Here is a 72,089-nt window from a genome sequence, read left to right on the forward strand (position 1 = left end):
GCTTTGACCGAAATTTAGGGCTAAAATGCAAGGGGAAAAGAAACAAAAAAATGAGTGGTGGTGGTGAAGCCACTTGTTGGCCACCTAAGGGCCATTGACCAAGATACTTATCTTACCTTCTTATCACTTGGAGCCATCTTTCTTCTTCATTTTTCCTGCTGCTTGGCCAAGAGAGAGAGGAAAAAAACACCAAGGGAAAATTGCTCCATTTCTTCTTGAATCTAGCCACCAAGTGAGAAAGAAAGAAAACTAAACCGATTAAAGCTATCCTTGAGTGTTTATTTAGTGAGGTGTTGGTGAAATTTTGAAGGGGAAGCTAGGGTTGCTCTTGGTAAGCACTTAAGCAAGGTAAGGATGATGATTTTCCTATTTCTTACTCTTGATCTTGTTTAAATTAGCTTAGCATCTCAAATTTGTGGTGAATGATGGTTGTTATCATGTTTTGGGTGTTTTTCCTTTTAGTTACATGAATTAGGGTTTGATGGATTGCTGTATATACTTGATGTATGGTTAATATATGTTGTATCCAAGATTATATAGGGGGTTTTGGTGTCAAGTGAAGCAAGAAATGAAGAAAGCTATCATTGAAACCAAAAATTCTAGATTTCTGGAAAAATTTCACCCTGTTCTGTCTGGTTCCAGTTCGTGTGGTTAGAGGCCAAATTAGGCTTAGCATAAAACATGAAAGTTGTAGAGAATGGTATTTTATAGTTGTCTAAAAAATTTTCAGCTCAATCGGAGCAATGTAACCTGTGAAAAGACTAAAATACCCTCACTACCCTAGGATATTTTCAGTGATCCGTTTTGGACAGTTCATCCAATTGATTGTGTTTATTCACTATGATCCATACAGATTTAGCCATTTTCCAAAACATGAAAGTTTTAGTACTATGTCTTAGCTTTTAAACGCCTCAAAGAACGCCTTAAACGGACTTTGGTAGCCTGAGATATGACCATTTAAATGTAGTACGGTTAATTAGCCAATTAGTTTGGAAACCTGGTGGTGAACTGGGAATTTGATTAGGTTACACTGAAATTTGACCAAGTGATCTTCATTGAAAGTTGTGGACTTCGTCTTAGCTTCAAATTGGTATAAGTTTCACACCAATCCGATAAGCGTAGCTTCAGATGTGTCTTTCCGCAAAACCCGTCAAATCTGTCTTTTGTAAACTTCATTTTCGCATTTGTTATTAGTTGATTTATGTCCTTGTATTGTCTTGAGCCTATGGAACGGCTATTGAAATGCATTTGTGTTGTGTATAAACTTGGGCTTGAATGAGAAAAATAATGAAGCCAAAATGGCTTGAAATTAGGTTAAACACAGGGCATGCTGCCCAAATTTACGCTCGAAGACTAGAGAAATATACTTGCGACTGAGTAAGGGTTAAGAGTGATTAACTACTTGAAAACCATTTAGGATTTATAATCTTTCTCTCTCCTACTTCATCCCAGTGAATAGGTGATCGACATCTTCGTCCATTAAAGTGCTTCATATGGGGCCATTTGAATAGAAGAGTGATAACTGTTATTATACGTGAACTCAACTAGTGTTAGATATTGGCTCCAACTTCCTCCAAAATCTACAATACAGGCTCTTAACATATCCTCAAGTATTTGAATGGTTCTTCTCTGACTGTCTATCAGTTTGAGAATGATAGGCCGTTGCTATAGTTCAACTTAGTTCTAGAGCCTCTTGCAACTTCTGCCAAAATCGAGCTACAAACCTAGGGTCTCTGTCTGATACTATGCTTACTGGTACCCCATGTAATCTCACAATTTCGATCCATTATAAAGTTTTGGCAAGTTTTTCCAAAGAATATTTCATATTAACTGGCAGGAAATGTGCAATCTTAGTCAATCGTCCACTATTACCTAAATTGCATAATGACCCCTTTGAGTTCGTGGTAAATCCAGATACAAAATCCATCGTTATGTGCTTCCATTTCCTTTCAGGTATCTCTAAAGGCTGTAACAGACCTGACGGTTTTTGATGCTCAGCTTTTACTTGTTGGCACGTAAGGCACTTTTAAACAAACTGGGCAATTTTCGCCTTCATATTGTCCCACCAATACAGACTTTTGAGATCCTGGTACATCTTACCACCATTTGGATGCACCGTATACCTAGACGGTGAGATTCTTCCAAAATATCCCTTTTCAGTTCCTCATTCTTTGGTACAACAACACGATTTCGGAACCTTAGAATCCCATCAGGACTTAGGTTAAAATCGGATAAATTCTCATTTCTTCACTCTTTCCACCCGGTTTTGTACTGTTGGCTCTTTCTTTTTACCCTCTTTAATTCGATCCAATTATTGTCGACTTCACCTCAATATTTTCAAAAATAACTTTCTACTTCTTCAAGATGAGGGTTCCATTCATAAACATTTTCTAATAGGTTCCACTCTCCCACCATTGAACCTTCTAGTTGAGCCTTCAACTTAAAGCATCTGCTACAACATTGGCCTTTCCTGGATGGTAATTAATGGTACAATCGTAATTTTCTAAGAACTTCAGCCACCGACGTTGTCTCAGATTTAGCTCCTTCTGGGAGAATAAATACTTAAGGCTCTTATGGTCTGTATATATCTCAAAATGTCACCCCAAACAAATAATGCCGCCATTTCTTCAAAGCAAACACAACAGCTGCTAATTCTAAGTCATGGGTTGGATAGTTCTGCTCATGAGATTTTAACTTCCAAGAAGCATAGGCAATACTTCCTATTTTGCATTAAAACACGCCCCAATCCTTCTCTCAAAGCATCGGTATATACCATATAACTATCCTTCCCATTTGGCAAAGCCAACACTGGAGCCATGGTCAATTGCTTCTTTAACTCCTGGAAACTCGTTTCACACTTAGCATCCCAAATATATTTCCCTTGTTTCTTTGTCAAATTCGTTAGGGGTCCCACAATTCTTGAGGAATTCTTTATAAACCGGCAGTAATACCCTACTAAACCCAAAAAGCTTCGAACATTAGTAGGATTCTCCGGCCGTTTCCATTTGGCAACCGCTTTAACTTTAGCTGGATCTACAGTAAGTCCATCTTTTGAGATTATATGGCTTAGAAACGTCACTTTCTCTAGCCAGAATTCGTACTTGCTAAACTTAGCAAACAACTGGTGCTCTCTTAGGGTTTGCAATACTATTCTCAAGTGTTGCTTATGTTCCTCCTTTGTCTTAGAATACACCAGAATATCATCAATAAAGACTACCACAAACCGATCCAAATAAGGTTTAAACACTCGATGCATTAAATCCATGAATGCCGATGGGGCATTGGTTAAGCCAAAAGGCATCACTGCAAACTCGTAATGCCCATATCGAGTGTTAAAGGCAATTTTTGGCACGTCCTACTTTCTAATTCTCAATTAGTAGTATCATTGTTGAAGATCTAACTTAGAAAACACCACAGCCCCTTGTAACTGGTCAAATAACTCGTCAATGTAGGCCAAAGGATATTTATTCTTAATGGTCACTGCATTCAATCCTCGATAATCAATGCACAACCTCAAACTTCCATCATTCTTCTTGACAAAAAGCACTGGAGCGCCCCAAGTTGACTCACTCTTATGTATAAATCCCCGTTCTAGCAAGTCTTGCAATTGAAACTTCAACTTCTTAAGTTCTACGGGCGCCATCCGACAAGGGGTTTTTGAGATGGGAGTAGTTCCAGGTATTAAATCAATCTTAAACTCAATTTCTCTCTCGAGTGGCAATGATACCAATTCGTCCGGGAATACTTTTGGATATTCATTTATTACTGGCATATCTTCTAGTTTAACCTTTTCTCCTGGGGTGTTAACCAGAAAGGCTAGATACCCCCGTGCCCCATTACTTAGCAATTTCCTAGCCCTAATTCCCGAAATAAGGGCAGATGTTGCTAAAATACCCCTCACATCTAGTTTTAGGGTTGCCTCATCGTGTCTACAAAACTCGACCATCTTTGTGCGACAATCTACCCGAACATGATAACGAGCTAGTCAGTCCATCTGTGACGACTTGAAAAATCCCTTACAGTAGTTTTACTACACATTCACTTTTCCAATAGCTACAAATAATCATAGAAATAAGGATTTCCTTTTTACATTCATCGTTACAATAAACTAGGATTTTTACATCTTTTCGCAGTGTGAGTAATCGGTACAGAGTGTGTACTAAATTTAGTGATTAAGAGTGAGTTTTAGATGATATTACATGTGTGATTAGTAGTAATAATAATAAGTTAGTGAATTATAAGTGAAAACCCTAGTACGTACAATTTAGGGAAAAATGGTGTGAACCGACATGTACCGTTGACTACTGATTGAACACACCATTGACCACCACTTTCTTACCATAAAATATCATTGATATTAGTGCAAAATATCAGCCCCTTAATCAGCTCTTGTTGGTCGAAAATATTGGCTAGAAAAACCAAGGAAAAGAAAAAAAATTTTGAAAGCTAATCTCATGGTGACAAGTGGCGGCCATCCCAAGGTTGTTGACCAACCAATTTCTTTCATATTTATCACAAAAAATTACTTCAATTGCTCCTTATTTCTGCCATTCCAGCCGTGACATTGAAGGAGAAAACAAGAGGAAGAAAACTCCATTTTCATCTTGAGTTTAGCTCATTTGAGTGAAGAATCAAGAAATCTAAACCGATTAACTTCTAAATTGGAAGCTTTGGAAGCTTGGGGTGCTAAAGTTGGGAAGGAAAGGTGAAGGATATCTCTTGCAAGCATCTTAGTGAGGTAATATGGCTGCTCATCCTATTTCTTTCCCTTAATCTTGCTTAAGTTGTGTAGCAACTTAGATTCTTGATTAATGATAGCTATTCTAGTAGTTTTGATAATTATGGTGGTGGATTTGTGAGTTAGGGTTTTGAATTGCTCAATTGTATATCTTATTGTTTAGATGGCATATGGTGTCTATAATCTTGTATAGGAGGTTGAAGTAGTAGTTCAAGCTAGAGATGTGAAGTTTACACTTTAAATTCGTTAAATTCCAGATTTGAGTTCTTACACTGCCCTGTTCTGACCAGTTTCATTTGGCCATGATAGAGGTTGAATTAGCCTTAGCTTAAAACATGAAAGTTGTAGAAAATGATATTTTATAGTTTCTTGTAAAATTTCAACTCAATCCGAGCATTTTAGTATGTGAAATAACAAAAATACCCTTGACTGCCATATGTAGAGTTTTGCGGACAGTTTTGACATTTCATCATTCTGGCTTCATTTTTCACCTTGATCCGTATTGAATCAGCCATTGGCCAAAACATGAAAGTTGTAGTATTATGTTTTAGCTTCCCAACGCATCTGAAAATGCCTCAATCAGACTTATGTAGCCTGAGTTATTGTCATTTGAACCCAGTGCTATTATCCAGCATGACAGTGAAATTCTGGTTCTGTAATCTGTAAATTCGACCTGGATAAACTGTGAACCGGGTTGAGTCGTCTTCATGAAAGTTATATCCCTTTGTCTTAGCATCGAAACGGTATAAATTGTACCCCAATTCTATAAGCGTAGTTTCGGTTGTAACCGATACGCTAAGAGACGTCAAACCTATTATTTTGTTCTTTACCTTAAACCTTATTTCCGGTCACTTTTCTAGTTTGGTTTTGTAATGGAATGACTTTTAGCCTATTGAACGGCTATTGTAATGAGTTTATTTGTGTGTGATTTTGGGGGCTAATTGAGGAAAATAATGAAGCGATAAATGGCTGGAAAATAGGTAAATACAAAGGGTGTGCTGCCTAAATTTGCACTCGAGGGCTAGGTAGATATACTCTTTTCACTTCCAAAACTATACTTATACTTTGTACTAGTAGTTATTCGAATTTTCTTTGGTTCACCTAAACTTTGGATGGTTTAACTGTAATATTTTCCCTTGATTATTATTAGGGTTCCTTGGTGATTGAGAGTTCCTTGGTTATTTCTCTTGGTTATTATTAGGGTTCTTTGTACGTTATGTTTCCAATGACTATGTGGATTGTTGTGACTATGTGACTATTTGTGAATGTTGGATTAAATGTTAAATATTTTCAATGATTTCTAAAAATAAATTTTGCTAGGCGAGTCTGTACTTTATCGTACTTGACCTAAATGAATGTGAAATTTATAATGATTAAATGATTAAATATTTAAATACTACTTGTACATGAATGTAAGTCTTTTGGCTGAATTGGGCCCTTGCCCTTCGTTGCCTATCGACTCGAGCCAGAAGCGAACTCAGTCGGGCGATTGGTGACCCTGGATTAATATTTGGTATACTCGAGTATGACCACGAAATCTGGTAGAGACTGGCCGGTGTCCAGTAGGGGAAAAATGAAATGAATGAATGAATGACAAGAACAATGGAGGGGTTTTCACTTACAAATGAAATTATTTCTAATGCTGGAGGAATAAAGAAATGGTTGGTGGAATGAATGAACGAAGGACTCCATGTAAGCATGTATCCTTTTAATGAATGTATTATCATAACTTTATATTGTAAATATTTTCTGGATTACTTGTTATTACATGATTAATGTCCTTGTTTAATTATTTGGCTTTGTGTATGGAATCTCACTGGTCTTTTAGCTCATTCCGTTAGCTTTATTTTTCTTACAGGGGATGCGAATGAGGGCGTGAGTCCGGTGCAGACTAGTTTGGTCTAATTTTTTGAAATTTTATTTTTCTTATTGTTCTCACGCTAGTGCTTGGATAAGGTTGGATGTAGTAAGAACTTAAAGCTTTTGTTCTAATTGGGATTGTATTTTGGTTTGAGATGGATATGAATGTAAGTATATGTTTCAAGTTTGGGAATTATTTTTCGCTTAGTCTAGAGGTTATATCTTATTTCACTTGATGAGAGCGATCGAGTCCTGGCGAGAGTTGGGCAGGCGGTCCGCCAAACCCTTTGGTTCGCCTTAGGGGAAGGTGGGGCTGTCACATAATCCGCCTCTCTTTTCCTCCTCATTGACAATGACATTGAAATCCCCTATTAGAAACCATAGAGGATCCACAGGACTAACGGAGACGACCAAAGCGACATTCTTTCCTGCTTAGTACACTTTGCATGCACGAATGAAAAGACCGTAGGGGCAGATAGTAGTTGTGACTGGATTTTAATTGACAAATGCTGACTAGATTCACTCATTTGGTCACAAACAAGTGAATTCTGATAAAACACCCATAGAGAACCCTCACTATTGACAACACATCTATCCATTCTCAACTGTAAACGTATCAAATGAATACCTATTGGAGACAACTTAGGTTCACAAATAGCAACTAATTGAATGGAAGACTCAACGATTAGACTTTTTAAACAATGAAAATTTGGGGCATGAGAGATACCCCTAATGTTCTAGAATAAGAAATTAATCATCAGACAAAGCTGCAAAAGAGTAATTGGAAAGTTTTGACTTAGAGCGTAAAGATTGATCACTAGAAAATTGGGCCCGAATACCTTTGCACTTAGGTTGCATGATCATTTTATAGCCCTTCTTCCCTTGAACCTTTTCCTAAACTTGTTGAATAATAGGATCTAAATTAAAAATATCCACAACCAAAGAATCAATGTCCCTCTATGCAACTCCCAACTCACCACGCAGAGACAAATTCCCAGCCCTTTATTTTGCACTAACAACCTCTTCCTCTTCCACTGCTACACCTAACTCTACCCGTGTAAGGTCCCTGCATAGATTACCACCCTCCCCACCAGCCACAGGAGCAATATCAGTTATGACAACCAGAGAAGAAGAGGGCAATTTGACTGGAGTTTCTGGCGAACTGTTATCAAGAAGTACCGATGCATCCAAGGTAATAGCGTCACTCCCTAGCTTTGATTTCTAGGTTTGCAAATCCCTAACTACCCCTACAAGAGAATTTGTTGTCTCATCAGAAACCGCACTCGACTGCCTGCTCATCATTGCCATTTGGAACTCCCGTACTCTCCTTCCCCACTGAGATAGGACCCAAATGTTGCTTCTCTGACATATGCTGCACCTCTGTATAAGCAGTAGCAACTTGGTACTGTCGCAACCTCAGCTATAGTTTTCTGAACCTGCAATTCACTAGGGACATAAGCCATCGTCTTGGGCTGAGAAACCACACGATTATTCTTCATCTCTTCCCTTTCTACCCAAAGTTCTGGATGGAGAAGATGACACATATTCTGATCATGCCCTTGCCGAAAGCAATGATAACAATATCATGGGATGTTTTCTGGAACTAGATTCTGCAAAAAACGCTCATGATCCCCATTGCCAATCCATATTCTACTAGGAAATGATTTAATCAAATCAATTTCAACACAAACTCTTGCCACACTTGGACAAGAGCCAGAGGCAGTAGCTGTAACCACGAATAGCACCTTGCCTACACAACTAACAATTTGAAAAAGACACTCCTTATTAAAGTAGTGTATCGGTAGTTTTGTCAATTGAAATCATACTGGAATTACTGAAGGCTCCCAATCGACATGAAATGCTGGAGACCACCTAAACACCCTCATTGACAACCCAAAAACTTACCAAATACCCCTTTACTTACCAAATACCCCTTGTCCAAATTCTGTGGAAATCCACCTCAGTACCCAGCCTAATAAGTACATGTCTAGAATCCAACAATCAACCGAGGCTGTCTCTTTTAAATCAAGCGAATGGAAGAAATTTCTCAAGTCCTCCATCTTTGGCCGTCCTTTAGAGAATTTCCCCACCAATGCGAACTTATACGGAATAGATAGCACATCCAGATCAGCCTGTGCAAACATAATAGTTGGTTCACCACGGTGAGAAGACATCTTGGCATTGACTTTGAGCGCAGGCTTAGATGACACCAGATTCACAAAGAGCTCTGAGAAGGACTTTTTATTAAAGGTAGGGGAAGCTAGAGCAAATTGCCCTCCGAACAACTGCCAGAGGGCAACCATGGCTGCCATGCTAAGCAACGAAAACCCTAGTAATTAGAAAACCCTAGAAAGATGGAAATGTTGTGATTTAATATCTCTAAAGTCCCATAATAGTAAGAAAGCATTGAAAAATTGGAATGTCCCAATAGTTTAGATGCATATAGATTTCTACATCTAGAAACAAAATATAGTAATCGAATCTTTAGATGCAATATTTCGTGAAAATAAGTTTCCATTTAAATTTAAAGATAGGGGGTCTAAAATTGAATAAATATAGTATTTCTAAAGAAAATGAAATATCCAAAGATGCTAATTCTTATAATACTAATACTAAAGTATTAACAAGAGAAAAAGAAGAATTGAGAACTAGTAAAAGGAAAAGAATACAAAAAGACTTTGGTCTTGATTTTCAACTTACAATATAGAGGGAAATCCTATAACTATTTCTGAAGTTTTATCATCTTTTTATTCTAATTTTTGAAGAGATACAATTAATGATAAAATGGAATCTTTAATGTCCAATAAAACATAGAATTAGTTGATTTACCTCCAAGTTATGAACAATATGCTATAAGTAGATATTAAGAAAAAAATTAAAACTGATGGTACAATAGATAAATATAAAGCTAGACTTGTTGCAAAAGGTTTTAAGCAAAAAGAAAAAATAGATTTCACAATAAGCTATAAGTGGATATTAAGGATAAAATCTAAGCCTGATGGTACAATAGATAAATATAAAGTTAGAGGCTTGTTGCAAAAGATTTTAAACGAAAATAATAAATAGATTTGTTCAACACTTATTCACTAGTTACAAGAGTAACTTCTATATGACTTTTGATAGCCGTAGCAACAATTCATGATTTAAAAATACGCCAAATGGATGTAAAATAAAACTTTTCTTAATAGTGATTTAGATGAAAAAATTTATATGGATCAATACGAAGGGTTTATTCAACCTGGTTTAGAAAATAAAGTTTGTAAATTAAATAAATCTTCATATGAACTAAAACAAGAACCTAAACAGTAGCATGAGAAATTTAATCAATAGGTATTGATTAATATCTTTAAGTCAAATGAAAGTGATAAGTATATTTATTATAAATCTTTTATCAACTCTCATGTGATTATATGCTTATATGTTAGTGATTTATTGATATTTAGTACTAATGTGCAAGCAATTGGGTTTACAAAAGTATTACTTAACAATAATTTTGAAATGAAAGATCTAGGAAAGCCAATATCATACGTTTGTATGAAAACTACTAAAAATACAGAAAGGAATTTTTATTGATCAATCCCACTATATTAAGAAAATATTTAAAAAATTTAGTTATTTTGATTGTAAATGGATATGTACACCATTTTATCCTCGTATGACTAAAAATGATTCTGATGTAATGAAACAAAAAAAGTATGCTAGTATAATTGGTAGTTTGAGGCATGCAACTGATTAAATTAGACCTGATATTGCATACGCAATTGGTGCACTTAGTAGGTTCACTATTAAACCCAATTTTACACATTGGAACGTGATACATAGAGTCATGAGATATCTTAAAAGATCTTTTGATCATGGTTTATTTTTTAAAAAAATATTCCATTGTACTAGAAGCTTTTAATCATGTAGATTGGAGTTCACAATCTAGTGATTCTTTCCAATACTAATTATGTATTTACATTCAATGATTGAGCCATATGTTGACAATCCAAAAAGCAACATATATTCACAAAGTCCACCATAAAGGTTGAGCTAATTGCTCTTGGTTCTACATGTGAAGAAGCTGGTTAGTTACTTGACTTACTGTCCGAAATTCCAATGTGGAATAAACCTATACCACTTATTTTAACACATTGTGATAGTACAACTGCTATTGGCAGACTTCATAATAAATATTATAATGGAAAATTAAGATCTATTAGGAGAAAACACAGTTCTGTGAGATCATATTTGAACAATGGTTCATTAACTATTGATTTTGTAAGATTAAGTGATAATCTTGCCTATCAGCTTACAAAAGCTCTAGCTAGAGAAAAAATTTGGAGAGCATAAAGAGAGATTGGACTAAAGTCCAAAAATGTAAAAGCTACCTATGAGCAAACAACCGCCTAGAGACTAGAGATCCCAAAAATGAGGTTGAAGGCAAGCGAATCATAAAGTCGCTTGTTGTGATACATGTACATTTTTATTTAGTCTAATCATATGATGCATATGCATGTAATTCCGTGACGAATGTGAGAGGTTGAGAACTAACATCTTAATGAGTTCTATAACCCTTACGGCTGGGATGTTTTAGTCACGGAAACATCCTTGATAGACTCGCATATATGAGTGTAGGGATTTGGCCACCGTTATAAGAATTTGGGCTAGTTCTTTAAAGCACTTATGAAAGTGGGGTAAAGCACATGGCCATAATGTGCTAGCTTGAAAACTTGTTTAAGAACATCTTGAATATCAAGTGTGTTATGAATTCTACGTATTCTCAAGTAGTCATAGTTCAATAGTTAATTCCATTATGACTCTAATATGGGGAAATTGAAACACTATATGAAAGTTTAAAAGCATTGCCATTTTCATGCGTCATGATGTTCTCACTAATGCCCGAGTTATTTTTATTAAAATAAGTGGGAGATTGTTAGATATTTTGACAAAAATATCACATATTTATTTTTGAATTCAATCACGTATTTATTTTGAATTCGAACACAATATGTTACAAATTCTTTAATGAATTTTCAGCTCTAAATTCAACCATTCAATAGTGTAACTTATGTCTTTGAAATGAGATTTATGTCTTGAATTGTGTAGCCAATGTAATCATTAGTTTTATGAATTCATTTAGTAAATTTTTACTGTTATACAATGAAGCTAGACAATTTCAATTTGTAGCTGAAAATATGATGTATTTATTCTATTTAATGTTGGCATTTTAATACTCCTAATTTTTCAACCTATAAATAGAGGTTTCTACCAACCAAGTCATATGCACTTTGCTATCTAAAAACTATCTTCTATTTCTCTTGCTCTCACTACTATATCGGGCATTAGTTAGGTGTTGAGAAAAGTTTTAACTTCTCTAAATTATATAAGTTTAATAGGAGCAACATTGAAGGCTGGGCTGTTGTATCACACAAGCACTCAAGACGGAGCGGTGCAAGATAGAAGAAGATGAAGTGCTATAGCATGGAGATATCTTGGATATTCTCTTGATCACTTGTATGATGTCCACAAGTCAATGAAGATAGCAACGGAGATTTGAGATGCACTTGAATATAAATATAATACTCAAAAATAAGGTGCAGATAAATTTCTTATAAAGAAATATTTCAATTTTTCTTGTAATGATTATTCTTCTCTTCTTGATCAAGTCCATGATCTAGTTTTGCTTTCAAAACTTGAAGATCTTGGTGTGAAGATTTCGGAGCCATTACAAGTGGGGGCAATTATAGCAAAATGGCCCCCTCGTTGGAATGACTATCAAAAGAAACTGCTTCACACCTCTCAAATATTCTCATAGGATCAAATTATGAAACATCTTCACATATAAGCGGTTGCTAGGATATATCAAAAGAAGGAACTTGTGCCTAATCTTAAGATAAACTATGTGGATGATAGGAATAACCAAGATAATAGCCAAGTTGGAGGGTTTAAGAAGAGGAAATCATCTAGCCAAAACAATGCAAGTTTGAGGGACAAGAAGAAGAATCAAACCTATTACAACTGACAAGTATATATATTAAGTGTTTTTAGTGTGTTTTATTAGTTAGTTTTGGTGTTTTTTAACAAATTTTATAACTAATTAAGTAGGGGTTTGGTAAAAATGTACATTTTGTGGTTCAAATGGCAAACATTGTATTTCTATGGATTTTAATGGTAAAAACTTCATATTTTGTAGGTTTAATGATTCAATCATCAAAGAGTGTGAATTGAGAAGATAATTGGATGATAATTGATTATTTGAAGTGGTTAAAAGAAAACATGAAGTGCAAAATATTCAAATGAAGAAATGCAAATGAAGATAGTTTTGACATGTCTTTGTATTTTGGCAATATCTTGAGCTACAATGATCGGATCGAGATGATCTTTATACCATTTTGAAGCTAAGAGATAGATCTACATTTGATATGGGATATAGAAGTCCAATTTAGTTTGTTTTCCTGGTCAAAAAGTCGAAACACAGAAGCTTATTTGTATGGTCGAGAGCTGAAATAGGGGATTAACTAGTAAATGGTATTTTGATCATATCTCAGTCCACAAAACTCCAAATTGGATGATTCTTGAAGCATTGGAAAGCTAACTCAAAGAGCTACAACTTTCATGTTTTTCTCAAGAGTTAGTTCAGCCTCCATCATAGAGAAAATAGCAGTTGAAACGAGGCCAAATTCACATAAGTGAATACGCAACTTGAGAAAATGTGGGTTGTAGTCGCGTATTCTCAAGTCGCGTATTGTAGCCTGATTTTAGCAACTTGCTCAGCCACTTGCCTTGTTTTCACACTACTTTCCAACTATAGTTAGAGAGACAATTTCAACTGCACATGCTTCTGATGCAAAAAGGAAGTGGAAAGGAACTTTATGTCTTGTCCAAAGCCCACCTTTTTGACTCTCTTAACAATTAGATGTTAGAATCATTAGAAGAAGAGAGTAGAACATATTAGAAGTAGCTCATATCGGATTTTAGCATGAGAACTTGAAAGGAAGTCTTGTCTTGTTCTCTCTAGCTAACATTTTTTGTGAGAACAATTGGAGACTTCATTGTATACCATTTTGTTGAAAAAATTGAAGATCATTGGGAGCTTCTTCATTATTTTGGCTAAGCTTTCCTTTTCTATCTTTAACTTGTGATTCATGATGTGTTCATGCAATGAAACTATGTGTTTTCTTGTTATATCTTACATGAGTAACTAATTTTCTAGATCTAGAGAATAGATGAAGCTTATGGCTATTTGATATGAAGTGAATATGATTTACACTTGTTACATCTTGTATTAACTTGTCTATTTGTGCATGCTTATCACTTGTTGTTGCTTGATCACTAATAACAAGTTCTTAGTTGTTATTATTCAATGAAAATTACTAATAATAATGGAACAACTTGAGTAGAGCTTGAGTAGCAGACTTATGAGTATAGAAGTACACTTAAGTGAATTAAACTTACATTTCATGAAGCAAACAAGAGTAGAACTAGTTATTCACCATGAGAATAGGAAAAACTGGACTATTCTAGGCCATCTTATCATGAGAATGAGGTTTGGTAATGTTGGAAATAAATCCCTAGTTAAACAAGGGTTGTAACAAGAGATAAATATATTCATTTGTGTTGCTTATGCCTAAGTGGAATCTACATCCCTAGATTCAAGTATTTAGTGAGTTTTTTCCATTTGTTATCTTGCAATTATCTAATTAAGGTTGTAGGTAGTAGTAATTATAGTTTCTCTTGCTTAAATTGATTGTTAGTCTAAATAATAGAGTAAGTTAGGACTTAGTACTTGAAAAATCACTCTCTGTGGGATCGACCTGATATATGTCCTAAACTACTAGTTCACCTATATACTTGCAGTCAAAACGGGTATAAATTGGATTTAAACTTGTACTTATATCAAAAACCCGTCAACAACTATAGCAAAAAGGGGCATTACATGGAGTGCAACCAAAATAAGAAAGAAAAGAAAAATAATGCCCAAACAAGATTTGTTGAAAATGATTATGTTGCAGAAATTAATACAATGGTGTTCGAGTAGAGGATATAAATGATTTTTGAATTGAATGTGGCTTCTTCTCCATTCAATTCTTGTGATTGGTGGTATGACTTTGGTGCAACTGTGCATGTGTGCAATGACAAAGCCATGTTCAAAATTTATGAAGATGTTGACATGTGGTATTTGTGAGGACCCGAAAATTTTCTTATTTTTATAGAATATTACTGGAATATTTAAATGATTATTCACTCATTTTCTTCGAATTATTTATTTCGACCATTTTAAATCCATTTATAAGGAATGACACCTCTTTATATTTTTAAAGTGTCTCGTTTCAAAAAATTTTTTATAAGCTTGTTTAGTGAAAAGGTGAAAACATGTAAACACTTAGCCAATTGGGAATACAATAAGCTCGAAAATTTAAGATACAATGGTCCTAAAATAGGTAAATTTAGGTTTAAGTACTCAAGTGATAGTTAGTGGTACGATCGTTATAAGAATTTCTCGAAGGTTTCATTTTATCGCGCCTAAATTGGAAATACGTGTTTTCACGTGCGCGCTTAATTGAGGGACTTTGGACCATTATTTTGGGACAATTGAGAATGAATAATTTTTATATGAATGTAAGTGCCTAAGAGGTTTAGTGCACTAGTGCAACAAACTTAAGAGAAATCGAGCACAAAAAGCGCGCGTATGCGCACCAATTGCGGTTGACTTTTGTGGCCTTAAAATATTAGACGGCAAGCTTCATTTGTACGCAAAGGAATCAGAACCACATTTCATTTCTCCTAGCTGCCATGGACGGCTAGCAGCTGCAGAGAAACAACCGAAAGCTTTTCACCATCTCCTACCAAAGCTCAATAAAATCACCATCAAACCTCCAAAAATTCAACCAAATTTCACCTACACTTAGCCCTTCACTTGGACAATCACTTGGACAAAGAAGGAGCTGCACACGGGATTTTAGGGGGCTTTTGGGACACCAAAATCTGACCTTTTAGCACACAAGTAAAGTAACCATGATCCACTCTTCAATTCTTGTTCAATGAAGGTCAACTCACACTTAAGAGCTTGATTATGCTTATGGGTAGCTTATTATTGTTGGAAATTGTTAAATGTGGGCTCTATGAACTCCCACCTTTGAGTTGATGGCTGTGATGATGTTTGATAATGGTTTTATTGTTGAATTAGTGTTTAAGGAAGTAGATTAAAGGTGCATTATTAGCCAGAAACTTCATTGAGCTCTTGAAGAAATTTCCGATTTTGCCCCTGCCTGTTCGGCCACCTTAATACAGAAATTTTAGGATTTAATGGCTTGAATTATGTTGTTTATATGTTGTATTAGTTGTGTAAAAATTTTCATTGGAAAATATTGAGTTTTGGTTGGTCAAATGAATTTATTTCCCAAAGCTAGTAATCTGGAAACTGTTTTCGTAATGACCAGACCAGTGTTCGTATTTCGGCCGTAACTTTGTTCTCCGATGTCGAAATCGAGTTCCGTTGGTGGCATTTGAAACTAGACATCCACACCTTTCCAACGGTGTAAAATTCACATTCTGGTTCCATGTGTGTGAGCCGCACCACTCTTCTGAATTCAGCTGTTCTGTTTCTCTGTTCTGTTGGAAACGATTTGATGATGCTGCAACTTTAGGCTTAATTTCGAGCCAGTTGCATGCTGAATCTTAAAATGATTTCTTCTGTGAAATTATAGCCCTATGAATGTAGTTTCTAACACTATCAACCATCTCAAATTTGAGTTAAATTGAGTGAGTTATGATCAAAATACGGTGACTGCCTTGTTCTTGAAAACCTTGGATTTAGACAGATTTGATGTGAGACTTGTTGTGGTCTTACTAAATGAATTTCTTGGTGCTAAACACCTACCAAATGTACCATGAATGTTTCTTAGACTTTTCTTGCACAAATGAACCATTTTTTGAGGTTTTCCTTAGCCGAATGTTTGGAAACGGAGAGAAAGGGAGCTAAAGGCAGTTTTGCCTTAGTATTTCAAAACTTTGGTTGATTGGTTAACCATCTTCCCGAAGGTATTTTTCCACAAAATTTGATAGAGAAATACCCTTCATATAGGATTACTATACTGCAAAGTTTGGTACCAATCCAAGTCCGTTTCGACACTTAACTAAAGGTCCAAAGTCGGAAACCCAAATCTGGAAATTGTTCAACAGTCTTGAATTTTTCCCAACTTTGAGCTACCATATCTTGGTGCTCGAAACTCCGATTCTCGATCCGCTTGTTCTGTCCAAAACCTTACTTGCATCTCTAATTGATCTATAAATTTCAAGGGCTGGTTTGTAACGAGTGAATTCTGCCGAATTTCCAAAGTTAGCGAAAAACCAACCCCGGCTCAATCCTGGGTGATCCGGAACAGCAACTTTAAGCTCCTTTTTGAATACCTTCCATTTAGATTCATGGAACGGTGTCTTCTAAGAACTTTTAGTGCTTTCAAAGACGATTCCAACGGTACCAAGTTTATCAATTTTGGACTAGTAGAAAAGAAGTTATGATTTTTCAAAGATTTTACCAAAAATCGAGAATTCTGGAATTTCAAAAGAAATCCGCGCGGGAAGCATTTTTCTAGCATCCGGCCTTGAATCCGGCCAGTTTCCGGCCGGATAGGCGGCCGGATTGTAGTTGGGATTTGAAAAAAAATGAGGATGGCTACTGCCTCCAATCCGGCCAAGAATCCGGCCGGATATCCGGCCAAATTCCGGCCGGATTGTGACGTGGCCAGTCCACTTTCAACTTCGGTCGTTCGTTTTGAGATTTATTCGCACGTACTCGTTTCCATCCAATGATTTCAAGAATAATAATCCAATATTACTCGAGTCTCGTACCTTTTTGCGAATCCAACTTCAAAGACAAACTCAAACGAAATTTCCAAAATATTTCCAGACCACATTTGTGTTCGATCCCCTCGTCTCTTAGGGACCTATAGTAATGGTCTTCTATTCGATGTTCAGGCACGCACGAGGACCTCCAAGAGGATCCCACCGTGGAAGTTTGAACTCTCAATCCAACCTACTTGCTTGCAGAACTTGGTGAGTGTCAAGTGTATGATTACTTGAACTCTAGGGACTTGATTCATGCTTGATTTACCTGATTACATGCTTAGCCTATTCGATTTTGACAAAAATGGAGTTGAGTGTGTACTTGATCGCACTTGTTCTCATTTGAAACGAATGACTCATGCTTAACATGATTTGCCTGGTTTACATGACTTGAAATACCTGCTTAAACCTGTCAAATGCTTGAATACATGACATGGTATGCTATGATTGCATATGTCGTTGGAGTGAATCTCCTCGACACTTACATGATACATGGGAGATGCCCAAACTCATAGACCGACCTTTGAACTCGAGCCGGCGTGGGCTTGGTCGGGAACCTCGGTGAGCCATGAGATTCACATGATAAGCTTGATCTATTGAGAGATCTCGCTTGGCATACTCGTGAAGTATCGCCCTATAAATGTCGTGCGGGCCCGAAGCGGTGTATGGTGGACGGATGAGAAGTAAGTGGTGAACTACGGATATGAAATATCAACCCGGTTGACGGAGAGTCAACGCGGGGAGATATACGAATGACATCGGCAAAATGTGGAACTTAGCTCCTGAGAGCTACCATATCCTTGAATTATTTTTGGTTACATTTTGTTGGCATTATTAATTACTTGCAATTTATTACTTGGGCTTGTTACCTGAGCTATGTGCCTGCATGTGTGTTCTTGACCTCACGAGCGTTTTGCTCACCCTGTAGATTTGTTTTCCTTAACAGGATTGAACTTGGCGAGGTATCGAAGAAACCTTCCTGATACACTTTCGTTTAGGGTTTCTATTACTTTTGGCTATGTCTTGGCTTTTGGGTTGTATTTTGGAATTCGAATGTAACTTTTGGGGCATGATGTATATTTGGGATTTATGATGGTTGTTGAACACCCGATGTACGGGTTGGATAACGGATGACTTTTATTAAACTTGAACGCTTCCGCATTTATTGTATCTAAGTTATTGACCGTATTGTGTGGTCCGGTAATAAGTTTGAATGGAATTGCTTGAGTCCTGGCGAGAGCTAGGCAGGCGTCCCGCGGATACCCTTTGGTTCGCTTAGGGAGAAGTGGGGGCGTCACAGTATTTATGGGCAATCAAGATACCACCAAAGTTCATGGAAAAGGGATAGAGAGTTGCTATTCACATGTGGTGAAAAGTTAGCGCTCACAAATGTATTACATATTTTGGGTATGAAGAAAAATCTTGTATCAACCAATAGGCTAAATAAGAATTGTCTTAGGGCTGTACTAGAATCTAATAAAATAATCTTGTCCAAGAATGGTGTATTTGTAGGACAAGACTATTCTTGTGATGGAATGTTTAAACTAAGTAACAATAAAGTTATTAATTCTCCTTAAAGACTAATTCTTCTTATCATTTGTGGCATGGTGGGCTAAGACATGCAAATATTAGGACTTTACATTTTATGTCTAAGCATCAATTGCTTATGACGATAAAGTAGACAGAGATGTGAAATTTGTATTCAAGCAAAAATGATTAGATTACCATTTTCTAAGGTTGAATGAAATACAACCTTGCTTGAACTTATATATTCTAATATATGTGAATTAAATGATTTATTAACAAGAGGTGGTAATGGGTACTTTATTACTTTTATTGATGATTATTCAAGATTTGTGCACGTTTATCTTATGAAAAATAAATATGAATGTTTTGCTATATTCAAATCTTACAAGTTGCTCATTGAAATCCAATTAGATAAAAAAAAAAATCAAACTATTGAGAAGTGATAGAGGAAGTCAATACTTTTCTAGTTAATTCTCAATATTTTGTGGACAAAATGGAATTATACACCAATCAAGTGCACCATATACTCCACAACAAAATGATTTGGTTGAAAGAAAAAAAAATGGAACTTTAGGAGATATGATTAATTCTATGTTGGTAAGTTTTGGTTTGCCAAAGAACTTGTGGGGTGAAGCATTGCCGGTTGCGTGGTATGTACATAATAGAAGTGCTTCATTAAAAATAAAAGTCTGTCTATATGAAGTATGGAAAGGGAGAAACCAAACCTAAGTTTTCTTAGAGTTTGGGGTTGCATTGCCTATTATAGACTCCTGGATAATAAGAAAATAAAGTTGGGGCCTTAGGCACTTAAAAGTTTGTTATAAGCTATGCAAAAATTTTCAAACTTATAGGTTGTTTGATCTTGATTAGAATGTTATTCTTGTGCCAAGAGATATGCAATTCTTTGAGAGTAAATTCTTAAAGATTCAGTGCCTATGAAAGATCCTACTAATGGTTTGGAACCTCTTCAAAGTGTTGATCCTTCTTCTAGTGATAAGAGGGGTGAAATTGACACTCCCATTGAATCTAGGAGAAGTCAAAGGCCTACAAAAGAAGAGCATCTATCATCTAATTTCATATCTTCACAAGTTGTTGTCCTCTTGGATGAAGGCAATAGGGAATCTCTACAAAATAAGATACCAATCTTATTGAATGTAGAAGGTGATCCTAAGACATTTATTGAAGCTATATCATCAAGGGAAACTGCATTTTGAAGAGAAGCGATAAATGATGAAATAGGCTCATTATTGTCTAACAATACATGGGTATTTAGAACAAGGTTCAAAACCAGTAGGTTGCAAAATGGGTATTTAGAAGGAAATATGCCATGGGTGGATCTTTGCTAACCTTTAAGGTAAGATTAGTAGCTAAGGGATTTAAACAAAAAGAAGGAATAGATTATTTTGGTACATATGCGCCAGTTGCTAGAATTACATTCATTAGAGTACTAATTTCTTTAGTTTAATTGTGCAATTTGTTTGTACATCAAATTGATGTTAAGACAGCCTTTTTAAATATTGACTTGGATGAAAATGTTTATCTGGAACAACTTCAAGAGTTTGTTTTGCCTAGAAATGAAAAGAAAGTTTGCAAACTAGTTAAGTCATTATATGGCATGAACAAGCACCTAAACAATGGTATGAAAAATTTGAATATCTATTACTCTCAAGTGGATTTAGATATAATCATGCTTATAAGTGTATTTATTCTAAATTTGCTCAACAGTATAGTGATAATTTGTCTCTATATAGATGACATGTTAATTGTTAGTAATACTATGAAAAATGTTGAAGACACTAAGAAATATCTTTCTTTAAGGTTTAAAATGAAAGATATTGGTGACTGGACACTATCTTAAGCATTAAAGTTAGGAAATATAGTGGGAGTTATGCTTTGTGTCAATCTCACTATATTGACAAGATACTGAATAAGCTTCAACATCTTAAGATTAAAGAAGGGAGTACTCCCTTTGATCCTAGCTTGAAGCTTCATAAAAGTTCTAGAAATCCAATTACTCAACTTGAGTACGCTAGGGCAATTAGAAATTTGATGTATGCGATGCATTGTATAAGACCAGATATTTCATGCACAGTTTGTAGACTTACAAGATACACTAAACATCCCAATGTAGACCATCGGAAGTCTATTGAGAGGGTTTTTGGTTATCTCAAAATAACGACAACTCTAGGACTCTTTTATAATAGATTTCTGGCAATACTTGAACATTACATAGATGATAGTTGGTTCATTAGTGTGACTGATAAGAATTCTATAACCGGATGGATATTCACTTTGTATGGTGGTGCAATCTCATGAGCTTCTAGAAGCAAACTATGATTGCTTATTGGAAGCTGAATTCATAACTTTGGCTGCTGCATATAAAGAGGCAGAATGGTTTAGAGACTTGTTACTTGATATCAAGTTGCAACCATAACCTATGCCTCCAATCTTTTTATATTGCGATAGTGAAACTTCTATGTCTAGAGTTTAAATAAGTTGTACAATGATAAATCTAGACATCAATTTAAAACATGAGTATCTTAGACAAATGTTACAACATGGCATCGTGACTGTTGTACATGTAAGAACAGGCAACAATTTAGCGGATTCATTGACTAAGCCCTTACCAAGGGACTTAGTGAATACGATGTCATTGGGTATGGGGTTGAAACCATTTATCTAAAATTACTAACAATGGGAATCTTGCCTTTATTCTAGCACTACCACTAGATGGAAAGATTTAAAGCGTAACAAGTTGTTAAGTGATTGTGAACACTAGTATTTTGTGTACAAATTTATCCCGCTAGTGCATAAATTGGGAGATTAAGTATATGATGAGTTATAATCTTAATGAAGTGTAATTACTCTCTATGTGTTTTTTTATATAAAGTTTGAGAGTGTCTTCACCTATATGATCATAGAAGTAATGCAAGTTCTAGCAAAAGTTTGAGATACTTTAGTAAATGATCAAGAAACTAGGATGGAGCACATGGCCAGTATTGGTGCTAAATTTCATTGTGAATAGGTCAATGAACTTGATATTATTTGTGTGGTATATCTTGGTTAATTTATAAATCATAGTTTAATGCTATAAGCAACCATGATTTGGCTAGTTCTAGTGAAATATTAATACTAAAACAAAAATTTAAATCAAACAATACTTTTCTTTATGCACTCTATTATATGTGTTAGATTATCATTTCATTTTATAAACTAAGTGGAGGATTGTTAGAGTAGTTTGTGAAATGAAACGGAAATGAGGCTTGCTAAAATATGGTGATTTCTCACTGTAACAATTCATCCACCGATTGTTGCGTACATGCCTAGGATTCAATTATTGGATTCTGTCCAGAAGCAACTTACCATTCTGTGCACAGGATCCGTGGACATATCCAACTGGATCCATCTGCGAATATGTTGGAACCCTGCGTAACAGGCAATTCTAGGCAGGATCCGTTGAAGGATCTGATAAATCCGTCCGCGGATCTATTATAATGATCAAATTTCTAAACTGTTTTGTGGCATCTTTTCGTGTCATGTGTCGCTTCATTGCAATTTTTTATGCCTAAAACGTGAAAGATTGCATCAGAACGTTATGTGATCTTGAGAAACTCTTTTGCTATAAATTAACTACTTTCAAAGGAATTAAAGTAACTTTTGTCCTTTGGTCTTTTCTTGTTAAAGGAAACTCGTCATTGCTAAAAAATTTCCTTTGCTCTTGTTGTCTCCTAGGGATAAATTGCCTCAACCCTTTAGTAAATACTAGGTGTACCGGGGCCTATTAAAACCTTAAGGATAGTGATTAAATCATGCCTCAAGAGTTATCAATTCTTCTAAATTTTTAGTGAAATCTTCCTCTAGTATTTTTCTGCACTTTTAGTGTGCATTTGTTCTTCATTTGTACTATATACTTCAACAATTAATGTGATTGATTTGGACTTCTAGCATCCCTATACCCGTTTCCTCTTGCACTGGTATTCCTCAGCACTGATATCACTGGTAGAAGCAAGATGAGTCAGGGTGCTTTCAACTTTCAAGAAAGTTTTAGAGAAACTTGCATTTGAAGGTTATAAATTTGCTGCTCCAATTGATCCCAGAGTCACTCAGCCAAGCACGATATACAAGCTTGTCACCACAAGGTAGACCAAAATAGGGGGTAGAATTGGTGGACTGCCATTGCATTTGGTCTATGGCCTTTACCGAGTTTCATTTGGTGCCCTGTATCCAATCAACTATGGTCATGGCCACATATGTCTTTAAAGTGCAGACATGATCCTCAAGAGTAGTTGTTTAATTCCTTCTCTGTAGGTTTGAAATACTAGAGTACAGGTACGTCAATGATTATTCCTTTAGTTAATTGGACCACTACTTAATTTTTTTGTAAGCATCGTCCTTGCTTTATTTCCCTAAAAGTTATTCATTATGCATCATTGATCATCCTTCCTCTATTTGCTCATCTGCATATGGAATTACAGTAGATTGATTAGATTAAATCCTAATTATCCACTTTTAATTACATGCTTTGATTAGATTAAATCCTAATTATCCGCTTTTACATGCCTATTGTTTTCTTTGAGCTGAATTTCAAGATTGCACTGTGGTTTGCCTCTTGTTCAAATTAAGCTTTTATATTAAAGTAATTTACTTTTCAAACTGTGCAAAGTGATTAAGTAGTTAATCTGGTTAACAATCATATTATTGACTACTTAGCGCAGCACATTATTAGCGTTATGCAAGACTTTTTAGGTGCTTGTGATTTTCTGTCCTTTCTGCAACTACTTGCACAGGCACCGACTCTTTTGGTCAAAACGTGATTCGGGTAGAGACGATGACGCAAGTTCCTCAGCTCTGTGAAGATGCCCACTTTTCGCTTTTTAAGTTCTTTCTAATCGTTATCATTATCATTACTATTATAAACGTAATATGAGTCTTGATACCTTTAAGTGTAAGTATTTTCGTAGTCTTAATTTTTGTTATCTCAATTATGCACTTATTAATTGATGATAAAAATTTCATATTATGCTTTTATAAATTTATGATGATTAAATTTACTATACCATATCACATCAATTTAGAAGAAAATAAGCGGTTAATTAGAAGAAAGAAGCTTAACTGATAATTAAGTTGACTATAGACGTAGGGATGAATTGGATGGTACGGAGAGGAGAGGGGGAAGGGTATGTAAGTGAAAAGTCCCAAGGTCGAATCCTCTCACTTACACTAAAAAAAAAAGAAAAAAGAAAAAAGAATGTTGACTATATTATCATATTGATTGAGGAGAAAACAAAAAAGAACTCCTCAAATTTAAGTAACCAGAATTTTGTCCTGCTGCTCATTATATCTAAATGATCCTTTTCTCGTATAATTATATTCATTGATTGTACTTGATTGTGGTATGACAATTACAAAAATGCCTTTGTAAAGTTCATAACATTTATATTATGGTGCCAATTAAACTAAAAAAATTCCTCAATCTAAAACTCGTCTACCATTCGGTTTAGTTTTCTGTTATGCCAAAAATACGCCTCTCCACTAAATGGATTTATTCATTCTAATAATGATCAATAAAAGGTGGCAGTTACAAATAGGAAAAAAACAGCAGAACGATAACATTCCTGAATTTTTATTATAGTAAAAGAGGCTTTCAGTTGAAAACATCAAGTAAAATGCCAAAAACAATTTTTGATCAACGTTCTTGAACTTTATCATAATAAATATAACCCCTAGAGCCCTCCAAGATGTATTGACTACTTATCAAGTTCTTTATGCTACAACCAGTGTTGTTAGACCCGGTACAAATCGGTCGATTTGATCGGTCCGATCGTGAATCGGCCTTCTTCCCAAACTGATTTGTAACACAAAACCATTTTGGTTAAAAATCAATCAAAATCATTAAAAATCGGCTAAACCAATGACTTGATTTGACTAGTTGACCTGATTTTCAAAATTTTCTTTCTTATTTTTTCCAAACATAATTTGAATCACTTAAATTGTAATACTTTCATTCATTAGTAGGAATAAGAAAATACCACCGATTTAGTACAAATACCAAAATCACTCGCTTTTCTGAATGATTTTTAAATCAAAATGTTTTCATCTCCATCATCTTATCAATCTAGTATTAGTTATTCCAACTTGCATTAATTTGTCTTAATTTAGTTATTCAAATAATTTTGGAAAATGGACATATTTTAGCCATGAATTTACATTTTTATATATAATTATTAGGTGTATATTTGATTGTTAGTCTAATATTTTTGAAACATTTTGTATAATTGACCGAATATAACCAAGAACTTAATTTCAATATTTTTGCAACTTACAAAAATATAAAATAATTATAACATCATACTAATGTCAACAAATTTGTTAGAACAGTTCGTCTGATCCGACCAGTTGATCCCCAATCCAGTACTTTAACTAAGTCGCTATCTGATCCGAGTTTAACAGCATTGGCTACAACTTATAAAGTTCAACAGAGATGAGCAAGCACTGTACTTTAGGATGAAAGCTAGCCGATGAAACAATTTTACAAGATTAAGGAATGTTTCGGCAATTATTGTAAAACTTCCAATTTCTGTGATTTACAGTTGTCAATCTAAAGCAAAATGCTGAATTTGTAGGGAAAAAAAAGGTAAAGTCTGTATAGACTTCCAACAATTCCGTCCACTCACAAGACACAGTTCACTATCCTCTGCAAAACTGAAGAAAATTCAAGAGAAGAAAGAGAACAAAAATGCGAATCCAGGAAGGACACCAAGGGAGAAAGAATGATGACCCCATGCCCTTTCAGAGAGACAAAAACATGTTGGAGGAATCAGCTACAATTCATCAACTGTCAATTTATGAAGATAAATAGTTTATCTCTCCCTTCTCTTTTTTGCCATTGTAGACCTTATAAAGGTAATGAATATGAAACAGACGGCAGGAGAGAAGGGAAAAATAGGTGACTTCAATCGGATTCATCTTGTTGAACTTCTAAAGGTCTTTGGGAAGTACTTGGTGGGGCACCGATATGCAGAAGTTTTTCAGTATTTGAATTCTGTCCTTTCTGCATTGTAACTTCAGAGCTCCTCGAAAGGTCAGGCAATTTAGATGACATTGAGGGAGATGTCTCAGTCGAGGGTACGGTGGGTGAATTCCACTGATATGGCAAGACAGATGTATTAAATACTAGGGAAGGGACACCGACATATCCTGCCAAAGGGTGATCATACTTGCAAGTAGGACCATATCTGCAGAGTCCATGCATAGCATAGTACGAACATACAGCTTGCCCCTACATTTGAAAGCATAGTCAAGTAAACCATACTAATTGCGGTTAAAAAAATTAATGCAGCCGAAAAAATTATATGAATACAACCTACTCTCTCCCCATTAATGTTGACAACTTTATCACTAGTCATTTTTCCAAAAGTCAATGTGCCTAGTTCTCTATTTGCAATTATTGCTACAGTAAAAAGGAGATGCTGCGTTTACTTGGTGTAGATTACCATTAGGTTAAGTGAACCAAATTCTGTCATCATAACTTCCTCTGAATTATATTTAACTATGAAAAGAAAATATATAAAATGAAATGGGTAGAACCTGCACTTGTAAGGTTAAAGCTAACAAAGCTGCTCAAAATGAGAATAAGCTAACTACCATACCATTAAGAGATTGTAAAGGCATAGAGACAATTAAATCTGCATTTCTGTCATGCTTAAGCTACATACACTCAAAAAGTTTTACATATACAGATGCTACTGCTCGGCATACAGATCGCGACTCAAATCATTATACATGAAGCAGCACACAAACCTACGGAACTTCCTTTGTATTTCAATTTAAGTGTTCACAAATTATCTTAGGAGTAGCAGCACTCATACAATTGCACATTAATCTTTTATTTGTACTATATATGACATTATTCCCCATTTTCATGCTGTTATGCTATAGCTCCTGGTAAAACTGTGCTGTTTCAAGGTAAAAAAAAAATGCTTGTGAACGCAACGATACTTACAGGTCGTAGAGGGAGACCAAGTGGCCCTAACAAATTTGATGTGGTTGGAGCAACCTTATTTCTTGGGTGATAGTACTTACAGTCTGCTCCATATTTGCAGCTCCCAGTATTGACAAAATCATGGCATTCAGGTTGATCAGGTCTGTCAGGTTGGTGAGATGATGAGGACAACAGAGGTATCTGACCACCAAAAGTTTGATCGGCAAGATCATCCAAAATAGAAGAGCCACCCATGGTTCCCTGATAGCCACACAAGAATATGGAATCAGCAGCATGAAATGGACAAGAGATCAGCTTAATAGAAAGTCTACAAGCACCATAAATTAGAAAATTCATGGCCTCTTCTCAGGAAACTTTTACTAACCATGTATGTACTCCAACACTGAAAAGGTGATAGATAAAGAGGCATATAAGATTGGGAACCTTGCACAGATGGATTGATTATAGAATTTGTCTTTGGTATTGATAAATCTGAAACTCCGCCTACATAGGGTATGCTAGATGAGGTCATAAATGCTAAGGTCGTAGATCCATAGGCAGTAGATCCTGTGACATGTAAGCCGTTAGCAGCAGATACAGGCTGCGGATGGTCAAACTTGCACATTACTCCAAATTTGCACGTACTAGTTCGCATATAATAAGGACACGGCTTTTCATCCTGAGAAATTGTATCAGCTATATGAAGAAGTATAAAAGCAACTAAGCTGCTTAAACACTATAACAAGTAAAGCGGAAGAACCAGAATGAGAAAAGTAAATAAGCACCTTACGCATAGGAAACCCCCAAATGTTCAACAAGAGTGGATCAGAATTATGTCTATCCTGCGGGTGATGATATCTACAAGCTGATCCAAATTTGCAGATACCTGTCCTTATATAGTGCTGCAGATAAATGCACATTGAAAATTAGGGCTAAGATCAAGCAATCTTCAGCTATTAACAAGCACTGATATTAGTTGGCAAATATTGTCAGTCTTAATGAATATAAAAAACACCCATTAGGATTCTCAAACAAAAATGAAGCACTTAAGTTTAAACTGGACAACTCCAGAGCTCTATCTGTTATGCTACAATTCATCAGAAAAATAGTTTGATAAAAGGAAAATATTAAATAGACAAATTTGTGTGTTAAATTCTATAAGCAAAAAATACGTAGATGGATTAATTATGAGAACTAGATAATCTGTGAAATGAAAATTTTCTTCAGGAGCATAACATAAAGAGGTCACCCAATAGATGTATATACAAGTCAAACAGATTATAGCAAAATAAGATCTAAAGACTGACAGAATCTGAAATTGTTTTAAGTTTGTTGAGTCAGTTGATTTATTCATCACAAAAAGTAGAATTTATGTTAATTCATGTTTTTGAGATGTCTCATGATCTTTTTTTGATGTTCTTTTCTGTCTAAACTAATAGATTTTAGGTCAATCCAAATCCCTAGTTGCTCTTCTACACACCACCTCAATTACGTCCCTCAAAACCTTACAGTTTCACAAAATCAAGGTTCCACCATGGTTTTAATCCAGGTACTCAGGCTGGAAAGAATGACGTCAACAGATGACGGATCAAAGGTGAACAACACTTACTTCTAAATAAGACATTACCTTCACTAAGCCAATAAAGATCAGCTTTGGTCTTCAATTAATTGTATCATACACCAGTAGTAACCACAAACATACCTTTGTACGGAGAAGATGATATCACATGCAGCGGGCACCCAACCAACTCTCATGCGGCTTCTTATAGTTGTTTCCTTTAGATTTGTTATATTCAGAGGCAACTAATAATTCAAATATAGCAATTGAGTGTCTTACAACAATGGTCACATTGCTTTAGCAGGAGGATTAAGCCATAGATGAGACAGCTAAATTGGGGGAACTATAGTTGGCTCAAATATGCATCCACCAGAAAGCACAGAGGAAGAAAAAATTGGATACAACTCTATACAAAGTGACTGAACTTTTAAACTTTAAGCACAAAAGAACATGCAGAACAGTTTCAGATTTCTTCAACTTAAGTTTGGGTAAGAATTGGTTTCAATTCAAGCTTTTAAGAAGCTAGTTTAAAAGTTGTACTTTGAGGTTGAGTATTCACCAGATTAATAATGCTTGATTTGCAGGTTAACCAAGATTTTCTTGGTCAATGGATCCACAGATTCATGGATACTTTGAATTAATCCAGGTACTGTGCTCAACACACATTTTGAACCTCATATACTCTTAAAGGGTTAACAACAGCAAAAATATAAGAACATGCACATCAATCAATTTCATCTACCAAGGATAATTAACCATCCCTGTCTTCACAGGGATTGATAAACCAATAACTCTTTTTCAAAATCAAACTTCTTCACAACATTTTATTGGGGATAATCCAACCTCGTGCTAACCTTAAAAATTTGACTAACAAGTTGATATTCTAACACCTATCATCCACTTTAAAACCCTCTTTTATATATCATTGAAAGTCTCATTTGTCGTGAACAGACTTCTTCAATCTCACCTGTATCGCAAATCTTCTTATCACTCCACCATATAATAAGAAAAGGTTCTCCCATCTGCTGCTTAGTATAGTTCTGTTTTTCATATAATTCAAAAAATCTTTTTATTCAAAATGTTGATTAGTGTTTAGCAAAATGATATCACCAATTGTAGACTATATTCTACAAAATGACAATAGCCAATTTGTATGATTGTGGCATTTATCCACAAATGTTCAGAAATTCCCTGTGCCATTTGATCCAGTCAACTCAGAAGAAAAGCAGAAGTTAGTTGTTCAAAGATTAAAAACTTAATTTGCACAATGTCAAAGATAAGCAACTGACAACACATTCATTACATCATAAACGGAAAAAATTCATACAAATTTTGAATATACATCAGCGCCATGAATAAGTGCAGTTCCAATTTATAAATCCTTGCCATCATAGACATGCACTGACTGAACCCAAAATGGTCATCCACAACACACTCCAAATAAAGTATTTGCTTTCCTTCTCAGTGCATATGGCTTAGTGACATGCCTTTGTCTAATCCAGAATAATTGCAGGAAATTCGATATCAAAAAGAACAATTGCAGGAAAATTATCAGAGTTATCCTGATGGGTCAAATTTGTATTGTAGATTATAATCTATAAATGGCCACCAGGACAGACTTCAAAATTTGCCAACTCCAAAGGATATTTGTGTTAAAAAGATATGTCAGAATCAACTATTGAAACTTTTTCCCTTTTTTTGTAGTAATGCAACAAAGACCAATGAATCAGAAACTAATCTCTGGTGCACAGTAAGGAGGGGAGAAATTAAAAGGAAAAAAAAAAAAACACTTACCCTGCATTCAGGTTTTCCCTCCCTTTCTGGAAGTACACCAGAATTCTGATGCCCCTGCTCAACCACACAACCACACAACCACAGTGATTATCAAAACACACTTATCTGGTTCATCAAAATTAACACAATAAAACTCTATGCCAAACCAGATACCTGGCTGGAATATGAAGGATGATTGAACCGACATCTACTTCCATAACCACATTTCCCAGTCCTCAAATAGTATATACAATCAGGCTCACCAGGACGATCAGGAAAACAAACCGCTCCATAGGCACCTCCAGTGTCATCACCATTGTCCTCAATTTTCAACACCCCCAAAGCTTCTGCAATATCCATCAGTAAAACAAATGCCTCAACGATTGTATGCAGTGCCTTTCTGGACTATATGCTAAGAGCAGAAAAGCTTAAAATCTATTTTGGAAAGTTAATAAAATATATAAACTTCCATTATCATCCTGAAGAAGCATTTGACAAGGAAAGGGAAGTACTCTAAATCAACAGCCCCAAAGAAAATTAGAAATTTCCAAATCAAACCTTGTACAGTATATAATCACCAGCACAATTGATCATCGGCAAACGCGATCATCATCCAAAGATCATTACTTCACATATAATAGAAAAAATAAACGATCATGAAATAACTAAAACTACCATATTCAGTATATTAGAGCAAGCTGTCATCGACCCTGTCATCAACCCATTGCACTAAATCAAAAACCCAAAAATAAAAAAAAAAATAAAAAAATACCCAGAAAGACAAACAGATTAATTTGACTGCCCACAAAATCAAATGTCAATTTCTTAATTTCTGCTTTCAAAAAATTTAAAAAGAAGAAGAAGAAGAACCCAGAAAAGCAATAATTTACCATCAACTCTTTCCTTCCCTGCAAATAAATTAGACGATTTGGAGACTCCTCCATTATGCTGAACTTCAATGTTCTTCATCATCTATCAAGAATTAGATTTACCAACGAAATTGAAACAACTTGATCAAAAATCTGCTGACAAAGAAACTGAAAATGGACAAGCCTCTGCTCAGTGCTTTGGTCTTTTTCAACTAAAAACAAATCAAGATAATTATTTTCTTATTTAACTCAACAATCCCTATGCAAAACTTGACTATTTTTTTGGTCTTTTTATTCTTCCCTTCCTTCCTCTCTGAGTCACTATCTCGATTGTTGAGTGAGATTTTTTAGAGAATCAAAACTCCAAAAGATTTTAAATTTAATTTTGAGATTCTGAGACTATCTAGTCCCCACTAGTGTACGAAGAATAATGATAAACTAAAAATGCTTTCGACGAAAAGACATAAAAGTACATGAGCAAATAATTATTCTGCCGTTCAAAACAAGAGTATTTGTGTCATTTCGTCCTTGTTTTGATTTAATTAAAATAGATTGAGAAAGAATCAGGCGCGAAAATCAGAAATTCTTTTTTTTTTTAATTTATTAGAAAATGTGACAAATTGTCGTAACTGGACCAGGTGGCTAATTTGATGTCGTGCAAGAAAAATGGATGCATCAGACCCGTTGATCTGAAGGTGATTTGTGGGGTCCAGTGAATTGGAGAACCACAACCGTTTGACGGTTTGAGGAACTAAAGAATGGTTTTAGGTGAGGACTGTGGGGCTCAAATTGTCCTTGGAATTTGGAGACACCGATGGCGATTTATTCGCCGGTTCGAAATAAGAATACTTTCCGACATTACCTTGTCCTCCGGTGACGGCGGAAAGGGGCCGAGCAAATGGGAAGTGATTACAAAGTTACAAGATAGCCCTCTGAGAAAAACAAAAAAATAAAAAAAAAGGATAGATCTGAAATGATAATTAAAGGAGAGATCGTGTTTAATCTATTCTGTATATACCATATATACTTAGAAAGACTTAGAAAGAAGGAGGGGTTAGTATAATTTTTTTTGCGTCAATTTTCGGTATTCGTAAACTACCCTTGATAATTATCTACTTAAAACTTTTAATATATTCTTCTTCTAACTAATATGTATTTCTTATTATTTATTTTTCATCCTATTTAGTAAACCTTAATTTTTATTAGTAGCTATCAATTATGGTTATGAATCACTACTAAAAAATTATTTTCTTATATATTTTATTTTAGTAAATTTTCTAAATATTTTCTATTACAACATAAAACTAATTCTCTTGAAAATGAATTCAAATATATACTATATATATATATATATATTATATACTAGCTATCGAGACACACTAAATGTGTTTGCTCCTCGTCAAAAAATATATTAGTTGCTCAAATCAAATAAATAGTACAGGTGAATAGAATTGTCGAGGCACGCTCCATGCCTGTGCTTCTTGGTTAAAACCTTGCGGGGAGATGAAGAAAAGCACAGCTGACCTGAATTAGGTGCTTTCCGTGTGCAAACTCTACAAAACACTGGACTAACACTGATCACCTCAAAAAGTTATTATCCGTGGCCCTTATTGCCTGATAGAAACAGTAGTATGAACTAATTGCAAGAGCTTATGAGAGAGAACCTGCATTTTTAAGTGAATAAGTACAGAAAAGAAGGTAAATATTGAACCATTATGTCATAGAGAAAAGGGAGCAAGAGAAAACATGACTATGCTCTCACAGGGGTGGTCCAGCGGTAAACAGGCTCTTAAGAACTCTTGGGGTCTTGGGTTCGAATCTTACCCTGGACTTAAACCCCTGTGACTCGTCCGAGGTTGCTGCGTGGGGCCGTGGCGCATTCCTCCGATTTGGTGTTGCCGGCTCGGATCCTAAGGATTTGAGTCGAAACATGCTCCGGGTTAAAAAAAAAAAAAGAAAACATAACTCCAAATTCTTCTTTAACGAATGGTTACAATAGTAAATTAATTGATGAATTCCAAGTGCATGAACCACTTGGAATGCCCATGCACCATGAAACTCCTTTCAATTGACAAATAAGATGAAAACAACTCAAATTGGGAGCAAATTGATTCTTGGCATAAACGTTGTTCAATTAGAATATAGTACTGATTGTATTTAGAGCAGATTTACTTAGAAAAGTGGGACTAGGGATGGCAACGGGGCGAGGTTGGGGGGTCCCGTTGCCTATTAATTTCCCCCGACCCCCGCCCCGTCCCCCGCCTCCCACTCCCCCCGCCCTGCCCCGCTTCGCCCCGCTTCCCCTGCGGGGTTAATAAAATTGTTCTCGCGGGGTTAATAAAATTTTATTATAGTTAAAATTTAATAAATTATCAAATACTAAAATATCAACACATCATTAAGTTATTATTCATTGTAATTTTACAATTGAACCTCATAAAAACAATCAAACAAAAGTTATTTGAATACAATCCAACATGATGAAATAAATACAACTAAAATAGTCAAGTTTTTACTTTTGGTACAAATACAATCACTAATTCATTATTGTGTTTGTACTTTTTTTTGAGAAAAAAGTGTTATTCCATTAAGTGTAATTTAGAAATTTAGTATAAATGTATTAGTAAATTTAATATAACTAATTAATAAATTCTATTAGTAGACATGTCTAATTATTCATATAATTGATAATATCAATTATATTACATACATTAATATACATTATATAATACATCTAACTAATAATATCATTATCATAAGTTTATAACTAATTAAATTACATATTATATATATATTTATTTATATATATATACTCTTTTTTTTTGCGGGTGGCGGGGCGGGGGATATACTCCCCGCCCCCCGCCCCGTTTCTAAACGGGGGAAAAAATTCCCCCCCACCTCCCGCCCCGAGAGCCCCCCGCGGGGCAGTAGGACCAACCACTTTGACGATACTTACTACCATTGAAGTTGTGTTGTGTTTGGCGAAGAGTACAATATTTTGTTGCAATTTTTTGGACATAAAGAATGCAATAAGTCTACCGATGTTGAAATACCTTGACTTAATAACGCCTGCAAGGCCTTGAAGACCTTTGAAAATGAGAAAAAATTGAGATAAAAAATACAATAGATATGTCTGTGGCGACCCCACTTCCCCCTAAGGCGAACCAGAGGGTTGGCGGGCCGTCTGCCTAGCTCTCGCCAGGACTCACGCAAGCAAACTAGTCAAATTCTTCCGAAGTATAACCTAGACTATTACAACATCGTTTCTCTCCAAATAAACCAATTACTAAAACCACATTAATTTCAGAGATAACAGTATTATAGGATAGCTAATCGTCGATTCTTAAACCTTACGCATTACAAACCACTGAATAAAATCCGACAATCCCAAATAACAAATTCATATAAGCCACGTAACAAGTCTAGGTTTTACACTTTTCCAACTTCAAGTGGCAATCCAAGACAAAAAGTCGCCTAAACTTAACATATTCCCAATCCGATCTATGACGTAAATATAATTATACATTACAAACCGCAAAGCGAAGTTATAAGATTCAATTACATTCATAAGAAAATACAACTAGGTTTCAGATCGCCCCATTTGCCAGGACCTGTCAGGAAAAATAAATGACGTGGGGTGAGCTACACAGCCCAGTGAAGTTCCAAGACACTCTAAGAGTTCAAACAAATCAAGAAAGTCGGGCATATCATATGCATGGTTCAACGTTACACAATGGCATGTTATCATGAGGTGATAATCATTATACGGTAATTTGAGACATTTATCATGGTATGAGACATTTAGCATGTATAGTTCATGATTTCATGTTAGCATTTTAGCATGAAACAATTATCATGATACAAGGTAAACATATACTGTAGGATACGGTGTTCCAGTGGAACTTCATCGGTCATCTGCACCTTATGACTTCCGGATCCCCTCGGTTTGACTGGCCATCACCTTATCCCTCCAGTGGTAGTACTCGAGTATACCGAAACGGTTGTCCAGGGTTCCAACCTACCCGACCGAGCCCAGTCCTGGCTCGAGTAGGTCAGTAATCGAGGCAGGGCCCAAGTTCAGTTTAGAGCTTACAGCATGCACAGGTAACCAAGTAATTCGACAAAAGGTAAAATTCATCATTTGAGTAGGTCGAGTGAGGTAAAGTACACACTCGCCTATCAATGATGGACAACTTCATATAACATGTGATTCATGATAATCAAGTAATCAAGTGGATACTTAGCACGTAAGCACGTAAGTAATACAAGTTGATTTCATGGAAGCATGTAATTCACGGATATCGAATAGTCATGTGGGTTGGTAAACGGTTCACGGTTAACGGTTGAGTAGTGACGGTTATTTGACAGGCATTTGCCATATTAATAGGCCATCATTGGCCGTTATCTTATTTTTATCACGCGAGAGTCGAGGAGATTCACAACACGTAAACTGGTCGAGGGATTCACCCAACGACGTCACAACACATAAACTGGTCGAGGGGTTCACCCAACGACGTCACAACACGTAAGATATTCACGAAAACATTTCACACAAGTCACCACTCGAAAGGCTAGTGTGATAAAGTACACACTGCTCACTTCGATGGATCAAAAATCGTTTTCCAAATTATCACACATCGAGTCAAGAAAGCACTTTAACCAAATAAGCATAGAACAAGCAGGGATACTCATTTTACAAAACCAAGTAGGCTAAGCAAGTAATCTAGCAAATTAAACATGTATCGAGTTCATATAGTCATTTGATATGGTTAATCATTTAACCAATTCATGTCGGTATGCAATGCAAGTGTTCATTATTTATATAGACATGAGTATGGTAAAAACTTAACACTTAATAATCATGAAATGAGCATGTCCTAGACTTATTCAATTACGTATTCCTATATGGAACACTCACCTAGCAACAAGAGCAATAGGTTCAATTTGAAGTTCAAGCGTCCTCTGTCGGATCCTCTTGAAGGTCCTCGTGTGTGCCTGAACAAATAGTAATAGTCTATCATTTATAATCCCTACTACTGATGAAGATCGTATCATAGTACAATTTTAGGAAAAATCTCGTGAAACAAGCCTTAATTATCCTAAATCGAGACTCTCAAGCGGGGTTTTAAGGTACAAGAGAAATTAAGTCTACATCATGAAAATCAAGGATAAAACATTTGAATAATATCGACAGAATAAGGAGTACTTGAAAAACTCCCTTCCGTGGAATCCGGAAAATTTTCAGTTTCGATACGATACTTTGAAAAATCGTATCTCACATTCTACATGTCAAAATTAGAAAGATTGGTACCAATGGAAACCTCTTCCAAAGTACTAAAAGTTCATAGAATACACTTTTCTAAGATTCCACATGGAAAGCATTCAAAAATAAGCTCAAAGTTACTAAAATTTTCTTGTTAAACAAGGGTTTTCAAACTCAAGTCATAAACTTTGGTAATTTATTTGAGTCATGAAACGGTATCGGAATAACACCATAATTAGCAGTATAATACTACCATATAATGGCTATTCCTCTGTCAAATTTCATAGAAAAATATGCACGGGAAGTCACTTAACAAAATCACTCAAGTTTCCAAAATTTTAAGGCAAGGCTGCTTTGTGTATGAAAATTTCCTTTTCTAAACTTTTGACCAAGAGAAAATCCTCTCAACATGGTTCATTTGTATAGGCAAAATCTAAAGAACATTCATGGTACCTTTGGTGGGTGTTTAACACCAAGAAATTTAATTAGCAAGTCTATACCAAGCCTTGCATCAAATCTGTCCAAAAGTTAGGATTTCCAAGAGTATGGCAGGTTCAGTATTTTGATCACCACTCACTCAATTCAACTCAGAATTGAGCATGGTTGGTGGCGTTGGAAAATAAATTTGTAGGGCTATAATTTCACAGAAGAAATCATTTTCAAATTCCATTCACAAATAACTCGTTTTTGAGCATCAAGATACAAGTCCTGTCCTGTCTCCTAGAGAGAAACGAAACAGGACAGTGATTTTCAATTGAATGGTGTGGCTTACTCAAGTGGAACCAGAACATACATTTGGTACCAATGGAAAGCTAGGAATGTCTAGTTTCAAATGCCACTGACGGCACTCAATTTCGACATCGGAGTACAGAGTTATGGCCAAAACAAGCTGGCTGTCTAGTAGTGACGGGAATCATTTCCCAGTTTTGGCAGATTTTCTAAATCTCAACACACAATCACTCGAATTACGTAAAATTTCGAGGAAACTTTAAACACAGCCTATATTTCACATTTGCATCAGAAACAAGTCAATTGGCCTTCAAGAAATTACACTAAATTGCACGAAAATAGCAGGGCAGAAACAGCATCTTCACATGCAACTCCTCATTTGACTTCCTTTTCAATTTTTCCACTTAACTCTACTAAATTAGCACTTAATCAACACAATCAGCATCCAATCCTAGCTAATCAGATCATCCAAGTCATTGTGGGATTTCATAGAGCCCACTCACCAATTTTTCAACCAAAATTTGTCGACTTTCCAAGTGTATTTCGGCCGGCTATTTAAACAATTTCACCAAGAATTTAGCACTTGTAAAAAAAATTACTCAAATGGCCAGGAGCTTCGTCGGCAACATGCACGGCTAGATGGACTGATTAACTATCAGTTTTAGTTCCAGAATCGGGTTTTAATCCATAGCCAAGTTCGATTATCAACAAAATCATCCATCAACCATAAATTCATTCAATTTTTCCCCCGGTTAACTTGCATGCAAACGGATTCTGCTCTTCTCATTTTTTTCTTGCTTAATCAAAGCTGATAATCATCATGCAAAGCGTAATTACCTAGTTTATGATTAGCTAAACGCATATCTAATCTCGGATTATCACAGATTGGCCGATTACAAGCTGAATTTTCCAGCTCAAGCTCTTGGCAGCTTCAATTTTCATTCATGATCACATTTCTGGTGTCCCAATTCATCATCCAAGTGCTTAAACATCACATGCAAGCCCTTAAACAATTTCGTCTACCTCTAATGAGCTAATCTAAAACCAGAATCTACCTCAGCTGGAAGCTTAGTTCGCGCGTCAAGCTGCTGCGATTTGTTTTTCCCCCTCGGCTCGCTGATGGGCTTGGGATTTGGTTGATTTGCTTGGCTGTTGCAGGCGGTGGAGTTGATGAAGAAAGTGATGGTTCTCGGTCCCCTTCACCAGCTCGCAGGTGAGACGAAGAAAACAACAAGCCTCTCTCTCTTTCCTTCAAGCCTACGGACAGAGACAGAAATGGAAGGCTCGGTTCTCTCTTTCTTTTCGCTCTTGGTTCGTGGCCGAGGAGAAAATGGTAGTGGGGTGTTGTGATGGAGGGGAGCTAGTGTAATGAAATGAATATTGTGGAGATGAGCCGGTAGTTTATAAGATGTAGTGCTGCAGTGGAGAAATGGATCCAGCGAGGATGAAGTGTTTAGATTGAAGCTTGCCCGAGGAGTTTCGATAGCTCTTGTTCCTTTTATTGTTCCTCTCCATCGTTAATATCAAGGCAGCCCGCAATGCTTCTTTAGTCGGTAGATTGATAGGTCCTAAGCTTCCCACTCAATCTATAGCCTATTGGTCGTATAATAGATTGGTTAATATGAAGGATTAGTTTAGCCTTTCGGCATTAACACATCCGAGTTACCAATCTGAAATTTTCTCCTTAAATCCCTTATTAGCTCCTAATCTTATTTCTATCTCCTTAACCTCACAATTCTTACACATTCGAATTTTTAGGAAATTGATTAAACGAGTAACGAAGCACTAAAATATGTTTAGTTAATCTATGAATTCGTATGTAATAATTTCCAATGGCGGAAATGGAGATAATACGGGCATGGTTAATTTTGAAATGGAGGAGGGCTGATTTAGTCTTTTAGCATCTTATTCGACCTTCCACTTAAGTCCTCATTCATAAGCTAATTCCAAAATTTTACTTCAAATATAATTTGAATGCCCAATAATATACTAATTTCGCAGAGGTTTGATTATCGAAGTTTTAACGTCCTAAGTATACTAAGTATACTTGTATCGATTTTGTCTAAAATTTATTAACTGCATTTTAATACTAAGGTTCCTATTAACCCTTAACATTATTAACAATTAAACTTAGCTATCGGAATTTAAAGAATTTATTTTAAGGCAATAATATTAATCTAACTCTAGGAATATTAATTTAGTATAACAAAACCAATTAATTGAATATTTGGCACAATTATATTATTTTTCACATAAATTATTATTATTTTTTGTTTTAATAACTCAAGAAAATAAAATAAATTCAAAATATATGTAATTTCTCGAATCGATTATTTACTCCAGTCGCGTATTTACTATTTTCACCTAACGAGCCTTCAGAAATTAAATTTCGAAACGAATCGCTTTAAAAATATAACTAAGCTATGGAGACATTTAATTAGGCCTAAAAAGGTTAGAAAATAATAATCGGAGAAATCGGGTGAGTAAATACTTATTTGAGCCAATAAAATAAATAAAATAAGCAAAATTTTCGAGTCCTCACAATGCCAGTGTTGAAATACCTTGACTTAATAATGCTTGCAATGTCTTGAAACCCATTGGAAGTGAGAAAAAAAAATTGAGGTAATTAAAAATGCAATGGATATGCCGGTGTTGAAATATCTTGGCTTAGTATAGAAGAACAGCTAATAACTGCCATTGAAGTTGTATGTTGTGAAGAACTTCCACGTTACGGATAAAATATTAAGAAGTTGGGAAAAAAATTGATTGTGGGTATAGAAGAATCTGGCAGAAAAAAGACTACTAAGCATAGTTATTAAACCCGGCCCGGCCCGGCGGTTCGACCGGTCAACCCGGTGAACCGGCCATTGAGCCGGGCCGGTTAGCTAATTGGATCGTTTTGACAACTAAACCGTTGACTTTTCAACGGACCGGCGGTTCAACCGGTCAAACCCGGAGAACCGTCCGGTTTTATAGGAAACCGGGTTTGCATGTTAAAAATGTTTGGAAGAAAGATGCTGGAGTGAAGCTTCGAACCAACGACCTCTTGTATTGAAGGAAATGCAACAACCGCTGCACCAACAGCTCATTTGTTTAACATTTAGTCTTTTTTTATATTATATATTAGACTTATTCTTATTTTAATTTTCCAAAACATTATTTATTTGGAATCTTTTAATAAATTTTATTACTCCCGAGACTCTATAAATTATGAAATTAATTTAAAAAATAACATATCACATAATTCATTCTAAAGGCAAATATCGTTCCTAATAATTCTTTGCATTTAAAATTCATAAATAAACTAGATAATTATACTTAGATAAAATTTTATTCTTGAAATTTGATGGATTATTAATTGCATTTAGGTTTTGTTAATTCTTATAAGAATTAATGATTCTATAATAAATTAGACTAATTGAGCATTTACTATGACATAATTTATTATAGTTTTAACCATATAAAAAATTATGAAACATAATATTTAAATATATTTCGTGACCCACCGGTTGAACCACTCACCCACAGGTTGAACCAGTAACCCGTTCACCCACCTCTTTCGCCGGGTTCCCCTCCGGGCCGGGTTTAATAACTATGCTACTAAGATATAGTTTGGGAAGTCAAAACAATCGCGGAATATATCGGATCGCAGCGATGGAAATAGTAAAAGGAAGAAGTAATAGTTTAGTGGGTTGGTAAAAAAAAAATTGTGGGTATTGGATTGAAATAGTTTTGGCTGTGTGTATGAGTAGGAGTTGAATACATTTACAAGAGAATATATAATAATAATGGGTATATTCGAAAATATATGAAGTGACAAAAAAAATTTACAACAAACTACGTGCAGATGTTTTCTTATTGTCTATATATATATATAATGGGAGAGCATTAAGTTTGAGTATTTTGCCAAAATAACACTCTTTGTAAAAAAAATATTCCCAATTTGATTCACTTTCAAATTTTATTCTCATAATGATGTTATTATTGCCACCTAATTATCCTAATTGCAATGTAGGATAACAAGAAAAAAGTTTTAATCTACTCTATAGTTTCTAACATGAACTAAAAATTTAATTTTTTTTTATTGTACAGGCACAAGAAGATAGTACAACTTTGATAATTTCCTTATAATTATTGAAAATAAATTCTACCATTATTGACCATGCAATTATTGGTCTCTTTTTTTTTTTTTTGGAAATGAATCAAACTTATTGCATATATTTTTTTAAAAAAAAAATACAAAAATTGCAATAAAAATTACAAGGAAAATTGTAAGCAATAACAAGAAAAAGACGAAAATTTCAAGTCTATGATATTTGTTTATGTTATCCTTCCTACTTCTTGAAAAGAACTTTTTACAAAAAGTAATCAAGCTGAAATTTTCTTCTTTAGTTCCAATTGAATATTTTCCAGCATTGTTCATGATGTTTTACCTTTATAATTTTTTTCCCTGCAACTCTTAGTTAATGATTTGCACAATTTTCCAGCTAGTCAGGAACCATAATTTCAAAATATGAAAGAAAATCTAGATGGAATTAGTTAACGGGGTTCTAAAAACAAGTTTCAAATAAGTTGGCAATCATTCAAATAGGTGACATACAAAAAAAAATAACAAAAAATAATACTTTATGAGAACCAAGAAGACAAATAAGTATACGTCTCTTCTTTATCTCTAAGTAAAGCAGGATGACATGATAAAACACTCAATCATGGTATAACTATAACAAATTTCCAAGACAAAATTTTTTTTTTCCAAGACAGATAGGTGATCCAATTGCAAATAGAGTTGAAATATTTGAACTAGTACTCTGCACTTCAAGCTTCACCAATCAAAAGTAACCACTTCTCGGTTTTTTTTTTTTTACCATTTATGGATAAGAAAATCCAAGAAAAAATAATTGATTGTTTACCTAACTTGCAAGGCCGTTATAGACACATTCAAAAAAATTCAGGGTCCAACTTACATGAAAACTACGCAAAAGGCATCCAGTTGTATACAACTATATATTCCAGGATTAGCAAACTCAAATTTCAAAATCAAAACTCGTTTGGACAATCCAAAAAAATTATGAGATAAATAGCACATGTTCAAAATTTTAGTAGTCAATATTCTCTCAAAAAATGTGCATCAACCATTACCAACGTATAGTTTCCTTCCAAAATCAGTTCATTTGAGATTTAACCACATGAATAAAGACACTTCAGGCATATTAAAAAAGCTACTAGTTTCCTAGGAAAAGTCAATAACAAGCTTAAATAATGCATTTAAAATATAGGATTTATTACCAATTACTTCCAATAAGTGCAACACAAGAATTAAAAGGGTTATTATCACTTTATCCCCTTAACGTTTGATGTCACTATCAATTTCCCCCTTAATGTTATCTTTTAGTCACTTTACCCCCAAGACTAACGGTCAAACTTAACGGAGTTTGTTAATTAAAGTGAAAAGACATGTTTAACTCTTAAAATTATTATTACTTTACCCCCATAAACTATAGTCTCATTATCAATTTACCCCATAAAGTTATTTTTTAGGCAATTTATCTTACCATTAAACCAACTTAGCAAGTTAAAAAATTTTAGAAGAAAATACCCTCCTCTTTGCATAATAAAAAATTTAGAGTGGCTCTTTTCCTTTTTAGTATCAAGAAAAAAAGTCAAAATATTAATTTCTTTTTTCTTGGCAATCTTATTAATATCAAAAGAGAATAGAAAGATGGAGAGGGGGAGGGGGAGAGGGAGAGAGCTCAATTCTTTTTTTAAAAAAATACAAATAAGAAAGAATTAAATACTTTTATTATTTTAAAATTATTTCACTTTTCTATTTACTACCAAATTCCAATTCTAATCCCGACAATCTTAATGTAATATAATAATGTTAGACTTTTCTTTATTTTCTTTCTTTGCAAAATCTAATTTTCTTTCTTCTTTTTTTCTATCTCTTTTTCTTTTCCTAGTATTAATAAGTATGAAAAAAGAAATTTGAGAAAACTCTTTTATTTTTATATTTTTCGATCTCTTAAAGTGAAAAAAAGGGAAGAATAACCATTCCAAATTTTTTATTTTTAATTATATATAAAAAGGGTAAATATATTTAAAATTTTTTGACCATACTAGTTAGATTAACGATGTTTTGACAAAAAAAAAAGTAAGATTAACGATGAAGTAAAATGCCTAGAAAATAATGTTAGGAACTAAAGTGATTGTATCACTATAATCTAAACAAATACAGTGATAATAACAATGGAGTAATGCTATAAAATAAAAGGGTATTTTTATCCAAAATTTTTTGACATGTTGAGTTGAATTACTTATGGGGGTAAAGTGATTAAAAGATAACGTTAGGGGGTAAACTGATAATAGTGATATAGTTTAAGGGCGTAAAGTGATAATAACCCAAATTAAAATATAGGATTTACTAGAATACAAAGTACTTCTACTAATTTGATAATGTGATGAAAACATCTCCCCAGCTAGCTACTAATCTTTAGGTCTCAACAATATGCCACAATTTGTTTGAATGTTCTCTACTAATACAGTTACTCAAAAGTAACACAAGCCACCAGTTGATGTTGAATAAATGTGCAAAAATATTTCAAGTATACGAGATTATTTGATCATGTGATAGAGAGGTGCCAGAAATGAACATCTACATATATGTGGTGAAAATCAAACATATTAGGCATGAATCTATGTTGTTATGTAGCTTTTCTCCTAGACATTCTATCAAACACATGGTGTGAGAAATCATTTGTTAAACAATTAGTATTCAAAATTTGTTGAAGGCCATAGGAATGTTTCATAAACTTCACAAAAGAAAAGACAACAGAATAATCTTTGTTTACCTTGATATTATCAATTCCAGAAGAATATTTTCATCCACCGAAAAATATTAAGGATGATACTGAAGTTTTAGACATTGTTAATATAACTATTGACTTCTCAAAATTATGTTTTGTGACGCCCTCACCTCTCGCTAGGGCGAACCTTAGGGTATCAGCGGAATGCCTGCCCAACTCTCGTCAGGATTCACGCATTCATTCAAGCTTAATATAGAGTCACAAACAACCATCGACTTAAATAAAAGTACTTCGAATATACAAGCCATAACTTCTAGGGTTAACAATTACGATTACAATCCACCAACCAAGAGTAACAAAATTACACTTTAAGAGTCACCAAATTCATACAAAATTAACTAGCTTCCACCAAATTTCTAGTATAGATCCTCCAATCCACCTCCAAGCCTGTTAAGGAAAAACAAACTTAAAGAGATGAGCGAACGCTCAGTAAGGCCAAGACAATAAACAGGCAAGCAAGAAACACCTGATAAGAGTTTATTTTACGTATTTTTAAGTGCATTTTATTAGTTAATTTTGAGTTGATTATTTAGTTTTATAAATAAAATAAAGAGGTTTTTGGTAAAATTATATATTTTTGGTAAAAGTGGATAATATTGCATTTCTATTGATTTTAATGGTAAAAACTTCATTTTTATGCAGGAATGATGATTCAATCACCAAAGGATGTCAAATGAGGTAAAAAATAGAGATTTGGTGATGAATTCAAGTGGCAACAAGAAGAATGAAGTGAAAAATGTTCAAGTGAGGAAATGCAATACAAGTCAGTTTTGACACTCTTCAGTATTTTGACCATATCTGGAGCTACAGTTATCGGATTGAGGTGATCTTTATACCATTTTAAAGCTAAGAAAGAGACCTACAATTCGTATGAAGACATCGAAATCCATTTCTGCCATCTTCATGGGCAAAACGTTGGAATACAGAAGCTGCATTCTGTGGTCGGAAGTTAAAACAGAGGTTTGAACAGGTGACAGTATTTCGATCATATCTCAGGCTACAATGCTCCGATTTGGATGATTCTTAAAGCATTGGAAAGCTAACTCAAAGGGCTACAACTTTTGTGTTTTGCACAAAAGCTAGTTTGGCCTTTATCATGGAGAAAATCGCAGTTGAAATAAGGCCAGAGTGAAAACGCGAGTAGAAAAAACGCGAGTTTATACCGCGTTTTGTGTAGGCGCGTTTTATAGCCGAAATTCTGCAATTTGACTCAGTCAATTCTCTTGTATGCATACCACTTTCCAGCTATAAGATGCAAGGGAATTCGGTGCACATGCTTCTGCAATAAAAGAGAAGACCAAATGAGTGTGGACAAAAGGAAACATCATATCTTTGACTTCTTTTTACAAAATCTGAGTGGAGGAAATTATGAAGTGAGAGGAATGGAATTTCTACCACCTTTTATGCAGAAATACAGGGGAGAAGCCTGGATGACCAGATGTAGCTAGTTTTCCTTCTTGCAACAAGTTTTCTCTCTAGTTAAGAGTTCTTAGATAAGCATTTAGAGTTTTCACTTGTAATCATATTGTGCAAGAACATAGCAGGAATTGGAGAGCTTCACCTTCAATTGGCTAAGCTTTCTTTTATCTTTCTTATACTTGTACTTTATGATGTTTTGCAGTAATAAACTTGTGAATTTGATTGTTAAATCATTCATGAGTAGCTAAACTCCTTCATCTAGGGAGTAGATGAAACTTATGGCTAAATAATACTAATTGAATGTGATTTACACTTGTTATATCTTGAGTTAACTTGTCTACTTGTGTAGCTGTGATTTCTTGTTATTGATTGATCACCAATAGCATGTTTATAGTGTTATTATTCAATGAGAATTGGTAATAACAATTGAAACACATGAGTAGTGCTTGAGTTGTATGTTCATGAAAATAGAGATACACTTAGGTGGATTATTGAGCATTTCATGAAATAAAACGGAGTAGTAGTAGTATTTCACCATGAAAATAGGGAAATCTATATTGCTCTAAGCCATTTCATCATGAAAATGAGACTTGGTAATCTTGGAAATAAATCTCTGGTTAAGCAAGAATAATAGCAAGAAGTAAATCCATTCATTTGTGTAGTTTATGCCATAAGTGGAATCTACATCCCTAGAATCTTCATTAAGTGAAATCTCTCTATTTGCATTCAGCATTTGTTAAACTAGATTTGTATATCAGATTTGTAGATTACAGCATTAGACTTTCTCTGCTCAAAAATTAATTGTAAGTCTAAATAATAGAGAGAACAGGGGCTTAGTAATTGTTTAAATTGCTCCTCGTGGGATCGACCCGATACGCATCTTGTACTAAAATTGCGACCTGTATACTTGCAGTCCAACGGGTGTAAAATCGGAATTAAACTTGCACTTAAAGTGAAAACCCGTCAAGTTTTTGGTGCCGTTGCCGGGGAGCGGCAATATTAGGGCCTAGTCATCTCTATTAATTTAGACATTTTCATTGTTTTTATCCAAGTTGTTGAATTAAAACTACAAAAATTTCTCTTATTTTTATTTGTAGTGCATGCACCGATCAAATAGAGAAGTTGGACATTTTGATCCTGAAATTGAAAGAACATTGCGGAGACAAAGGAGGAATACACTGCATCAAGAGGAACAAGAGGTTTGGCAGCCAATAGAAGATATCTTGATAGAATTACCATTTGAAGAAGAAATGGCTGAAAATGACCTAAATAGGCGAGTTCTGCGAGATTTTACTATACCGGGAACACAAGGTTCACAAACGAGCATAGCAAGGCCTGCGGTAAATGCTAACAACTTTGAGATTAAACCATCACTTATCCAAATGGTTCAACAATCTCAATTTGGAGGTAATGCAGTAGAAGATCCTAATACACACTTAGCTACATTCTTGGAAATTTGTGATACAATTAAAATGAATGGAGTTAGTGATGATGCTATAAGGCTAAGATTGTTCCCATTTTCATTAAGAGATAAGGCCAAACTTTGGCTACACTCTCATGCTCCCAATACTTTCACTGGATGGGATGAATTATCAAGAGCATTCTTAAATAAGTATTTTCCACCAGGTAAGACTGCTAAGCTTAGAATGGATATCACTAGTTTTAGCCAATTGGAAGGTGAATCATTATAGATCCACCAAATTCATACAAAATTAACTAGCTTCCACCAAATTTCTAGTATAGATCCTCCAATCCACCTCCAAGCCTGTTAAGGAAAAACAAACTTAAAGAGATGAGCGAACGCTCAGTAAGGCCAAGACAATAAACAGGCAAGCAAGAAACACCAATCAATCAAACAACATGTTTAAAAGCAACTTTAAACATGAGATTTCATTTAAGTGCATAAATAGGAATTTAACACACAAGGAGGATACAGGAGCTTTCAGGAGCTATTTCCACGCCTCGATCAATTTGAGTCATCTGGGGTTGACCCTCCATCAATCCAAGTAGTAACACAACCATAGTACTCCACTTACTTCCTCCATCCAACTAACAACCACTAAGATCCGGAACCAAACATGTATAAAGTGGCGATACTATTCGAGTATGCCTAGCGAGATTTCAAAAAATCAAGCTATAATATTTCCTAAGGTTCACCAAACTCCTCGACCAAGCCCTTGCCGACTTGAGTTACAAGGTAAGCCAATGAGTTGGGGCGTCCCCACAAGCATGATTGGTTGATGAGACAACGCCCCAATCAACTTAAACTCGATCATAGCATTGAGTCAGGATGAGTTGTACCTCCCACCCCAAATAGGGCGTGATACATCTAGCCGCTCAGTGCTCACGAGTTAAAACATGTCAAGTACAAGTGCAAGTCACGTATTTATTTAACAAGTATCATTCAATCACAAGAAAGAGAGGACGACGGCGATAAAGTACACCCTTGCTTCGACAAGTTCACGTATCATATAGCATTTGTACAAATATCAATTCAATCACATTAGCATTGAACATGCACTTGACACTCACCACAAGTCAAGGGCAAAACAAGAGTGAAGCAAGAAGTCAAACAAGCTCTTTGGCGTCTTCGTGACCACTTGAGACATGTACAATCAAAAGTACCCAGGTGTTCGACCAAGGTTAATAAGAAAGACATTTTCTCGCTACTCACTCTCAAGGTCACAAGTTCGAGTCAAATTAAAGAAACTTTTCTCGCTAAATCATTAAAATAATGCTCAAAGAGAACTCGAGGGTCGTTTTTTATTCAAATCGTGGAAAGAAATCTCAATTCTAAAAGAAAGTACCGTTTTCACTTTCGGCACGAAAATCGAGAAAAAGGGGTAGATGGTTTTCATCTTCCAAAACTTCAAATCTCATGTCCAAACTTTAGAATATAAAGAGCGTTAATATTTTCCAAACTAATGGAGTCAAACTCATCCAAAACTCCACTCATTTTCATAGCAAACATCAAGGCTAAGGTTCCCAAGATTCAAGTACAAAACTAGTAAAATTCATCAAGAATTACTCTAGTCAAAATGCTCCCTTTTTAGAGTTCAAACTCATGGAAATCGAGGTTATAAGAATAGGGGTTGAAGTCTATAATTCAAGTATGAAGAGAGGTGCTATTAACCAAGGGAGTTATGTAACCAAGAAGAACCAATAAAAGAAAATTAATCCTTTGGAAACTAAGATTCGAGATGAAGCTTTAAAGTTCAAAGAGACCTTGTATCTAATCAAGAAATTAAATTTAAAACAGTCCAACAATCGCAAAGGAAGGTGGAAAGTTCTTAAAAAGAGTATTTGTTTGAAATCAGAAATTTTCCAGCTTAGAGCGACACTACTTGAAAAAATCGTATCTCAATTTTCGTAAGTCCAAAAATTGAAAACTTTATACCATTGGAAACTAGACTCAATACACTAAAACTCTCTAGAAGTCACTTTTTTCAAAATCCAAGTTGAAGTCATTTAAATTTTAGCTCAAAGTCACTGTTCTAGACAGGACAGAGCAAAACAGGCTTGCAAATTCAGTAAAGTTTGGAAATTTGGAAAAATTCGTAGAAATGGAATCAGCCTTTGAAATTTATATCACAGTTAGAATTCCAAATCTAGTTTCAAATACAACAAACGGAACTCAATTTGGACCTTCCTACACCAAGATACAACAGTTCTAAGAAAACTGAATTTTGGAACCTGTTTACGAAATTTCCAGTTCTGACATAATGGACAGAGGTTCAAAATCTGATTATAACTAGAGCTACACAACTCAGAATTTAGTGTGGTTTGTGGAGTTGAAAACTAGATTCAAAATGCTGAAAATCACTAGAAGGAACTGTCCTAAAATTCATTTTCCAAGATGGGCAAAATTGAGCTACAAACTGCAGGTATGACTGTTTCTCGGATGAAAGCAGTGAGGAATTTCAGTCATCTTTTCCGGATCACTACGGCTCATAGGAAATGAATTAGGAGGTGCATTCTATACCGACAGAAAGCTCTCGGAGTCTAGTTTTGGATGCCATAAATGACACTCGATTTCAACTTCCAGACAAAAAGTTATGACCAAAAACGTGAACACTAGTTGAGGTCTCCTAATCAGAAAATTTCCAGAATTCATCCTCACTTTATCCCTACTTTAACACAACCAATTGGAAAGCTTTTTGGAAGATATTCAACACACATAACCACCATCATATATCAATCATTATTGCACCAAAATAACATCAAAAATTTGAAATTAACAAGAGAGGAACAACCAGCAAATTTCGGCCAGCAAGCATCTCTCATTCCTCTAGCTTTCTTTTTTCAACTTTCCAACTAGAACTAAACCATATCTTCTCAAAATAAGTATCAAACAAGCAATTAAACATACAAAACCCTCAAGGCCTCTACCTATAAAGCCACCTCAAGTCCACTACCTAATGTCAAGGTTCTTGTGAACCCATCAACAACCCAACAACTAAACTAACTAAACTAACTTACTACTAAGATTTGAGAGGAAAAGTTGAGGGTTTCTTGGATGATTACCTTGCTGCCAAGATGAAGACTAAACAATAGGGTTTGAGCTTTTAAATCACCAAAGTTTCTTCCTTGTTCAAGTCACCTTCCAAGCTTGTATGAAGAACCAAGACAAGAAGCAAATTTGGAGTGTCTTTGTGGAGCAAGAATGGAAGACAAGGAGCTGAAATTTTTGAGGGGAAATGAGGGAGGGGAGAATCAGCCAAAGCAAGAGGAAGAAGAAAGGTTTTGGGTGGTAGTTGGGTGATGTGATGGTGTGTAAGAAGGATTGACATAAAGGTGTTCTTGGCACTCAAACGTCAACATCCGATTAGTGAGCAATTAGTGCTCATAATTGAGTTTAACTTAACTTACTCACCTCTAATCTCTCAATTAACTTTTCTTAATCTACTATTGATCATTCTTAATTCTCCAAGATTATTGCACTCTCGGACCGAATTTACCTCAAAAAACGTGCATTCACTAATTCTTGCTAAATGAGCTGCTAAAAAAATTAAATTCGCTAACGGAGCGTTTTGAAAATATAAATAAGATATTGTTCCATGCAAATGGATTTAAAATGAATGAAATAAAATATTCGGAGTAAACGGGTGAATGAATAATTAAATAAGTCAGCAAAATGAAATAAGAGTAAGAAAAATTAAAAATTCGGGTCCTCACATGTTTGAGAAGAGAAAAATGACGAAAGGAAAAAAAGTGTGGGAAGCTTTAGATAGAGAATCATGGAAGATATTGGATGGGAAAGAGAAATGGAGCGTGCCTCAATCTCCATCCTAACACATATGCAGTCTATGTGGCAAAAAAAGGATCATAAAGGTAATAAATTTTAAAATTAGATTACTTTGGGTATATGTTTTTTAAAGAGAGTTATTTTGGCAATAAACTCTGTTAAGTTTGGTATAAACTTTTTTTTCTGTCAATTTTTATATTTTCAACTTTATCCTCATGATCACTTAATTATACCTTTGATATCTGTAATTGCAACTAATTTTTATCCATAAATACCCCCAAACATTTGTAACTACCAAGTTCACTAAAATTTTATTTAAAAAACTTTTAAAAGATCAAAGTTTATTTCTTTATTTATGAAAATTTTATATTGATTTCTTCCATATAAAAAGTGATTTTTCTTAAACTTTTTTGTCACTTTTTGAATTTTCAACTTTATCTTTACAATCACTAAATTATGCATTTACCATCTAATTATATGTTGCCCATATTGTCGATATATGTAGCCACAACTAATTTTCATCAATAGCCACCCATAAACATTGTAACCACCAAGTTAATTAAAATTCTATTCATAAAACTTTTTTTCTTTTTTCTTTTTTGGCTAACCCCGTACACGGGGACAGACACCACCCCTAATTTTATTGATTTCAACAAACAAAGTTACCATAGAGATCTAGACGAATTTTGTCTTTCTAATAGAAGGCATTCCTATTCTATCCAATCGAATTTCCCCTCGAGCCAACTTTGGAAACATGTGTAAATGCTCATAAAATCGGACATGATGCTAGGAATGAGAGATGCCCACATTGGACAATATGTCAAAAATTTTATTAGCCTCCCTGAAATAACGAGAGAATCGAGAAGAGTCCCCCACTAATTGCCATATCTGCCATATCTCTCCGCGAATATGCCAAGGACATTGCAAGCGCCACTAAAGGATCCTAACTAAAACCGATGAGTCTAATTGCACACAAACATGTTCAAAACCCTTGCAGAAGCACATCTAAAGCCCAGTCAAAAGAGCTAAGGATTCTATGCATAAACTAGATATTTCCCCATAGAATGCCGAAAAAGCCATTAAAGGGTGCCCGGATGAATCACGCAGAATCCCCCCGCCACCACTCACTCCTGGATTACCCTTGGAACACCCATCAGTATTAAGTGTCAACACCCCAACATCCTCCGCCTTCCAACGAACACATTTGAAGCCAAAAACACTTGCTGACTGGGCAGACCAATCATACAACTGGTGAAAGGTTTGCACCCCCACTAGCTTGCTTAAACTGTAATTTAACAACTGCTTTGACCTCCAGAAAAATAGCTTGACAAATAGCTTCAAACCACATCTTAACTCCTTCAAATACCGCTTTATTTCTAGCCTTCCAAATATGCTAACATATAAAACTCAGAAGAATAGTAAAAATAAAGTGCATTTTGTCTAATTTTTGTGAGGACAACCGCCAAGCTACTTGCGAGCTCGCAAAGAAGAAGCTGAAAGAGCTAAACCACACCTACACTTAAAAAAACTCTAGACCTCCTTTGCAATTTGGCCCAAAGCAACACACATGTTCAATAGATTCACAAGACGCAAATAAGCAGCAAAAACATTTCGATGGTAAGTGAAAACCAAGCTTACATAGAGAGTCGCCCAAAGGCAGCCTTACTATCAACAAACGTAATATAAAAAAAAAGACACTTTCAATGGAATTTGAGAATGCCAAATTTGTGACAAAAAAATAGACGTGTTGTGAGCCTACCGCACCTCTTGAAAAGGTAATGATAATGAGAATTGTCCAGATGTTGTTGGCATCCAAACAACCTCATCATCACCCCCCTCTTCAGGGACCCGTCGTTGAAGGACAAAAGAAATGATATTAGTAGGTAATACTTGGGACAACAAATTTAAATCCCAATTTCCATTCGTGATGAAATCAAAAAAGGGAAGATTCGGAATAGCCAGTGTTCTGAGAAATAAAGCTCCACTACCCATCCAGTTGTCATACAAAAAATGACAGGATCCCTCATGGACCAACCATAACATAGAAAGTTCAACTTGCTAGCTAACATTGAGCATTCTTATCCAAACTGTCGAAGCATACAGACTACACTTTGCTTGGTAAGGATGAATTCCCCTACAATTTTTTGCGTGCATAAAAGATGCCCATAGAGATGAACCTGTCCAAAAATTCCACCATAACTTACAGGAGAAAGTAGCATATACATCTCTAGGCCTCGGAAGCCCACTCTTCCCTCCTCAATCGGATAACACAATTGAGGGCACTGTATCCAATGAAACTTCGGTCCTTCATTCATTGACCCCCACAAAAATTTTGAGCAAACCTTTTCAATGACTTTGAATGCCGAGTTAGGCATCATAGTAGCAGACAACAAGTGAATTGGAATAGACGAAAGAACATGCTTGATTAAAATAATCTTCCCCCCAAAGAAAGAAACTTGGATTTCTAGGATAGAATTCTTCCCAAAATTGACTGGCTCACCTCCCCATAATAAGACAATTTACACCTTCCATAAAATGGGGGAAAACCAAAATAGCGAAGTGGAAAGAACTATCTAGAAAACTTCATGACATAGTCAATCACCCGTTGCCAAGCAGTTAACAAAGACAGGTGTACCAGGTAACCACTCTTTTGGACGTTCACCAGCTGTCCAGATGTTTTTTGATACAAATCCAAGACCTGCATAATATTCTTTAAAGAAGTAGAAGAACCATTAGCAAATATAGGCACGTCATCAGCAAATGTCAAATGAGTAACAGGAGGACAACCATTTGGTACTCTAAATCTTAGGAATCCAGATTGCAACACCAAGTTGTTTAAACCTCTTGATAGAACCTCGGTCCCTATAACAAATAGCACAGGTGATAATGGATCTCCCTAACGAAGACCCTTGCTGGACTTGAAAAAATCATATGAAACTCCATTGACAATGACAGAGAACCACACATTTGATATCAGTCTCCATACCATATCTATGAAACGTTCCCCATTGCTAAACTTCTGCAAGACACTAATAATATGAAACCATGACATCCGATCATACGCTTTAGATATATCTAGTTTTAACACTACATTTCCACCTTTAGACTTCTTTTCGATACCCAATATAATTTCTTGGGCTAGCTGGTAATTTTTTGTTATATTACGACCCTTAACAAAACCAATCTATTGGGGTGAGATAATTTCTGGCAAAACAGATGCTAGTCTATCATCCAAAATTCTGGATATTAACTTATTAAAAAAAATTGCAAAAACTAATAGGCTGAAATTAGAGAAATCCTGAGGATTCGGGACTTTAGGAATAAGCACAATAGAAGTGGAAGTAATAAAATGAGGCAGCTCTGCCTACCCACAGAAAAAACTCAACACCGCATTATAAATATCTTGAGCAATGACATTCCATGCAAATGTAAAAAACATAGCCATAAAACCATTAGGGCCTGCCGCACCGTCTCCATCTATTGCAAACACCACTCGTCGTACTTCCTCCATAGATGGGACTTATTCTAAAAGCCTATTCTCCTCCCCCATAACCATAGGCGGAATTAGATGCAACAACTCGTGTAAGGCCCGAAGACAACCAATGAGACAGTTGATAAGAAAGCACAAGTGCTTGTGAGTAGAAGAGATAAACAAATTAAAGATCATAAACGTAACAATAAGTAAATAAAAAGGAAAGAGTTGCAAACCAATTAACTACCCAACTCCTCTTGAGCTTGTAGATTAATTGAGACAAGCTACTTCAAGTTGATGAATTATAATCACTCTTGTTTACAAAGGAAGGTTCACCTCCTCCTTGCCCCGAACTCCACTCGGTCAAGCCAGGACGTTTTACTATCCCTCAGGACAACCCTCACAGAGCTACACTCATGAAAGATTCACTCACAAATGAAAAGCTTACAAAGAACCTCACACCACTAAGACTACAAATCTAGCTTTGGAGACTATTTTCTGGCTAAAATATCTCTTGAGAGCTTGTAAACAAAGTGTGCAAAAGTTATCTGAAGTATCTGACCAACCACTATTTATATAGGACCAAGAAAGTGCCTCATTAAAGCATCCAACGGATAGAAAGTAGCTGAATAGTCAACTAGCCGTTGGGGACGTCGGACGTCCGACAGATTAATCACCGTCCTATCCCATCGTCCGAAAATCAGCCAAGTTGTCGTTCGGACGTCCGATGGTATTTTATCGTCCGAGCTTCTGTGTCCGAACGTCGTCCAGAGAGTTATCAAATTTTCGTGGAATTTTTAGGACGTCCGATGAGATTGATGTGCGTCCGAAGCATGCGTCCGATCCTTCAGGACGTCCGATGCTTCCATACGAGCGTCCGACAGAGTTTCCTTCTTGATGTTCTTCATCCTTTCGGACGTCCGATCCTGACTATTTGAGCGTCCGACAGCTTCAGCATACTTAGTCCCCTTTCAATTGCACTTGTTCATGGAATCAAACAACTTCAAAACTGAAAGTATATCTTGAAGAAATATTAGTATCATCCATTTGTTTTGTAAACATCAAAAGATAGGGATCAAGATCAACATTCTCCCCCTTTTTGATGATGACAAAAAAATGGATGGAAGGAAGGAAAAAAATTGAGCATATGAGCATAGACTCCCCCTCACTCATTGCAACCAAACTTATAATTTCAGAATAACTCCCCCTAACACATAGCATCCATTTCTCCCCCTTTTTGTCATCATAAGATGAGAGTAATACCCAACAACCATAATCCAACAATAATAACAGAGAATCCAATATTCAAAACAAAACAGAGAAATGATACCAGAATTCAGCAATACCAACATACCAACATATCACAGAGAGATTAGCAAATCATCGTTAGATCAGAATAGTTCTTTTCTCTCCCTTTTTGACACCATACAAATTCAGTAGTATTCAAAAATATCAGCGAAAACACAGATCAAAGTATCGAAAATATCAAAAAAAATATTGTGAACAAGAATCACTGCAATGATTAACAAAATCTCCTATTTGTTAAAGTTAGCATCATGTCTAACTATCCACATGCATTTCATGCCTCTTCTCATATTCTTTCTCACATAACAATCACTTTTCATGTGACCTTTTTGACAACAAAAATTACACATAACCAAAGAGTTATCTACATGAACAGGTTTAATAAATCTTACTTGTCTTCTCCTATGGATAGCAAATTCGTTGGAATTAGAATTCAATCTATTCTTTTGAAAACAAACTTGTTTCTTGTGTTTAAGCAACTCATTTAGACCATTCATTCTTCTTTTCAAATCACCTTGTTCCTTTTTGAACAAATCACAAAGTTTTATTTTTCTATCAAGTTCAAAATGTAAAGCAGTCTCACTCTTTTTGAAGTAATCATTTTCAGCTTTCAACTTTTTATTTTGTTGAAAAAGATTTGCATTATCTCGAAGTAAAAAATCAATTTTCTGTTTTAACCCCTTGTTTATAGCATAGGACTGTTTCAAACTATCATGCAATTTTATAATGAAAGATTCAATATCATCATCAGTTTCTTCATCACTTTCAACTTGAGAGTTATAAGATGTTACCTCATCATCTCCAATGGCCATTAGTGCCATTTGGGCCAACTCTTCTTTTTCTCTTTTTGAATTGCATTCATCCCATGTAATTTTGCAATCTCCTCTTGAACTTCTCTTGTTGAAGATCTTCTTGAAACATTTGATGTGAGGAGTTATATCATTGTCCACTTCCATGTTTTCATTACCCATGAAGGATGGGTTATCCCCCACTTGAGATGCTTTAAAAGCTATGCCTCTCTTATACATTCTTGCATTTTCTTCCTCTTGCACTTTGAATTTCAGCTTTAATTCATAAGAGATTAGGGAATTCACAAGAGATTCAATGGACATAGAATTTAAATCCTTTGCCTCTTCTATAGCATTTATTTTGTTTTCCCATTCTTTTGGCAAGGCATTCAAAATCTTTCTATTTTTCTCACCCAAAGAATATTCTTTTCCAAGCAATTTAAGATCTTGAATAATGTCACAAAATCTAGTACACATCTTATCAACATTTTCAAGAGGATGCATTTTGAAAAATTCATATTGAGAAACAAGCAAAGATTTCTTTTGTTCTTTAATATCTTGGTTACCTTCATGAAATTCACACAATTTATCCCAAATATCTTTAGCTGATTTACAACCTTTAATCCTACTAGATTCATTTACATCTAATGCATTGTACAATATATACATGGCCTTGGCATTCAAAGAAAGGTATCTCTTGTCTTTTTCATTCAATTCTTGTCTAGTCTTTAATCTACTCAAATTAGTGGTAGAGTCAACTATTCTAACTTCATAAGGACCATCTTCTACCACATACCATAATTCAATATAAACGGATTGTAAGAAAATCATCATTCTTTGTTTCCACATGCTAAAATGAGAACCATTAAACATAGGTGGTCTATCAATAGATTGCCCTTCTAAAAAGGAAACTTTTATGGTTGCCATGATCTTTACTCTAAGCGGTTAAGCTTAATCTCTAGGAGACCAAACTCTGATACCAATTGTAAGGCCCGAAGACAACCAATGAGACAGTTGATAAGAAAGCACAAGTGCTTGTGAGTAGAAGAGATAAACAAATTAAAGATCATAAACGTAACAATAAGTAAATAAAAAGGAAAGAGTTGCAAACCAATTAACTACCCAACTCCTCTTGAGCTTGTAGATTAATTGAGACAATCTACTTCAAGTTGATGAATTATAATCACTCTTGTGTACAAAGGAAGGTTCACCTCCTCCTTGCCGGAACTCCATTCGTTCAAGCCAGGACGTTTTACTATCCCTCAGGACAACCCTCACAGAGCTACACTCATGAAAGATTCACTCACAAATGAAAAGCTTACAATGAACCTCACACTACTAAGACTACAAATCTAGTTTTGGAGACTATTTTCTAGCTAAAATATCTCTTGAGATCTTGTAAATAAAGTGTGCAAAAGTTATCTGAAGTATCTGACCAACCACTATTTATATAGGACCAAGAAAGTGCCTCATTAAAGCATCCAACGGATAGAAAGTAGTTGAATAGTCAACTAGCCGTTGGGGACGTCGGACGTCCGACAGATTAATCACCGTCCGATCCCATCGTCCAAAAATCAGCCAAGTTGTCGTTCGGACGTCCGATGGTATTTTATCGTCCGAGCTTCTGTGTCCGAACGTTGTCCAGAGAGTTATCAAATCTTCGTGGAATTTTTAGGATGTCCGATGAGATTGATGTGCGTCCGAAGCATGCTTCCGATCCTTCAGGACGTGCGATGCTTCCTTACGAGCGTCCGACAGAGTTTCCTTCTTGATGTTCTTCATCCTTTCGGACGTCCGATCCTGACTATTTGAGCGTCCGACAGCTTCAGCATACTTAGTCCCCTTTCAATTGCACTTGTTCATGGAATCAAATAACTTCAAAACTGAAAGTATATCTTGAAGAAATATTAGTATCATCCATTTGTTTTGTAAACATCAAAAGATAGGGATCAAGATCAACAACTCGGAAGATGAACCTGTAGGATCAGAAAACAAATTTGAAAATTATCTTATTGCCTCACTAGCTATATCATCGTCCTCATCCACCCAAATTCCATTTGAATTTTTGATTCTATGAATCGTCCCTTGCACTCTCGTCTGCTTAACCACCGCATAAAAAAACTTGGAATTGTGATCTCACTTTGAAACCATTTAATTCCTGTCTTTTGACTCCAAAATTGTTCTTCAAGTAAAAGTGTTTGTCGCAATTTCACTTGAGCCTTATTCAGCTGCACTTGAGCCTTCTCAGAATCATCACTCTCCACTACCATTTCAGCCCCTAAGACTTCAGCCTCTGCCACCTTAATAGCATTAAAAACATTTCCAAAACACTGCTTGTTCTATTCCTAAATAGCCCTCCTCGTAGCCAATAAATTCAAGCACAAAATATGCAACGGAGAGTGTAAGGATCGAAAACAACCTAAGAGAGGGGTGAATTAGGTAATTTAAAAACTAGCCAAAATATGAGTCACCTTATTGAACTTGCTTTCTTTTTCTAAAGGACCTCATAGAGAAACAATTGATGGACTAGCACAAGTAATTTGTGAGTAAAAGAAGCAAGCAATATATATATATATATAGCAAAACAGTAAATAAAGGGATGGAATGGCAGACCGAGTTTCAAACTTGACTAACTTTGAGTATCACTTTATATATCAAGCTTCTTCAAGTTGATCAACTTTCAACCAATTTCTTGTGTACAAAGGAATGATCACTTCCTCCTTGCCTCAAGTCTCATTCGATCAAGCAAGGAAGTTTTACAATCACTCGGATAACCCTCACAAACCTACACTATTGAAGAAATTGAGACACACTTGAAAAGCTAAAAGAAGACTACACAACTAAGAGTACAAATCTTCTTTTTAGAGTATTCTTACACTCGAAACACTCAAGATCTGATGTAGCCTTAATGTGTAAAGTAGTTTTCGAAGAGTTGACTAATCTCTATTTATAGGAGACCAAAAATTTATTCAATAAATGCTGTCAACGGATAGAAGGCAGTTGGAGAGTCAACTAGCCGTTGGCAGTGTCAGACGTTCGGTACTCTGATTTTCTGCGTCCGAACGAAGACAGTGAGTTCAAGACAATTTCTTGAGATTCGTAGGACGTCCGGTCCTTCCACAGTAAACGTCCGAAAGTGAACTCGTAAATCCTTCTTTATTTCTTTCGGACGTCCGATACTCCATTGTTTTGCGTCCGAAGTATTGCAACATTTTTTGGACGTCTGATACTGAGGTATTGTGTGTCCGATCGAGGTCAGTGATGGCTTTATTATCTTCGAACGTCCGAGTGTGAGTTCTTCATGCGTCCGAAGATACTCAATGGTTGTCGGCCGTCCGATATGGTCCTTTTTTACGTCCGATAGCTATTTCAATAATCTGCTAAACTTGATCCTGTTTTGGCTTCAAGTCTTTAACCTTGTTTTTGTTCCAAATCCTGAAATAATCTCTTCAAAGAATATTAGTGACATCTAATTATTTTGTAATCATCAAAAGTTATGAACTGAGATATACAATCTTTCTCTTTTTGATGATGACAAAACATTGGATGGAACAAGAATAAATTTAGAATTTTTATTGCAGCTCCCCCTTGCATAACTCCCCCTCAAAACGACTCCCCCTTTCTTATAGATTTCATGACGAGAGTATACGCAACTCCCCCTCACTTATAAGATCCATATCCATTTTACTCCCCCTTTTTGTCATCATAAAACAGTCATATGATCAATAGATGATCCAACCAGATTTGTCAACATTACCAATTTGTCAACCAAATTTTGTCAATAGAAATTACCAATCAGACGAAATATATCAACATATCAGCAATCAGCAAACAGCAAAACCAATCGGCAAAGGATAAAGACATTCATCAGTTAGCAAAATAACACCAGTTTTACAGATCAAAAAAGGAATTATGATCCTCCATACATAGCAAACCAAAAGTCTTTCAATGCATAAGATGAACTATTGTCCTAATGATGAGGTGCAGTGTCCTAGTAGTGCTTAGATGGTGATTTTAGATGATCCAGGCCTTCTCCTGGTTAGACGAAACTGCTCAGGATCCACTTGGTCTTCGTCCTCAGTCGTTTCATCATCTTCTTCAGTTGACTCCTCAGTTACAGGAGCCTTGCCTTTATCTTTGAGCAGAGAGCTAGAAGCATGTGCCTCTGGAGTGGCTTCAGTACCAGGAGTATGCTCTGTGGGCTGAGATCTTGGCTCATTTTTATGAGCACTTTCATTGAATTCAGGGATTGAAGGCACAAGAAGAGTCCTTTTTTCAATGAAGATGGACTGCTGGGCAGGGGACATGGTCATCATGAGACCATTTTCAATGAGCAGAACATGCTGTTTGAGATTCTCAAGCAAGGAAATGACCTCAGAATTGGAAGAGAGTGACTTGCTAGCTGATTTTCTAGGGTGGATGGTGAATGGAGAGACATACATGGACTGATCACGAGGAGTCCTAGGAGTGACAGGAGTTTCGTGAAGATTCTTTCTACTAGTTTCTGCAACAGTCTCCTTATGACACCAATGGCCCTAAAAAAAATTCAGATTTTTTCTTTCAAAATATGTTTGTGAGAAAACTGTTGAGGCACTGTTTTTGGGTGATTTTCCAGTAAAAGAAATTTTGAAATGGGCAAAGATAGGAGTCAGAAATTTTTCATAAGATAGTTTTCTACGACTATCAGTGCTAATCTTGAGCAGAAATTTGCACATTACAAACCCAAAATCAATTCAGACTTTTTCAACAAAACAGTAAAAGAGATAGAGCTCCATTTTGTTCACATCAGTTCTGTGGCCATCAGTGGGCACCAACAGATTTGAAATGATGGTAAAAATGATCAAGTTCTGAGGGCTAAGATCTTCTAATCTTGCCTCAGCAGGAGTGTTGAAGTGTGATTGAAAATAGGTCATGAGTTTAGCAATGTGAAAATGATGATAAGCAGAGGGATATTCCTCATATGAAAAGAAATTTGTAACTTTTCCTTTAAAACTAGCTTCAATATTTGTTTTCAGAATGGAATTCACAATGTCAGGAGTTAACGTGATGTCTACAGAGTTGACCCTAGATATGAGTTCAGTGTGTGAATTACCCTTTCTAAGATTTGCAAAGAACTGATAGAGCATATCAGGGTAAAAAGTATTGGGGATGGACAGAAGATGAACCCATTTTTGGAACTCAAAGAGTTTAATGATAGGTTCGAGGTCAAACTTACGAAATTCAGGAAGAAAAATGGTCCTTTGAGTGATGAATCCCTTTTGTGAAACCAACTCAAATCTGTCTCTAGCCTCATCATCAATGAATTTTGGCAGAGGAGAAGGTTCCTTAGCAGGTTGAGTCACTGGTTCCTTTCCGGAACGTTTCCTTTTTGCAGTTTTCTTGGCAGACGGCTCAATATATAGAGCCTCAGACCTTGTCCGTGGAGATTTTCTGGTAGATGGCTCAGGGGTGTGCTGAATCTCAGCATTTTTCTCTACATTTGATTGAGCAGTGCTTCCCTTTTGGGCAGACCTTTTTCTTTTCCCAGGTGATTTCGTGACAGTCACTTCAGCATGGGTGGGTTCCTCCATTTCTTCTGCATTCCTACTCACTAGATTTTCTTCCGAGTGATGCTCTTCCATCTGCTCATCAGATGACTTAACAGTTGGAGCATCTCGCTTCCTTTGAGCAGTTTGCTTCACCTTTCCCTTTCGATATGCAGTTTTCTTTTTGGATACTTTGGTGGAGGGTTCCACAATTTCAATATCCTCATCCCTAAGTCTAAAAGAATATCCGACCCCCGCAGAACCACCTCTAAATCTAACCATGATATAGTGTAGTTGGATATTAATGTAGGGAGTGGTTTAGAGTGAATGAGATAGATGAAAAATGCAATATGAATTAATGTTGATGCACAAACCAACCACAAGAAGTCAGTTTTGAAAGCTTAGGGTTTCGGATACAAATTTGGAAAATATGAGGCAGTTGGAAGTTGGAAGAGGTCAATATGTCTAGATGACGGGCAATAGGGGTGTAATGGCATCAATTGAATCAATTTCTTGGAACTTGATTAGAGGAGAGAGTAATTTAAAATTTGAATTTTGAGAGAGAACTGAAGATTTGCTTCCGAGACAAAGAAAGTAAATGAACTTAATGAAGTAGGTGGCTTCCTTATATGAAGCCATTTTTTGAGTGTCGGACGGCCGAACGAAGTGACGTGTCCGACGCAATCGTCCGAACCAGAACTCTTCTGACAAAAAAATGAAGAACACTGTCGAACGTCCGTTCTAACTTATCGGACGTCCGATAAGAAGTGACCAAAGAGAAACTTAGAGAATTTTTTCTGAGACGCCCAGTTTTGTTCTCAGATACTCAAATTGATCCAGTGGAAGAGCTTTTGTGAGGATATCAGCAATTTGATCTTTAGAACAAACATATTGAACACAAATTTCACCATTGTAGACAAGATCGCGAATGAAGTGATGCTTAATGTCTATGTGCTTAGTTCTAGAATGTTGAATGGGTTTTTTTGTCAAATTGATGGCAATAGTGTTGTCACAAAACATAGGCACACAATTATACACTAAACCAAAATCATTCAATGTGTTTTTCATCCACAACAATTGAGCATAGCAAGCACCAGCAGCAACATATTCTGCTTCGGTTGTAGATAATGAAATGGCATTCTGTTTCTTGCTGAACCAGGATACTAGGCAATTTCCAAGAAAATTACATATACCAGTTGTACTTTTTCTATCTACTCTACAGCCATCAAAATCAGCATCAGAGAATCCACACAAGGGAAGTTCATGACACTTAGGATACCAAAGGCCAAAATTCAAAGTTCTTTTTAAGTATCTAAGGATTCTTTTTACCGCATTTAAATGTGATTCCTTTGGACAAGACTGAAAACGAGCACACAAGCACATAACAAACATGATATCAGGCCTACTAGCTGTTAAGTAAAGCAAGCTACCAATCATACCTCTATACTTCTTTTCATCAACTTTTGTACCTTGTTCATCTTTATCAAGCTTGGCAGATGTGTACATGAGTGTTCCAACTTGTTTTGAGTCCTCCATTTCAAATCTTTTCAGCAGTTCCTTGGTGTATTTGGTTTGATTGATGAACGTTCCATCTTGAGTTTATGTCACTTGGAGTCCAAGGAAGAAATTTAATTCTCCCATCATGCTCATTTCAAATTCTTTTTGCATGATTTTGGAAAAGTCCTTGCACAGTCTCTCATTAGTAGCATCAAATATAATATCATCCACATATATTTGTACAATCAAAAGATCAATGAACTTTGTTTAGTGAAAAGAGTAGTATCCACTATACCTCTTTTGAAACCATTTTCAATCAAAAAATCACTCAAACGTTCATACCATACTCTTGGAGCTTGTTTTAAACCATATAAAGCTTTTGAGAGTTTAAAAACATGATTTGGATAATTTTCATTTTCAAAACCAGGAGATTGATCAACATAAACTTCTTGATCTATAAAACCATTTAGGAAAGCACTTTTAATATCCATTTGAAATAATTTGAAATTCTTGAAACATGCAAAAGTCAAAAACATTCTAATAGATTCTAACCTAGCTACGGGTGCAAATGATTCTTCAAAATCTATTCCTTCTCCTTGAGTATATCTCTTAACTACCAATCTGGCCTTATTTCTGACTACCTCACCTTTGTCATTCATTTTGTTTCTAAATACCCATTTAGTGCCAATGATAGGATGATCTTGTGGTCTAACAACTAAAGTCCAAATCTTGTTTCTTTCAAATTGATTTAACTCCTCTTCCATGGCTAAAATTCAGTTCTCATCTTTTAATGCATCAACAACATTTTTGGACTCAAAATATGAGACAAAAGCAAAATTATCTATTAGTTGTCTAGAAGAGAAACGTGTTCTAACCTTTTCTGATGGATCACCAATGATAAGTTTCTTAGGATGGTCTTGGACAAATTTTCAGGCTCTTGGAAGATCATTAAGAGTGGTAGTGTCTCTGTCGTTGTCATCCCCAGCTGGACTGTCTTGATTTTCACTTTTCTTTGACTTATTTTCTGATGAAGTTGTGCCTTGATTACTGATTGTCAGCTTCTTTAGTTCTTCTTGAACACCTGCATCATCATCTTCACCACAACTTATGGACATGTCACCATTAGATTCATCAAAAGTGATATGTATAGTTTCCTCTATAACCAGAATCCTACGATTATAGACTCTAAACCCTCTCTTGTTTTCACAATATCCCAAGAAGATCCCCTCATCAGATTTTTTATCAAACTTACCAAGATGCTCCTTGATGTTTAGAATGAAGCATTTGCAACCAAACACTTTAAAATAACCAACAACAGGTTTTTTATCAAACAACAGTTCATACGAAGTTTTGTTCAAGATTGATCTTAAAAGGACTCTGTTCATGGTATAGCAGGCAGTGTTTATAGTTTCACCCCAAAAGTACTTTGGTAAATTGCATTCACTAAGCATGGTACCAGCAGCCTCTTGAAGAGTTCTATTTTTCCTTTCAACCACTCCATTTTGCTGGGGAACTCTAGCAATGAAAAATTCATGTGTGATCCTATTGTTGTCACAAAATTCTAGAAAGCCGCAAAAGCGAAATTCTGTTCTGTTGTCACTTCAGATTTTTATGATTTTCAAACCAATCAGATTTTGAACCTTAGCAAACAGAGAAACAAAGTTTTTGAAAGCATTATCTTTATGTGCAAGAAACATCACCCAAGTGTATCTAGAAAAATCATTAATAACAACAAAACAGAATCTTTTGCCACCAAGGCTTGTGGTTTGAGTAGGACCAAAAAGATCAAGATGTAAGAGTTCTAAGGGCTTTGAAGTAGAAACACATTTCTTGGGTTTAAAAGATACCTTGACTTATTTTCCAAATTAGCAAGCATCACAAATACGGTCTTTACAAAAGTTGAGTTTTGAAAGCCCTCTAACCAGATCCTTTTTGAAAATCTCTTTTAGCAAATCCATATTGAAATGGCAAAACCTTCTGTGCCATAACCAGAGATCCTCATTTGCTACTTTGAGACAACTGAGGCTGGAAGAATCAATTTTCTCAAGAGTAACTACATAAATGTCATTAACTCTTTTTCCTTTGAAAATAATGTTGAATTTTGAGTAAAAAACAAGGCATTCATATTTTTTAAATAACACAAACAGATTCCTATCACATAATTGACTGACACTTAGCAAGTTATAGCTCAGATTGTCAACTAAAAGAACAGTGTGAACAAAAGTTTGATCATTCTTACCAACATCACCAATTCCAACAGTTTTGGCTTTATTATCATCTCCAAAAGTAACCTTTCCACTTGCTTTTGACTTGAGTTTGATGAACTGTGATGCGTCACCGGTCATATGTCTTGAGCATCCACTATCTATGAACCACTTTGATTCTTTAATAATGTTTACCAAGTTCACCTGCACAGAAATCCACAAGATAATATTTGGTACCCATTACTCTTTGGGTCCGTGAGAGTTAGCATTATGTCTAACTATCCACATACATCTCATACCATTTCTCATATTTTTCTTAACATAACAGTTGTTATTCATGTGACCGAATTGACAACAAAAACTGTACATAGTTGATGGATCATTCAAATGAATAGATTTAACAAAACTGATTTGACATCTCCTATGGATGGTAAAATCATTTGCATGATAATTTAACTTGTTATGATGAGTGCTAAAGTGAGATTTTTTATCATTCCTTTGAAGGTAATTCTGTTTCTGATGTTGAAGCCACTGGCCAAGATCATTTATTCTATTTTTCAAACAATTTTGTTCATTTTTTAGTATGTCACAGAAATTTGTTTTTCTTTCGAGTTTAGCATGCAAATCTAATTCAATCCTTTTCAAATTGTCATTTTCATTTTTCAAATGTTTGTTTTGTCGATAGAGATTTGCATTGTCTTGAATTAGAAAGCTGATCTTCTGTTTTAGTTCTTTGTTTCTGACATAGAATTCTTTCAAACTGTTGTGCATTTTTTCTAAAAATGAATTAACATCATCATCAGATTCACTGTCACTATTAGTTAGAGAGTTACATGTAGTTATCTCTTCATCACCAATGGCCATGAATGCCACTTGGACAGATTCCTCTTCTTCTTCGACTTCACCTTCTGAATTGCAGTCATTCCAGGTGATCTGAAAATTGTTGAACCTTGATTTTCGTTCTACTTTGCTCTCCTTCTTCCTTTTTATTGGACACTCATTTGCATAATGTTCAGGTTAACCGCATTCAAAACACTTATCAGTTTGCTTTTTGTTAAATTCTAGCTTCCCTTTATTTCTCAAGTTGTTGGATTGATTCTGGAAGGAATTGCTTGGGCCACCTTTTTTGAATCTCCTCTTGTTGAATATTCTTTTGAAGCCTCTTGTAATGAGTGCAATGTCACTGTCATCGCCTTCCATGTCTTCTCCATCCAGCGAGGCAGTATCCTCTTCATCTTGTGAAGTTTTCAAAACAATACTCCTCCTCATTTTTGTCTTCTTCTCCCTGCACCTTGGATTTTAGTTTCAACTCATAAGAGATTAGAGAGATGATAAGAGATTCAATGGATAGGGTATTCAGATCTTTAGCTTCCTCTATGGCGGTCACCTTGCTCTCCCAATCCTTTGATAGGGCATTCAGAATTTTTCTATTTTTCTCACCTAGAGAGTAGTTTTTCTCAAGCACTTCTAAATCCTTGATAAGATCATTGAATCTGCAGTACATCTGGTCAATATTTTCATGAGATTCCATCATAAAGGATTCATACTTAGTGATCAGGATGGACTTCTTTTGCTCTCTCACATTCTCGCTTCCTTCGTGGATTTCTCTAAATTTATTCCAAATGTCTTTCGCAGATCTGCAGCCTTTGACTCTAATGGACTCATTTGAATTTAGAGCACTATATAATACATTCATAGCCTTGGCATTTAGAGTAAGATGAGTTCTATCTTCCGCAGTCAACTCACTTCTTGTTTTCGGTCTCAGCCTATGAGTATCATCATCAATAATAGAGGCATCATATGGACCCTCATTAACAATAAACCATAACTCAATATCGATAGATTGTAAGAAAATGATCATCCTCTCCTTCCAACTCACATAGTTTGACCCATTGAACATAGGAGGTCTGGTGACAGATTGTCCCTCAAAGAATATGGCATTGTTCGTTGTCATTTTTACTCTCAAGCCGATTGAGCTTAATCTCTAGGAGACCAATCTCTGATACCAATTGTAAGGATCGAAGACAACCTAAGGGAGGGTGAATTAGGTAATTTAAAAACTAGCCAAAATATGAGTCACCTTATTGAACTTGCTTTCTTTTTCTAAAGGACCTCACAGAGAAACAATTGATGGACTAGCACAAGTAATTTGTGAGTAAAAGAAGCAAGCAATATATATATATATAGAAAGACAGTAAATAAAGGGATGGAATGGTATACCGAGTTTTAAACTTGGCTAAGTTTGAGTATCACTTTATATATCAAGTTTCTTCAAGTTGATCAACTTTCAACCAATTTCTTTTGTACAAAGGAAGGATCACTTCCTCCTTGCCTCAAGTCTCACTCGATCAAGTAAGAAAGTTTTACAATCACTCGGATAACCCTCACAAACCTACACTATTGAAGAAATTGAGACACATTTGAAAAGCTAAAAGAAGACTACACAACTAAGAGTACAAATCTTCTTTTTGGAGTATTCTTACACTCGAAACACTCAAGATCTGATGTAGCCTTAATGTGTAAAGTAGTTTTCGAAGAGTTGACTAATCTCCATTTATAGGAGACCAAAAATTTCTTCAATAAATGTTGTCAACGGATAGAAGGCAGCTGGAGAGTCAACTAGCCGTTGGTAGTGTCGGACGTCCGATACTCTGATTTTCTGCGTCCGAACGAAGACAGTGAGTTCAAGACAATTTCTTGAGATTCGTAGGACGTCCGGTCCTTCCACAGTAAACATCCGAAAGTGAACTCGTAAATCTTTCTTCATTTCTTTCGGACGTCCGATGCTCCAGTGTTTTGCGTCCGAAGTATTGCAACGTTTTTCGGACGTCCGGTACTGAGGTATTGTGTGTCCGATCGAGGTTAGTGATAGCTTTATTATCTTCGGACGTCCGAGTGTGAGTTCTTCATGCGTCCGAAGATACTCAATGGTTGTCGGCCGTCCGATATGGTCCTTTTGTGCGTCCGACAGCTATTTCAGTAATCTGCCAAACTTGATCTTGTTTTGGCTTCAAGTCTTTGACCTTGTTTTTGTTCCAAATCCTTAAATTATCTCTTCAAAGAATATTAGTGATATCCAATTATTTTGTAATCATCAAAAATTATGAACTGAGATATACAGAGAGCCATTCATGTCTAGTTGCCATGCAGGTCTAATCACCTCCAAAAGTGATGGTTAAGAAGTCTAGACATTTAACAATCGGAATAGCCGTTGCTTATTATCCATTCGCGAAGCAAATGAAATCTACAGAAGTGTGTGGTTAGATGGGTGTCTTGCCAAATGAACTACTGAAATGGATGAAGAGAAATCCGAACACTCCCTTTTAACTAGCAACCTGTCCACCCGCTTCCATATTCTCCCTCCGATTATTACACCACGTGAAACTAGATCCTGAAATCCCACAATAAACACCTCGGCCTCCTCTATGAAAGTCATAAGCTCTAATCCTTCAGCTATAGTAAAAGGCCGACCTCCTCGTTTTTCATGATGATCCATTATCACATTAAAATCGCCCCTAATACACTCTTCCATTGAACTTTTAGCATGGACAAATGAAAAAATCAAAGGACCTAGCAGCGACAGATGCTGAATGGTTAAAGAAATATGCTTGGAAGAATTGCCTATGATCGAATAGACAAATGGCAAACTATAAAATACCAAAATATCAGCTAACAAATTAACACACATAGAGTCAAACGATAAGCGCAACTGAATGGAATCAATTTTTGAAACATCTAACTTTGGCTCACATGTAGAAACGAACTTAACATCATACAACCTTACTAATTTGACCAATCTTCTTAAATTAGGGGCTTTAGAAACCCCTCTAATATTCCAAACAAGTTCATTAATCATGAGACAAAATCTGGAAAGAGTTATGGGAAAAAAGTTGAGGATCGAAGCTGTCTATCTGAGAGAAATTTAGCTCGTATACCTTTCACTTTCACTTGCGTAAATCCTTGCTCGATAGCAGTAGATTGATCTAAGTTCAATATCATCAATGGAGAGTCCAGTGATTTCTCTTGAGCAACAACCATCTGCGGAGACAAGTTACTTACAACAAGAGGCAACTCAATTGGCAATCCCTCATCTTCCCCATTGTGTAATGCTAAATCCACAACAAAAAAGCCTGTTCTAGCGGGGCTGCTACCTAACAGCCAAGAGTTGGTTAACATGTGTCTGTCGTTCCTCACCTTCATGTGCTGCTACGGACGGCAAATCAGCTGCAACTTCTATCTGTACCCCATCTGATTTTCCCCCTCCCTATCCCTTCACATCTGATTTTGTGAGGACTTGGAAATTCACCTATATTTTCCTTATAATTCTCTTATTTTGAATAAGTTAATTTATAACTTCCTTTTTACTACTAATTTACTCTTTCAATAGGTGTAATATATACTAGAATCGAGAGTTTACCTTTACGTTTATAGTTAGCGTAAATTAGGGTTTTGTGTACTTTGGCCGTGTGATCACTTGGTGAGGTGTGTGTACTAAATTTGGTAGTTAAGAGTGAGTTTTAGATAAGGGGAAATGTGTGATTAGAAGTGCTATTAATAGGTTAGTGAATCATAAGTTAAAACGCAAGAACGAGAGAGTTAAGGAAAATAGGCTTGAACCGACGTGCACCGTTTGTTACCGATTGAGTACACCACTTGACCAATATTTTCTTACCATAATTTTCTTGTTTTTATTTCATTTAATTTCCCCTAAATTACCCTTAAGTCAGCCACCTAATCTTCTTGTTTGAGTTGAAACAAAAAATCTAAACCGATTAAACTTGCATCTTGGTGCTTAGGAAGCTAGAAGTGGTAAAAGTTTTGGAAGAAATAGCTTGGTTTCTCACTTTCAAGAAGGTTTGGTAAGGTATAAGTTCCTCCACTTCTTGTTTCTACCTTAATCTTGCTAAATGTGCTATAGAAGTTTTGAATCTTGGCATATGATGGATAATTTTCTAGTTTTTGGTGGTGTAGTGAAATTTTCAGCTAGGGTTTATATTTTTCAACTTTGATTATTGATGTTTAACTAGCAAATATTGTTATTGAGCTTGGAAGTGGAATTTGTGAAGTGATTAGTAGCATATTTTGTAAACACCAAAATTTTAATTTTATTTATTCAATTTTAGCTTTATTTTTTATTATTTATTCTTGTTATTTATTTTATTTTATTTAGCTGATTAAGTTTGCAAAATGATAGTTAGTGTTTATTTTTGCTTATTTTAGTAAATTAGGTTCATCATTTTTCTTTTTAAGATATTCTTGCATTAAATTTTGGAAAAAGAAAATTCTTATAAAAATTCCAATCTTTTTTATCTTTTCAATTTTTTCAAAATAAAATAAAATGAATTTTTGCAAGGTAAAATAAAAAAAAGGGAATGTAACATTCGTTAGTTATCCTAAATTTATTTTGGAAAACAAAAAATTAAAAAAGGAAAATATGTGGAACAAATGCATAATAGATAGGTGGGATAGGTAAGGGTTAGACAAGTGTCCTCATTTTTTGTTGACACCACAACACTTGCTAGATGAGATGGTAGGACACTTGTTGATTTGGGAGATTTTGGAGAAAAATCTAAAAACAAAAAGAAAGAAAGGCAAAAAAAAGAAGAGGTTACAGGTAACAAGAGAGAGAGAAGGAGAGATTGAGAGGGGTGTGGTGGCTGAAGGAAATGAAAAGGAAAAAACAAGGAAAGGGGAAAGCTAACAAGGGAGAAGGAAAACATCTACGGGAAAAGGAAAAAGAAACGAGGAGAGGCTGCGGGTAAAAAAAAGAAAAGAGAGAAAGAAAGGAAGAAAGTGGGAGAGCTGGAAAAGTGTTATGGTACAGAAGCCAGAGTGCAGAAAATGTAAAAGGAAGCAAACTTGATTGTAATGATTCAATAAATGATCAATGGAACAGTGATTGTAATGAGCTCAATTTCATTAATGAATTTGGAAACAAATTACAAGAACAGAGGTAATGAATTTAACTAAGAAGGTGGAAGATCTGAAGGAAAATTGGGAGGAAAAAATGAGGATTGCTCCTCAAGTTACTACAACTAATCTGGACAGAATAATTCAAAAAAGCTGAGCTAATTGAGAAGACAGGCCAGCTTATAATGCTAACAAATCCTAACAGATTATTAACTATACTAATAAGAGCGAAACACGTGTTCCATTGCATCTGCAAGTTGCCACGCTTTTGGGTTTCTGTTAGAACAGCTGAAACCGCAAAAAGGCGTGATTCCTTGAGCACGCTTTTGATAACCTTTTGGTCCAATGACCACGCCTTCCGCTTCTAACATCAACGCCTTCATGGGCCTTGCTTCCTAGCTTTTGATATTCACGCATTTGGTAACCTTCTTGCCTAGTGATCGCACCTTCCACTTCTGACATCCACGCCTTCTTTGTTCCTGCTATCTAGCTTCTGCTTCTAACTTCAGTTAAGCTTCCCTACTCCATCACAAAAAGGAGAAAGAAACCGAGAGCAAGAAAGGGAAAGACTGGAACAAAAAGGGGAGGGCAAGAGGAAAAGCTGGTGGGAAGCTTGGAGTGGGGGAGGAGCAAGAAAGGAAAAAAGGAAGAAGGCTATGGGCTGAAAGAAGGAGCAAAGGAAGAAAATGGGAGAACAGGAAAGGGGGAACTTGGGGAAATTTGGGAGAAAACTTGG

General features: G+C 35.6%; 2 protein-coding genes across 2 annotated transcripts; both read right to left on the reverse strand.

Moving 5' to 3' along the window:
* Positions 1-2,589: 2,589 nt before the first annotated feature.
* LOC113771384 (uncharacterized mitochondrial protein AtMg00860-like) lies at positions 2,590-3,265 on the reverse strand. Its single transcript, XM_027315971.1, has 2 exons — positions 2,774-3,265; positions 2,590-2,676 (listed from the first exon to the last, which is right to left on the reverse strand). The coding sequence occupies exons 1-2, from the start codon at positions 3,263-3,265 to the stop codon at positions 2,590-2,592; spliced, it is 579 nt and encodes a 192-aa protein (XP_027171772.1).
* A 22,313-nt stretch (positions 3,266-25,578) lies between these two features.
* On the reverse strand, positions 25,579-31,463 carry LOC113772513 (zinc finger CCCH domain-containing protein ZFN-like). Its single transcript, XM_027317128.1, has 7 exons — positions 31,155-31,463; positions 30,439-30,611; positions 30,286-30,339; positions 27,719-27,835; positions 27,319-27,612; positions 26,955-27,194; positions 25,579-26,231 (listed from the first exon to the last, which is right to left on the reverse strand). Exons 1-7 carry the CDS (start codon positions 31,234-31,236, stop codon positions 25,905-25,907), a joined length of 1,287 nt encoding a protein of 428 aa, XP_027172929.1. The 5' UTR covers positions 31,237-31,463; the 3' UTR covers positions 25,579-25,904.
* Between the last annotated feature and the right edge of the window lie 40,626 nt (positions 31,464-72,089).

The sequence above is a fragment of the Coffea eugenioides genome, chromosome 5 (genome assembly GCF_003713205.1).
Source record: "Coffea eugenioides isolate CCC68of chromosome 5, Ceug_1.0, whole genome shotgun sequence".
Lineage (NCBI taxonomy): Eukaryota > Viridiplantae > Streptophyta > Magnoliopsida > Gentianales > Rubiaceae > Coffea > Coffea eugenioides.

Excerpts from the sequence above, each read along its gene's own strand:
- LOC113771384 (XM_027315971.1), bottom strand. The coding sequence starts at position 3,265 with ATGGATTTAATGCATCGAGTGTTTAAACCTTATTTGGATCGGTTTGTG. Across the intron at positions 2,677-2,773 it reads ATGGGAAGGATAGTTATATG|AACTATCCAACCCATGACTT; the intron begins GTATATACCGAT and ends TCTCATGAGCAG.
- LOC113772513 (XM_027317128.1), bottom strand. The coding sequence starts at position 31,236 with ATGATGAAGAACATTGAAGTTCAGCATAATGGAGGAGTCTCCAAATCG. Across the intron at positions 27,613-27,718 it reads GGGGGTTTCCTATGCGTAAG|GATGAAAAGCCGTGTCCTTA; the intron begins GTGCTTATTTAC and ends ACAATTTCTCAG. Across the intron at positions 27,195-27,318 it reads AGTGTTGGAGTACATACATG|GGAACCATGGGTGGCTCTTC; the intron begins GTTAGTAAAAGT and ends TGTGGCTATCAG.